Raw genomic sequence first — 72,089 nt, forward strand, 5'->3', positions numbered from 1 at the left:
ATCAACTGGTCTTGTATTCCGATATATTCTCTGTCTATGTGAAGAACTATTGGTTTATATACCTTCCTGCTTTCATCTTCACCGAGAGCTGCTGCTTCGAAACAACATTTAGAATTCACTGACGGCTATCTTATTTTGTTCAGGTGGTACGGCCGAGACAAGACAAGATACTTGTTAAAAAAAGTTTGAGGAGAATGATTGTGAGAGAATCACTTGGCTTCTGGAGCTCTTCATACGGCAATACACCCTACCAGTTTGGTTGTCTAAGTCACGCTCTTCCTTTATCAAAGCTAGAAGCTATATTTTGAATTTATTCTTCATAAATTATTAATGTTCTTCTGAACGACTTAATATCATGCAGATATTCCAAAAAAGTTGATGCAGCGGAGAATCATCTCAAAAAGAAACAGGTTGCTCACATTCTCGTGTCGCTTTTCTCTCATGATATCGGCCTGAAATTTATCGTTGTCTATACATATTATACCGTTGTTTATCTCTTCTGCATATAATGTTACAGCTGAACTCGTCTGAGCTCTACAAGGAAAAATTGCGATATGGATTCTCCACGCTTCAGGTCAGCATTGATCTTGCAGTTTTGCTATGATAAACTAATCCTTTTACATCTTACATCTCTTTCTTTTTTGACTCTAATGTTTTCCCACAATGGATCCGCAGTCGATTGCTGTTATTCTTGGTTATCTTTGGTCGTCCGAGTGAGTGTTCCCATCTACTTCTCTTGTTTTGACCTTTATCTATATAAAGCCACTGCATGTGATATCTAAGTCAAGGTTATTATACTGGACTTGTAGGATAAACGGTAAAATTGAATGTGAATTGTCTGGTCACCAGATAGAGAAGAAAGTGTACGGGATATTCTCGCGGTATATATTCAAATAAATCCACTCATTTGTGTCAAGTATTTGCATTATGTGATTGCTAATTTGCAGTGGTAACGGTTAGGATTACTGTAAGAAACTTCCTGATGGGAACTTTTGATCTTACATTCATGACAGACATATCGTGACAACATTCGCAATGCGGGTGGATCGGTTGAAAGTACAAAGACGGTGATCGAGGAGTACATTGCTTGCTTTGAGGTTTTAAGTGTTTATTAAAACCTTCTGTAGGAGTGAAGTATGGAATATACATATCTGAACATTTTATCTTTAGTGTATGATAGGAAAATTGTGACCAGAGTATGGAGCTGGCTGTACTGGAAAATTCTGGCCAGAGTATGGAGCTGGATGCACCAGGAAAGCCTGACCAGGAGGTGGAGATGAAAGTGGATGTGCATAGCAGGCGGCGACGAATTGGAGTGTGCAACGAGAGAAAATATTGGTGATCTGGCTTTGAGTTTGCAATGCAGTGAGTACATTTTCATGGCTTTGAATCTGTTTAATTTATTTTAAGCAACTGGAGAGAGTGAGTGAGAGAGAGAGGATTGTTGTTATTCGTCTTTAAATGCAAGTATGAATTCAACTTCTTTGTCCCAAGCAGTGATGCAGTTAATGGTGAAAGATTTAATCAAATGAGTCTAGTGATATATTATAGCATTGGTTTGAATTTACTAGCACAAATTTTGTGACAACATTTTTTTTATCCCATTGGTGGTATTTGCAATGATTTTCCGCATCAAACTCGATGATACTTCATTTTCTGTAAGTACATCAACTTATAAGAAATAGAAAATAGAAAATTCAAATCCAAATCCAAAATTCCACTTAATTAATCCCAGTAACTGGTTAAACTGATACGTAGAAATATAATAAATCGCAAGAATACACTACTAGGGGAACAAACAACTTGGTGAAATGAAACCCAAGCAGATCCAGATTTTAGAGAAGAGTCTTGTAGATTAGAAGAAGTAAACAAAAAACACAGTACCTACATGATTCGGCAATAGTCTACGTCCACGGGAGAAGAAAGAGATTAGTATTTTCTTATTATGCATCGATGGAGGTTACAGGTCTTATGTAGATTACACCATATCTATCAATAATAAGAATACTAAAGAGAATATATTAAGTATGTATTCTTGTTGTATGTATCAACCCCATATATAGAAGTAAAATCTTATCCAATATTTCTTCTCCATTCAACAGTCCCCCTCAAGTTGGTGCGAAGATGTCGATAGAGCCCAACTTGGACAGTATTCCTTGAAACTGTGCAGCAGGTAAACCTTTAGTAAAAACGTGCGCAAGTTGTTGATGGATGCGGAAAATGGAGTGCAGATTACTCTGGCCAACATCTTCTCTCTAACAAAGTGACAATCCACTTCAATATGCTTCGTACGCTCATGAAAGACAGGATTGGAAGCAATATTCATCGCAGCATGATTATCGCAAAACATCTTTGTTGGCTGAGACGAGAGAAATCCAAGTTCTTTCAATAATGCTCCAATCCAAACAATCTCGCATGTAGTTGACGCCATGACCCTATACTCTGCTTCGGCACTAGATCAAGAAATAACATTTTGTATCTTACTTTTCCATGTAACCAGATTACCACCAAAGAAAATGTAGTACCTTGTTGTTGATTTGCGATCAACCGGACATCCTGCATAGTCAGCGTCCGAGTATGATGTTATACAGTAACCAGAAAGTGAATCACTTCCATTTTTAGTCATCAATACTCCCTTACCTGGTGACCCTTTTAAGTACTGTAAGATCCTAGTAACCGCATTCATGTTTAACATGAGGAGCGTGCATAAAACGACTAACTAAGCTTACTGCATATGTTATGTCAGGTCTCGTAATGGTAAGATAAATTAGTTTTCCAACTAATCTTTGGTATGACCCTGAATCCTTCAGCAAATCTCCATCGTTATCAAGCTTATTTCCACTTTCAGTAGGAGTATCACAAGGATTAACTCCCATTTTTCCCGTCTCCCGCAATAGGTCCAGAACATATTTTATTTGATTAAGAAAAATACCCTTCTTTGAATATGCAACTTCTAAACTCAAAAAGTACTTCAATATCCCTAAATCTTTGATAGCAAACCTAGAATGAAGCATTGCTTTAAGTTTTTGAATTTCCTGTTGATTGTCTCCTGTTATCACAAGATCATCAACATAAACTAAAACGACAGTGTTTCCAAGGTTACCTTTTTTGATAAACAAGGACGGGTCAGCGGTGCTTCTCTTTAGCCCGTTTTTGACGAGAACTGATCTTAACTTTGCATACCACGCACGCGGTGATTGTTTTAGTCCGTATATCGCCTTCTTTAGTTTACGAACAAAATGGGTGTTATTTTCTTGCGGATGACCAGGTGGTATAGTCATATACACCTCTTCTTCAAGATCACCATGCAAGAATGCGTTCTTCACATCCATTTGAAATAACTTCCAATCCTTATTTACCGCAAGAGACATAAGAACACGAAAGCTAGTCATCTTTGCATTCGATGCAAAGATTTTCTTGTAGTCTTCACCGTATGTTTGAGTGAATCATATGGCTACTAATCTCGCCTTATAACGCTCCACAGTCCCATCACTGTTGAATTTAATTTTATACACCCAGCGACATCCAACGACCTTCTTTCCTGGCGGCAACTTGACAATACTATATGTATGATTTTCATCTAAGGCTCGTAACTCGTCATCCATTGGTGTCTTCTATTTCGGATCAGATTTTGCTTCATTGTAATTTTTAGGTTCTTGATTACTAGATATAGCACTTAGAAATACAGAATGTGAAGAACCTATATGATCATAGGTTAAATGTGCCTACATAAGATAAGCAGCGGAATGATAAGTGAAAAAATCTTTATACTTTTCAGGAACCTTTTTTTCCCGATTTGATGTCCTCACCATTGGTACCACAGTATCTTCTATTATCGTAGATTCGACAGAATGTTGCGGAACATTTTCTGAAACCGGACATGTAACATTTTCTGAAATTACATTATGATCAACAACATCATTCTATGGAGTTAAGTTACGAATTACTTCATCATATGGAGCCAGCCGTTCTACCACAACACCATTGTCTGTTTGGATATCTTTTTCAGTAGGTAAATCATTACCAATAATTGGAAGTGGTGCCAAATCATCCAAAGACTCCCCCTGGGACCGACTTCCAGATTCACATTGAAAATACACCGTGTTTTCGTCAAACACAACATCACGAGAAATTTTAATTTTTCGACTAGCTGGATCATAACATACGTACCCCTTTTTCGTATAAGAGTATCCGAAAAATACACATTTGGTAGCTCGTGAATCAAGTTTGTCACGGTGTTTTGCCTGTAGATGCACATAACATACACATCAAATATGAGAACTATCAAGCTTGTGATTTTTTAGTACCTCTAGTGGAGACCGGAACTCAAGAATGCGACTAGGAAGCCGATTGATTAAGTATGTAGTTGTCAAGGATCCATGCGACCAAGATTTCTTGGGAACATTCATTTGAATCATAAGAGCACGAGTAGTTTCCAGAATGTGCCAAAGTTTTCGTTCCGCAACACCGTTTTGCTGTGATGTACCCACACAACTAGTCTGATGAATAATACCATGATTGCGAAGATAACCTGGTAAAAGACATTTGACAAACTCGGTACCATTATCAGATCTAAACGTTTTTACTTTAGCATCAAACTGATTAATTATCATAAGATGAAATTCTTCAAAAACAGATGACACTTCATTCTTAGCTTTCAATAACTATATCCATGTATCACGAGACCAATCATCTATGAATATAACAAAATATTTGTATCCATCATACGAATCAATTGGAGCAGGACCCCATAAGTCTGAATAAATTAATTCGAAAGCCATAGTAGATCGAGACATATAATTAGAAAATGGTAAGCGATATTGTTTAGAAAATTGACAAACATCACAAACTTGTGACTCAACAGAAATTGAAAGGAAAATCCTAGACAAAATACGACTGGAAGGATGTCCAAGTCGTTTATGAAAATTATTTTGATTAGAGCTTTCTGTTAGACACGCCTTGTCACCAGGACTTAACAGATATAGTCCATGACAATAAATGCCTTTACCAATCGTCTTCTTCGTCTTTCGATCCTGAAAGATGACCGAAGTAGGAGTAAATTTAACATCAGAATTCAAAGAATTGGTGATTTTTCCAACAGATAGTAACTGAGTAGGAAAAGATGGAACAACAAGTGCATCGGAAGGTGGACAATGAGAAAAAAAGTTGACTTTCCCACTTCCTATTACAGGAACAGTACTTCCATTGGCAACATAAACATATTTATGAGAACTAAGGATAAAATGATGAACCGAAGAAGAATCATTATTCCATATGATCTGTTGCTCCTGAGTCAATAATCCAAGTACGAAATTTTGAGATAGTCGAGGTAAGAAAAGCGAGTAAATTACCTGAAGCATGTGTGGACTTTTGATCAGATTTATTACCCAACTGTTGGAAAAATTCCTTCAACTTATTCATGGTAAATGAAGTATTATCGGCTACTGCAGCTCAGGAACTCTTATGCTTTTCGAAATTAGCTTTAAGATGAGGATAAATCTCCCAACGTCGATCCTTGGTGTGCCCAGATTTACTACAATGGTCACAATGAAAAGTTTCACTTACTCTTACCACGAAAGTTTTTACCTTTGTCCACCCCAAAGAATTTCTTCTTATCATCTTTTTGGGTCAAAAGAGCACTAGATTCACCTGCATCCAGATCTGATGTCACTTTAGAAATACGATTCACGACTTTTCTTCGCGTTTCTTCACGTTGAACAGTTGCACAAACACTAGACAAGCTTGGTAATTCAGCATTCATGAGAATATTGCTTCTAAGAGATTCATATTCTGGTTTGAGGCTACTGAGCACATCAAAGATTTTATCTTCTTCAGCCCTTTTTAAAAGATTTTTTGAATCAATTGTATGACGACGATAAGAATCAATTAACACCATTCAGGAGGACATAAATTAACCTATAACCCCCATTATTGTCTGATTGTTCCATCATCAAACACCCAAAAGAAAAAAAAAAAGTAAATAAATCAAGAGACAATCACTTGACAGAAGAATAATGGCTAGGAACGTTAGAGATCCCCTGATACCATCTTGTAGATTTGAAGAAGTAAACAAAAAACACAGTAATTACGTGGTTCAGCAATATCCTACGTCCACGGGAGAAGAAATAGATTAGTATTTTCTTATTATGCATCGATGGAGGTTACAGGTCTTATGTAGATTACACCATATCTATCAATAGTAAGAATACTAAAGAGAATATATTGAGTATATATTGTTGTTGTATGTATCAACCACATATATAGAAGTAAAATCTTATCCAATATTTCTTCTCCATTCAACAGGTTCTAATAGGGAAACACAACCAAAAGATATTTGGAAACAGAATTCCTACAAAAAAACAAACAAATAAGATCTTCTTTGTTTTCTGTATTTCATGGAAGATTCATTTCAGGTTATTGAGAGTAAAAATCATAATGCAAGATGTTTTTGTTGTTGAGGATGATACTGTATTGAACCATCTGTCGTGATTTTGTTGCTTCTGCGACGTACTTTAAGCGATGCTCCGATGTATTTTTTAGTGGCGATCAAAGATGAAGAAGGAGTTGATGTTGTTTGCTTTCAAGGGTTAGGGTTTGATTTAAAAAGACGGAGGCGTAGATAAGATAAATGGATGAAGAAAAGAAAACTATCCTACTTATAAAAACTTACAAGATCTAGTTTAGGGTTCACTAACTTTTGTTATTCGATCCAACGTCTATAACGTATAGATATGTGCTTGATAATTTGATTCATTTCAACCGAGGATAATTTGATGTATTGGGTAAACCAACAGGGATTAGCCCGTTTGGCCAGGGATGGACCTCTCAAGTTATATTTATTTATTTATTAACGGGAAAAGATGTAATCCTCTCAATTTTATTTATATTAAAAAATTATATACATCATGTCCACATACATTGTTGAAAAACATAATAAAATACAGATTTTTTTGTATCACAATAATAAGCAAATTGTAATATACATGAATTTCAAAAAGGAAATTGATGATACTCGAGGGTTGGCCTTTCAATTAGAATCCTGCCATTTTGATTTGAAGAATTTGTCTTCTTCTTCACTGTCTTCTTCATTAAGTTTTTGTCCCAAAAGGGAGTAATAAGCACAAAACATCATTATCACAATCAAATCTGGTAGCCATTGATCTTCACGAAACTATAGATATACGTCAAACCGAAAGAAATTGTCCTTGATGTATTTGGAACAATTGTTATAACAATCGCTAGAACGCCTATAAGGCTATGAAAAACCTCTGATGGATCTAAGAGAACCATTAGAGAGATAATGAAACTGAAACTGGGAAAACCCATAAATCATATACAATAGCGATGTTTTTATTTTTTTGAAATACTAATAAAATATTTATGATCCAAATCTATTTGGGAAATCTGAATAATTTAGATAATATCCAACAGATTGGATTACAATATAAAAGAATCCAAGATTCAAGAAGATTTTTTCCAGAGAGTTTTTTTGGGAAAAACGGTTACGGGAAGAGGGGAGAGAAAGTTATATTTATAGGTTAGGGATCGACTCCTGCGCTGGTCGTATCGGTTTATCATCTCTTCTCCGACATGTACAAGAAGAGCTCTGAAGTCTATTCCGGTGAGCCCATTGTTTACCAATAGAAGATTCTAATCATACTTGGTCTTCTAGCATTTCTTTTGTTTATAGGATGTTTCTATGTAAGAAATCAAAAAATGATACGAGGGTTGTGAACTGATTCTTGCCACAGACCGGACAATCCAAAACAAATTGCAAAACTGAGTTTATCTTGTAAGTTTATTTCAATAGCAAAGTGGCATATAAGGTCTGTGTCATACTTTCTTTCTTTTTTTTTTTTTTTTTTTTTTTTTTGCAAGATTTTATAAACTAGGACTTCCCAATTTTTTGGCGGGAAAGCCATCCAAATTGTACCTTAAAAGAAGTGGTATGAAGCTCCACATCATTACAATATATATGTAGGATGTTGACTAAATCACAATAGTAATATAATATACAGTAATAATTATAGTCTAGGTTATCCATATCATCCGCCCAAATCATAGTAGTAAAACCCGTATCAGCACCTACCAATACCACATTTTCCATATGTGCCACCCCATTTGATAAAACTATCAAGATAGTGAATTAACACACTTCAGAGAAATTATGTTAACCCAAGGGTGATCCCTAGCCCTCCCAAGAGCCTCAATGACAGAAAGTTTAAGCCGTTGAGGACCACACCAGTCTTCACTACAGAAGATTGTTAAATTTGTAACTTTTCTAAGCCATAAACACAAACATATTTTTTTAAAAAATTAAAGGTCCAAAGACCAAAAAAAGAATAAGAATTGCAACAATAGAGAAGTTGTTCCAACCTGGCGATGTGTGTGTTTGGTGCGTTGTGTGTGGGGTGGTGGTGTTGGGGTGGGGGGTGTATTTGTCGATACCACTGTAATACCAGAGTTATAGGTCAACTCCACTAAATTTGTACATCTAAAAATATATATATATATATATATATATCACTAATCTATAACACAGTTACCTTTTTCTGGAGGAGACAAAGAAAGGCCGGGATGGAGTCTTGGAAAGACAAATAGTGGTCAGGATGAATTTTGAGCTCATCCACCGTTCTTTGTGTCTTTAAGAAAATCTTGATCGCTCATTTTGGTCTGATTCCAAATTTGATAAAAGTTGGAAACTGCCGGCAATCATGTGTCACATTCTCCGTTTTTTCTCACTATTCTCCCTACGGGTCTTTGATACAGGTTGATTCTAAAACTATCCTGACTTATTCCCTCAACAAGTAGATGAGTATCATGGACTTCAGATATGAAAACTGTTTCAGAAATCTCCCTCAATCTTTTGATAGTTCGTCCCCACCATTAACGACATTTTTCAGATAATGTCTCTTCGTATCTCCTTAGGAGTTGGATTCAGAAAAGTGAAAGGGTGATTTGGTTTTGTAGAAATGTCTATGGATCCAGGGGTTTACGTTTAAGAATCCAACAAAAATTCGTAAGGCTTTTTGTAGTTCCCTTTACTGTGTGGTTGTTGTTGATCGTGATTTTGTAGCCCAAATCTGCACCGTGTGCCTCCAGAGTAACGGGACAGTTTGGAGGGATCCAGTCCTTTTTCTTTTTTCTTTAATCTCTTTTTCGTAAAAATCACCTTCGTCCAGAGTCTCTACCGTCCAACATGTAACAATGTCCGGCTTTCTAAACCCGAATAAAGTAGTCGACTCTTGGCATTTCCAAATTTTCGAGTGGAACTCTTTGGACTCGTGGCACTCCCATCATCACATTTTTCGTCAGTGGACTACGTGGTAAATAACAAGCATCTTCTGTTTCTATCAAGAGCGACATAAACTTTTGTTCCATGCAGTTGCCGTCACCACTTATCAGAGGATGCGAGTTCGAGATTTTATAGAGAGACACAGGTGATGAAAGAATAAAATGAATGGGGTCTTTCTTGAGAAAGAGAAGTGGGTCAGTGGTGAATCTGAATTATGATCTCTCTACAGCAACAACAACATGGGGTTTGTGGATTGAATTCGAGGAATGTGCCGTGGCTTGAATTTAGAAGTGGCACTGGTGAACGTGTATGCGGCAGCAGCAGATGGAAATGGAGTTGGCCTGAAGCTAGGAATTGCTCTACGTGTTTGAATGTTGTTGAGGTTTTGAGCTCGAACTAGTGGTGGAAGTGCTGACAACAACAAGGTTGGATTTCTTTGGATAATGGAGATGGGGTCGAGACGGAAATGAAGATGAGTGGTGATGGATTTTCGAATTTGTGGTCGACTGATGGAGCTGTTAAGCTCGAGTAAGAGCAGTGAGTAAACGAACAGAACAGAGGGTGATGTTGTGACCGGACTTGGTAATTGCCTGAGTTTGGACTTGGCCTGGATTTGGAAGGAGCTCGATTTGGATGTAATGGTCACTGAAGTGGGTATGGAATGTTAGTTAATCGAAGACTAATTATTATTTCTTAAAGTTAGCCGTGATTATTTAGGGAAGGGGTTTCCTAAACCGGTTAGGATTTTTGGTGGCCAAGTTTGTAACCTATATAAATAGGTAAATAGGCCTTGTAAAATTGTATTATGTAGAAAACGGTTAAGAGATCGGTGAGAGATTTTTTTTATAGCTTTTAGGGTAAAAAGCTAGGGTTTCGTTATGATAGCATATTGGTGAGGAACAAGAGACAAGGTTATCGTCTCGGGTAATTGTTGCGGTGTAACCAAGGGTTTGCTGGGATTCACACGACGTTGTAATCATTTTTCTTCATAGTGGATTTGAGTTGGTGCGGCTCAAAGTAGACGTAGACAATATATACACATTGTATGTATTGGTCGAACCACTATAAATCTTGTGTCTCGTGAGTTGATTTATCTTTCTCGTATTTTCATAGTTGTTTGTGCTTGGTTTACTTATTATTCATCATAATATCTCAAGATCCGTTATTTCGCGGTTGTCAGTGATTCCATAAAAAATCCTGACAACTGGTATCATTGCTTTAGGTTAAGCTCCAGGTTGCTCTTAGCATAGGGTTGATCGTAGTACGATTGGAGTGGGAGTTATGGGTGATAATAACGAAAGTACGGTATCTAGGGTTAAAGTTTTTAATGGGAAGAACTTTGCGTTTTGGAAGTCTCAGATGGAAGACTACCTATATGAGAAAGACCTTGCTGATCCATTGGGTGGAGTTGCGAAAAAGGGAGCACGCAAAGACAATGAATGGACAACTCTTGATCGCAAGTGTGTAGCCGTGATCCATAGATGTCTAACATAGGAAGTCTACAATAACGTACAAGAAGAAACTAGTACGAAGATCTTATGGATAAACTTGAAAAGTTGTATCAAAAGTCATCAACCTCGGGGAAGATTGTGTTGTGTGAACAATTATTTAATCTGAAGATGCAAGAAGGCGAAGCGATTTCAGCACATCTTGGAAAGTTTAAATTGATTATTTCCCAGCTTTCAAAAGTTAGTATTACTTTTGATGATGAAGTTCAAGCTTTACGGTTGTTGTCGTCATTACCAAAAAATTGGGAGACTGCAAGGACTACCATTAGGAATTCCGCAGGGAGCGAGAAGTTGAAGCTTGATGATGTGCAACAAAGGTTAATTGCTGAAGAGGAAAGAAGAATAGAACAAGGTTATGGTTCTAGTACTTCAAGCTCGGCCTTAAGTTTGCAGGAAGAAGATAGAGGCAGGAGTTCAAATAGGAACAACAACAACAACAACAAATCCAGATGGAAGTCTAGAGGGAAATCTAGGGGAGATCTCAATCCCGGTCTAGAGGTGTTGTTGAGTGCTGGGCGTGTAAGAAAGTAGGACACTACAAACGCGATTTTCTGGAAAACAAAGGTGCTAATAATGGTGGAAACAAAGGTAATCAACAAGAGGTCAACGTAGTTGCAGCTGCGGAACCGGTGAAGGTCCTTATATACATATATCACATTGAAGAAGACCATCTACACAAACATGTTTTTTTTTGCTTTTAGTGTCTATGGACACATTTATTCGCTATTTGCGCAATTTATTTATTTATTTTTGGTCTTTAGGGAGATTTTCTCTTCGCTCTAATAACGATTTTCTCAAGTCTTCATGGTGTTTCCTGGCTTGATATTCTCGATTCATCAAGAGCATCAATGATTCTGATCGAGTTCGCTTTGGATTCATCTTCAACAAGAGGGATTTAGGGAAACCTGATTCGTTTGGATCTACAAGATTTCGAGCAAAATACTCCATTTTATTTGGAGCATCTCTTATTGAATAAGATAATTATTTCATAAGGTCAGAGCTGATTCCGGTTTACACCATCATTTGTCAATACTACTGGTACAAAAATTGGATATCTTTGTGGTTCATGGTTCTTTCTCTTCGTGATGTATTTTCAATTGGTATTGTCAATTGTACTTGGGTTTATTATTTTGTATTTTGGTGTGTTTGATAATCTTGTAAGCAATCATGTACTTACTATTTTGGTTTGAATGAACTGAAATGTGATTTCCATTAAAAAATAAATACAATACAATAAATATTAAAAATAAAAATAAAAAAATATATTTACACATTAACACTTAATAAATAAATAAAAAAGATGATTGAAAGAGATTTTTAATAAAATTAAATATTTTTGCTAATCATATATTGGAGTAATTTATATACATTTATCATAAGAGTTTTATAGACTCTATATTTATGAAATAAAATAAAAGACAATCGAAAATATTTTTTTGTAAGTCTTCCAGAATCTTACATATTTTACAAGACTTTAATCAAGACAAATATATACATAAAAGTCACTCAAAATCTTGAAAATAGGTAAGTATACAAAGTCTTCGAATTATCAAGTTTTTAAGAAGTAATACAAACTTTAGAAGACATTTTTACAATCTACAACCAGTAACATAAACTTCGAAAGAGATTTTAAAAGTATATAACCACTAACGCAATACTTTGTAATTCCGTTAAAGTCTTTAGAAATCATTAAAAGTATTTTTTTGAGTAAACTCCTGTTAGTCCTGCTGAAATTGAGAAGAAGCATGGAAGAGAAGGGGAGAAAAGGGGAAGAGGCACAAATAGTTGGATCTTGGTAAAATCTTGTCTTTGTATGAAAGCGAATCTTGATAATATTTTTAGTCATAATGATATTTATCATCACTAGTCTTCTAGGGAATAGAAAAATTATTTGTAATGCATAAAAATCTCTAAGATTAATCTTCATATCGACATCCCATTAGATAAAAAAATCTAACAATTTGGAAGTTAGCCCTCCTACTCAATACTCAACAGTAGTGGATTTAGAAACCTTCTCGGAGAAAATGTATTGTCATGTTTTTGGTATTGGACCATGGATGTTTTGGAAATATACTCCTTTATATATTTCCAAAAATTTCAGTTCTAGACCTTTCCTTTGATGGACCATGAAGAGTCGAAATATTTGGATCCCAAAACAATAGACGATGAGAAAGTCATCATGATCAAGAACAAACAAAAACGAAAGAAAAGAAGATAACAAAATAGAGATCTCTACTAATCAATAAATCACGGCCCCAAGGAGAAGGATCACAGGATCCGTCTTTGGACAGCGGAAAATTTTAATTAGCACTCTCCTAAAGTGAATCTAATCCGAAGAAATAAAACGATTAGGAGGCTGAGATCTTGAAGAAGAAGAAAAAGCATCATCTAATGGTGTCAATCTACTGAACCTGAAAGTTTTGAACTTGTATATAAAAAGAAAGAAACTTTTGTAGTGACCATAATCTAATATGTAAATGAAGCTCGAGAATTATAGTGGTGGTGGTGGATCATGAGATCAAATCAAAACATGAACAACAAGCAAAGTTATGCACGGGATTGGTTTTCTGCTCCAAAAAGATATCATTTGCTACATGATTCTCCAACAAGATATATTTGATAGTACGATTTGTATATAGAGGGAGAAAATGAAGCCCAACTGACACAAGCAATGGATTTTTAGGGGTACAATAAGAAAGATTAAAAGAACTTTAGTTGGTTTCATCGACAGAGTTATGACCTAGTACTAGGACAACAAATCAGGCATATAAATTCAACTTTGTGAACTAGGCATCACAAATGCAACACTCAACCGAGAGAGTTTACAGAAAAACTTCATCTATTCTTGGTCTTGTTTCCCTGTTGTACTCGCTCTTTCCTATTCCAATTAGTTTTATTTTTGTAATTACTTGTAACTCAAGAGATGTATCGTATATAAATAAATTGTTCTCTTTTGGTTTTCCTATCATTGAGAAACCAAGCATTCATTGAATTATGTCTTCTTTACATGTTTGTGAATTAACAGAATAAAATAAAACACATGAAATCATAACCACCAACAACAAAAAACTCTTTGCATTCTTACTCTCCATCTAAAGTGATGATTTTGTTAAAAAAAATTGTGGTGTTTCCAACGATACAAGTGTATCTATATATATAGAGCTTGGGAATCATAGACTTTTTGCTACAGAGCATTGTTACATGGGACATTCACATGGATTTGAATCTGACTAACGACAATTTTCATTATAGTATTTAGAAATACCCTAGATTATTTCTCTTTTTTTCCAAGATAATAATCAGACAATACGGTAAGCGCGCTAACTTGAGTTGTACACCATGTGGTCAAAACTATTGTATTAAGAGTAGGACTTTCCTAATAGAGTTAAATTCGATTTGCCTAATAAAGGTTTTGAAATCTTATCGGGACTTTTTAAAACTGTTTCGGATAACATAATTAAGAGTAGTTAAGTAATTAAATATTAATCACTAGAGCCAAAAATGTGCAGATCCGAAATTAATTTATCATCGTTACATATAGTAATCGTATTTATATAGACAGTTGCATGCACATGACATATAAAAATACCCTAGTGACTAGATTATTTCTCTTTTTTTCCAAGATAATAATCAGATAATACGGTAAACGTGCTAACTTGAGTTGTACACCATGTGGACATTACTATTGTATTAAGAGCGGGACTTTCCTAATAGAGTTACATTCGATTTTCCTAATAAAGGTTCTGAAATCTTTTCGAAACTTTTCAAAATTGTTCCTGACAACATGATTAAGAGTCGTCAAGTAATTAAATATTAATCACAAGAGCCAAAAATGGTCAAACCCGCAATTAAATTATCCTCATTACAGATGGTATTCGTATAATTTATATAGACAGTTGTATGCACATGAAATAGAGAAATATCCTAGAGTATTTCTCTTTTTTTCCAAGATAATAATCAGACAATACGGTAAACGCGCTAACTTGAGTTGTACACCATGTGGTCATTACTATTGTATTAAGAGTGGGACTTTCCTAGTAGGACTTGAGTTATATTCGATTTTCCTAATAAAGGTTCTGCAATCTTATCGGCACTTTGCAAAGTTTTTCATGATAACATGATTAAATATAGTCAAGTAATTAAATATTCATCACTAAAGTCAAAAATGCACAAATCCGCAAGTAAACTATCATCATTACGGATGGGATTCACACCTCTTTAGCGCCACGTCCGGCAGACTCATTCAATACCAGCAGGCTACTGTTTGATCAAAACAAGTAAAATATTTTGAAAGAAAGACCGTAAAAAGCATATCAATACAAAAAAAATCAATGTACTACGTAGTAATATTTTTCGGAGCCTTATTACATGCGGCGTTCACATGGTTATAAATCAGAATATCCAACTATAGAAATGTCAGTATCTAACGACAACTTATAAAATCCAATATATTTGTTAATGAATGAAAAATATAAATCCTTTAAAATTACTAAAACGGTGAGTTATGAATATACCCTTTTCTAAATTATATTCCTTCCATCTTCCTACGTCTACTTCTTTTGATTAAAAGAGTATAATACTTTTAAGTGCTAGAAGTGTACATGATAAAACAATTAAAAAATATGGTATAACGCGCTAACTTAAGTTGTACACGTCATTACTAGCGTATTCAGATATGGTTATTGGAATTGACATTCGATTTGCCAAATAGAGATTCTGAAATCTGTTGCCAAAAAAAGAGTAGGATTTTCCAATAATAGAAATGGAACGACAACTTTACAAGGTCCATTATATTAGGTAATGAATGAAAAACATAAACACAAAATTGGTTAAAAAGACCAAAACAAAAAATTCATGGGTGAAATAGACTCTTAGCTTTAGATACTGTTTATATAGCCAAAAATTAGAAAAATACTATTCATTTAGCCAAAATGGATATTTGACCCATAATATTTTTTAATTATTAACCTGAAGAGACAATTATGTCCCTATCTTCTACAAATGTTTACTGGGTTGGAGAAGAAAACAGAGAAATCTATAAAAAAAACAGAGTACAACGACAACAAAAAAAAACAGAATTAATTTGCTTTGTTTTACGAGTTAATTGCAAGCAAAACAGAGCAAAAAACAGAGCACTAAAACAGAGTAAAAAACATAGCAAAACAGAGCTTGTACAACAAAATACAGAGTACGTAAAACAGAGCTTGTACATCATTCAACCAATGTAACTGCAAAATCCTTCCAGCTTCCCTGTAAGCAGTTACAAGACCACCTGCAGTTCACTACCTTCTCTGCCAGGCCAAGTGCTATCAACAACTCCAGCCAAAATGGATAAGCCTTTAACACCTTTAAGAACTGATGAAGGTATTGATCTCCCAGGTTTCAATCGAGCATCCTGTCCATTTAAGAGTGATTTAGTAAACTTAAATTGTCAGATAAGTTTTGAATATAGAAAAAAGACTCATACATATATCCTTTACAGAGTATGAAGATTTTGTATATGTCTTTTTAATGGCCCATAAACCAGACGTTGAGTACTATACTCAAACATACATTTCTTTTATCCATTATGTTATACATACATAAACAAATCAACCCCAAATGCACAAATACAAAAGCAAATACAGCTGCATCAACTGTACTGTGTACCACAACTGAACACACTTCAAGGAAACAACACTAATCACCATTAAGTGACGGCCACATCATGCTTTAATCCATCTAATCCACTAACTCTTACTTATAGCCAATTACAATAAAAGTATCCACAAACTTGGATGCATCCATATAACAAAATAAATAGGATGAACAGACAAACTAAACAAATTTTTTTATTTCTTACCCTGGTTGCTCAATTGAAAGGAATTTTGGTTTCTCACTTCACTTGAAACATGAAACTCCACAAACAGGCCTTGGCCTTTTTCCGATACATATGATCACAAAAATAACAACAGGAACTACTCTTTGTTAAATAGGCACCAAAAGAACCGAGTGCTAGCTGACAAGCATGGACATGATTTTTATAGAAATCAAATGCATTGTAGTTGAATTTATACTCACAGTGTAATCTTCTCCTTGTACTAGAGGGTTCACAGCATTTGAACTCTTTAATATTACAAGTTTCTTGTCCTCCTCTTTATCTTCCAGTAGGAAAAAGAGAATGAAATACATACATCTTTGGTAATGTAAATTATCTGCATCTGCAATGAGTTATAACGATACCGATCATCTTTCGCGTTATCATACCATGTATTAACCAAATTCCACCAAACATAAAACTGGATGAAACCAGTTTCATCTGAGTTTAAAAATGAGTGAAACTAAACTCAACCCGATCTAACATACAATGAAACCAGTTTCATCCTATATTAGACATAGGTGAAGCTAAATTCAACCCAATTTAGTATAGGATGAAAACCAATTGCATGGTAGTTTAAAATGGGTGAAACCAAATTCAACTCAATTTAATGTAGGATGAAACCCAGTTTCATCCTTGTTTACAATTAGTGATACCTAATTCAAAAATCATAGATTCATCCTACCTATAGATGAAACTAATTTCATTCTATTTTAAAATTGGTGAAAGCAAATTCAACCCAATTTAGTAAAGGATGAAACCCCGTTTCATCCTTGTTTATAATGAGTGAAACTAGTTTAATCCTTGTTTAAACTTAGATGAAAACAATTCAGCTCAACCCAAAACAGGATGAAACCAGTTTCATCCAAGCCTAATTCAATTAATCTCAAACTAGTTTAAGCAATTGAATCCAAACCATAAACATGGATGAAAAACAATTCAATCAAATTCAAAACAGGATGATACCCGTTTCATCCATGTTTAAGCAATAAGGAAAAATAAAAAGTCTATAATGCATTCATCTCATAGTTTTTGGGTTTAATACAGGATGATACCGGTTTCTTCTATAAGAAGATGATACAAGTTTCATACTTATTTAGACATGGATGAAAATCATTTCAACCAAATTCAAATTAATGATAACAGTTGCATCCAATTATTTCTGACTTGAAGCTTGTATGTAGAACAAAATCAATTCATAAAGTGTTTATGCAAAATAGCTAGATACATGCATATCTTTGAATCTACATCAAAAAATTCAGTTTTGTAATCAATCTAAACATCCCAAAAACCCTCTAATTTAACCTTAATCTTTCACACAATCTCATAGATTGACAAAACAAACTATCAATTCATAATGAATAAATGAAGAACTTGTAATCACTTACCTCGTCAAAGAAGAAGACGAATCAACAAAATTTATCATCACCAGATTCAACATGGAACCATCTTCTTCATCTTCATCGTTCGATTGCAATTTCTTCACTTCTCTAAAACAAACCCATCCATCGATCCCATCTCAAATTCATCTTCTTTGATTCTTACAGCCAAGAACTGAATAACACCACCACTAAATCAAACCAAATACCACCGGAAAACTGAAACTAAAAAAAAAATAGGGATTTCACTTCATGTTTTGTACCACAGAAAAATCCACCGACAATGATGAAATAAAAGGGGATTCAAAACGTCTTCACGGTTGATTCCTGTTTTACTCTTCTTTACTGATGATGAAAAAAATGGGTTTCCATCTTTTTTCTACTGTTACTAGACGAAATATAAAAAGGTACAGTTTAAAATTCAAGGAAAAAGATGGCTCTCAGTTGAGATTATAGAAATAAAATACTTATGGATCGAAAAAATTGGTTACAGATCGAAGTAAATGATGAAAAGATTGACATCGAATCATGGATGGAAAACAAGAAAGATGAGGTGCAGAAGTGATGGAAAACGAGAGCTTTCTTTTGGCTTTTTTAGATCTGGTTTATGTTTGAGGAGACGGAGAAGACGAGAAGAAGATATCCCTTCCAAAAGGGTAGTAACGTAAACCCCTCTCCATTGGCTATTTGACCCAGGCCGAATCCTACTGTCTATTTGGCCCAAGAAACACCCAATTTTAACTATATAGCCCATTTTCTGAAACATAAACCCTTTAAAATTATTAAAACACCAAGTTGTGTATGTGTTTTTTTTTCTAAATTATATTCCTTCCATCTTCCAACGTTTTCTTCTTTCGATTAAAAGTGCATACGATAATCAAAACTAAATAGTATAATATCGTTCACGTTAGAGGTGTGCATGATAAAACTATCAAACAATACAGTATAACGTGCTAATTTGAGTTGTACACCATATGGTCATTACTAGTGTATTCAGATATGGTTATTGGAGTTGGCATTCGATTTTCCAAATAGAGATTCTGAAATCTTATTGCCAAAAAAAAGTAGGGCTTCCCAGTTATAGAAATGTAACGAGTCTAACGATAACTTTGCAATATCCATTATATTAGGTAATGAATGAAAAATATAAACCCTTTAAAATTACTAACATGGCATTGGCAAGTTGTGTATATGTCTTTTCTCTAAATTATATTTCTTCCATCTTCCAGCGTTTGCTTCTTTTGGTTAAAAGTGCATATGATAATTAAAAAAAAATAAACAGTATAACATTGTAAGGCTAGAGGTATGCATGAGAAAATAATCAAACAATACGGTATAACGCGCTAACTTGAGTTGTACACCATGTAGTCATTACTAGTGTATTCAGGAGTTGAAACTCCATTTGCCTAATAGAGATTCCAAAAGATTATGGGTAAAGGAGTAGGACTTTCCAAAAGTAGGACTTGAGTTGTAGACCATGTGGTAACTGTTCCTGGTAACATAAAAAAAGTAGGACTTTCTAAAACGTCCAGTAGACTCATTCAATACCAGCAGGCTGCTGTTTGATCAGAACAAGAAAAATACTTGGAAAGAAAAATATATCAGTACAAAAACAAAATCATTGTACTCTCTGATTAAATCTTTTACCATTAACTGCACCCCTACATATAGATATATTGGCAGTGTTAATTCTTGTGCCTTTTGTAGCCAACATGGGGAAACGATGGATCACATTTTCATTCAGTGATCCTTTGCTATGAGTGTGTGGTTTGCAAGTGATACAAATCCATTTGCTCTAGGCATTTATACCCATGCACTGTGAAACACTGGATTCTAGACTAAATTCTAAATCTAGTTATAATGAAATCTTTTCCTGACTAGCTCTTGAATATTAATAATACTAAACTAACTAGTAATTCAGTCACTAAGTGAGTTATAGCCAGCAACATAATTCCTGCAAAATTATATTCCAGGGCAAACCAAAACTCTTTGTGTAACCTGACAATCCAAGAAAATATGATGTACAGATTCCATTGCATATATTATGAAAAAAAATTAGCTTTCCATAATTGGTTCCAAGGGAAATTGCCGTCTCTATTACCTGCATCAGCACCTTGTAAGAATTCTGGTTTGATATTTGGGGTACTTGTTAGTTAAACCCTTCAAGTAAATCAAATCGTTGAGTTGGTGGGACTTGGTTTAGGTGATGGCGGGTGGTGTTGGGTTGGTAACTTGGTATTGATATTTGCATATGTCGCATGGAGGGAACCTTGTATAAATCCGCTAGTTGAAACATGGGATGCAAATGTAATGTATCGACGTCTATAGCGGATCGACTTCGGTTTCAAACTAAGAACTATAATATAAGCGATGTATGAACGATCCTCGTTCAGTCGAGGCCATTAAGCTCAAGGTGGATGAATCTTTTAGCTGCAGTTCATGAAAGTGTCTTAAAGAGAAACTGTCGGTTAATGCTGGATACTCTTGGAGACCCACCCAAACATTTTGAAGGATTTATTGCAAAACATTTCCGATCGTGCTGAATCAATTTTAACCTTGTTAAGAACTAGACTTGGCTCACCTGACTCTGTGAAATGGAGTCCTGACTCATCAGGTGAATTTAGAACAAAATCACTATCTGATTAAATCTTTTACCAGATGAATTTAGTAAAAATAGCATACTTGCATTTAAAGATGAATAATTCAAAGAATCAAAGCCAGCTGCTCAAAATTAAACGTAATCAAATCCATTAAAATGTACTCTAATTAAACAAATCCAAAGCCATAAAATGTTGGACTGCTCTCCAATTCGTCGCCGCTTGCTGTTTGCATCCACCTCCACCTCCAGCCCCCTGGTCAGGATTTTACTGCACATCCAGCTCCACCCCCTGGTCAGGATTTTCAAGTACATGATTCCATCCTCTGGTCACGATTTTCCTGTCATGCATTCAAGATAAAAGATCCCAATAAGTATGTTTCGTCTCGACTCCTAGCAAAGGTTTTAGCTTAAGAGAAACACTTAATACCTCAAGGGAAGCAATGTATTCCTCGATCACTGTCTTTGTGCTTTCTAATGATTCGCCCGCACTCCCAATGTTGCCACGATATTCCTGTCATGAATGAAAGATAAAAAGTTCCCGTCAGGAAGTTTCTTACAGTACTCCTGACCGTTATAAATCACATTACATAAATACTTGACACAAATGAGAGGACTTATTTGAATACATACAGTGAGAATATCCCGCACAACTTTCTTCTCTATCTGGTGACGAGACAATTCACTTTCAATCTTAGCATTTATCCTACAAATTCAGTATAATAACCTTAAGTCAAATATCAGATGCAGTGTGGCTTTATAAAGATAAAGGTCAAAACAAGAGAATTGTAGATGGTAACACTCACTCGGACGACCAAAGATAACCAAGAATAACAGCAACCGACTTCAGCAGATCCATAATAGGAAAACATTAGAGTCAGAAGGAAAGAGATATGATATGTATAAGAGCAACTGCAAGAGCAATGCTGACCTGGAGCGTGGAGAATCCATATTGCAATTTTTCCTTGTAGAGATCAGACGAGTTCAGCTGTAACATTATATGCAGAAGAGATGAACAACACAACAGTATAATATATTTGACATCAAAAGCGATAAACTTCAGGCTAATATCATGAGAAAAAAAGTGACATGAAAACGTGAGCAACCTGTTTTTTCTTGAGATGATTCGCCGCTGCATCAACTTTTTTGGAATATCTGCAGGATAATAAGTCGATCAGAAGCCCGTTAAGGAATCTCAGTGAGGAAATGTCAGACATCTGGAACCGGAGCTTTTAATAATTTAAGAAGAATAACTTCAAAATTACAACTTCTAGCTTTGACAAAGGAAGAGACGGGTAGGGTGTATTACCGTATGAAATGCTCCATAAGCCAAGTGATTCTTTCACCATCATTCTCCTCAAACTTTTTTACCAATATATCTTTTTTCATCTCGGCAATGCCACCTGAACAAGATAAGATAGGCATCGGTGCATTTTATGTTATTTCAGAGCTGCAGATGAAAGCAGGAAAGGTATATAAAATTTGCATGCCTTACCAGTTAATGATTCGATTAGAGATATGAGACGTTCTTCAATTTCTGCTTTAAAATGCATAGTGCTCGCATGAATCTGAGAAAGTAACCAAAGTAAATCTTGCGAATACTAAATATATTTCTTATATAAAGACTAAAAACATATACACATCAAGTTGCAGGCAAAACAATCTTATACAATATCATATATATGTTTCCAGTTAGTACTAATAAATGTTATAATTATCATAACACAATAAGCACAACTCTTCAGAAATGATGCGGACTTACCATATCCATGGAAGGAGGGAATATTGCAATGTCCAATTCCAGAGCATCATTCAGAAACTTGTCAGAAGCACAATCTTTCACTATATCAAGTGCCGCAATCCCAGACCCACAAAAATAATCATCCAATTCCTCATCCTGGATAAGTTTGATCATTACCTTGACTCCTCCGGCATTGACAAAATGCACTTGGTTCTCCAGATGTTCTAATAGAAAATAATAAACAACCAAACAAAGTGCAAGGCAGGTCTTCTTCTTCTTCTTGTTCTTTCTCTTCTTCTGTTTTTTCTTCGGCAGGACTTGTAAGAGATGAAAGAGCATTTACAACAACAGGCACACTGCCCACCTAACTAGGATCTATTTTCCATACAATTCATCAAAAGAGTATTTAAAAACCCGACAGCACACACTTTTGCATCCCATTCGGTACATGTGATTGCTTCTAATACCCAATTCATCAGTTTGCTGTTACTGCCGGCAATTGTTGCTACAGCTCCTCCTCCATGAAAAATCATCTGCGCGATAGTTTGTACTGCTCGTAGATCATCCCTTTCAGAAAACTTGCCAAGCGTAGAAACAAATACTTCTAAAGCTCCCATTTTCAGTAGAGAATGCACCAATAAGGCAACTTGACTTTTTCGACCAGGAACTGCATCATCCTCATGAGTTAGCTCTTCGAATGTAGAAAGAGTACAACTAGCTAGACGCTTCCCGCAGTTATCATCTTTTAATAATTCCATCATCAATGGAAAAGCCTCCTTAAGATTTACTAACTGAGGAAAAAATTTGTGATAAACTGTTTTGACATTTCTGAACCGTCTGGTTACTTTGATAAGTTTCTGTTCACAATCAGCGAATTCAGGTGCACAATCCTCCTTATTACGAGCTGCTGCTTCGGTGTAATCTTTGAATATTTGTATGAAGGATGCCTCAAGTTCATCTGGTGTTTTAGCTATAGCAGGAACTCTGCAGGGTTTCCTTTCTCTAGGTCGATGATCATCTAAATAGATGACTTTAACCCCAGGCATACGGAGAGATAATGGATCGTGACGGCCAGACGTTGGAGTACCCATAGATCTCTACTTAATAAATCTTCTGAGACGCGCAGCAGCACTAGAATTACATTACATTATATTATAGATCTTCGGAGAAGATGCAGGTTTTATATTGGGCTGGGTTTGCAACTGTACACCCATGCTCTTAAGCTGGTTCCGGCCCTGTATCTCATCCACTGCGCACATCTTGCGAAGCCATGGAAATAGCAACTGACTGACTGACCATTGCTCTCCGACTGCGGGTGTTCATTTTGCACTTTTTATTTGGCTCAGCACACTATTCCACAGTTTTTGACGGACTGCACACGTCTCTTTTGTCATCATTTTTTTCAATATTTCTACGGTGACAAAATTTACCTGAACACTCGTCAATTCGAATGAACCATGAATACAAAATGCTAGCTGCATTTTTCAATACAAAATGAAATACTATTTCAAGCATTCAGATTGAACATTCAATTTTCAGAACTACAAATGCTGGAGATATTGTAGGTTGGGTACAGCGAGTTGTCCTGTTGATCAGGATATGAGATCTACAAGCCCAGAAACACAGCCTACATGTTGTTGGCAGATAAAAGAGAGATGATGTCGTGTGGAAGTGACAACTCGGAAGAAGCATGCATGGGATGATGGCAGGCGCTCATCAGAACCAGGTGCCTCGTATATGGTCAAAAGATAAGGCAAGCCAGAAAAACCATTTACTTGTAGGCATTTCAATGAGGTCCAAAATAAAAGAAGCTCCTTCTCCTGCTCCATAGACATACCCTCTACCACCTTCCAGAACCAGCAAATTTGTTCGTCAAGGTTTCTGTGTAGCATTCCTACTCGGCATGCGCTTTCCAATCTATTAAAGGAAAAAGGATTATCACCTCCAAGTAAAGCACAATCAAGACCTTTCAGGTCTATAGCTTGGAAAAAGCTTTTCGCCAGCCTTGGCTTACAAAGCATATCAGCAAGACCACTTGCAAAATAAGCAACCTAACCTCAGATTGATTTGACGAAGCAATGCTGAATAAGAAGATGTACATACTTTTGTTCTTACTATTGACAACAATGTTATTCCATCCAGGGCACAGCGCCATGGTTTTCCTGGATCCGAACTCTTCAATTTCCCTGACAAATGTTAACAGCATCTGAATCCACAAAGTTGACATCCATCTTAAGCATCTTTTTGCAACTCCTGTGCATGATTGGATCTGCGCATTACACGTCTTTCAAAGATATTTTTCCCTACTAATTGCAAGAAAAATACACGATCAAATGCAATGCCTACTTGTACAGGGTTGGGAAAGAATCTGCAGCAGTTCTTCGGGCATTCAACAAAAAGGGAATTTTAATTTTCTGGACTAAAGAGTGCTTGGCATACCCAGAGAAGCCACTCCCGCAAGACACCATGACCCGTAGCTACCTCTTCTTTCAGACGGTCTGTTAACCTGTTTTGCAAATTACTTTGGAAACCCAAATCTCTCTTTATCCATCAAAAAAAAAAAAGTAATGAAATGCAATTGAAAGAGTGAAATGGAGTTAGTAGAAAGAGTGATTCTAGACGAACAACAAAAAAAAACAACTTAAAAACAACCGTCACATTAAAGTGGGCAGGGGATCCTTTTTGGGGTAGATCCCATTCCAATGTGAGGGGGTTGTTTTGGTGTTGTTTGATCTGAACTGAATTAAACCCGTAATCCGTGGCCACCTCACCCTTACAGTTGTCTGGCCAATACCAATTGATAAAACTAATCTCTGTTGGTTTTCAATTGCTGCACCATTGGCATGTGCCATGCACAACTGCAAAGGATGATACAGCCTTCACTTTACTTCAGATATCCTAATCTGTTGTAAGAAAACACCTGATAAAGTGAAGCATTGGCATCATAATCATTCTATCACTGCCATGAGATTATTGTCACATGTTCTTGTTTTGAACTGAGTTCTAATATTCATTAAAATCAAGGGCAAGCAAAATTAATTAAAAAACTGTCAAAATTTTGTTTCAGCGGAAGCAAAAGTCAGAAACAAAAATTTTATGCTACAAAAAAAAAGTCGAGTGTGAAAGTTACAAAAGTTTTGAGTGTGGAAGTTACTTTTTGACTTCTAGAAGTCAAAAATCAAGACGTTAGTTTGGGTATCGAGTTTTAAAACGACTTCTAGAAGCAAAAAAGTTAACTTTTGATGCACTTCTGACTTCTCGTGCTATTATTTTTTTTGCTTCTAAAAGTCATTTTAAAATTATGTCGCCAAATTAACTTCTGACTTTTCGACTTCAAACAGTTCAAAAGCAACTTGTCAAATACTATTCAAACAGGCTATAAATCATGTGCTTCCCTCGGAAGAAAAATCATGCCGAGAATCTTACGGTGCCTAGGTGCACATTTAAGTTGTTATGAGGATTAGAGTGGTTGTTATGAGGATTAGTGTCATAGCGACTCAACTTTTTTTTCTTCAACATAAATATTGATACAATGGAAAAGGCAAACATAAACCATCTTAGAACTATATTAAACTCGTTTTGTAACAAGACATTCCAAAATCCAAAATGTAAGGATAGTAACAACTCAACGTATACAAAGAATTGGTCCCGAGAAAAATCCCGACAGACATAGCCCAGTGAGCCCCCGGCGGAGACTAGCAGTGGGGTGTACTTTACCCACAAGATTGTGTCTGTCGAAAATTTTGCTCGGAACGACTCTTCAATATACCTAAAATTATTGGACAACAAACAACCTCTTTTTGCTTGGATAGAGGGAAATAATAATCAATTCTAAACAGAAAAAAAAGCACCCGTATTATGGATATTGAGTGTACATGGGACAAAAAGTTAGAGCTACACCAAGACCATGACATGAGACAAAAAGTTAGAGCTACACCAAGACCACGACATGAAAGATGATTATTCAATAGTGAAGACGCCTGATTCTCATTCAGTCATCTTCCGACACAAAGTTGATACCAAGAGTATGCTTTATTGATGAGTGGACAAGATCAAAATGTAATAATGCTGAAAATCTGAGAACCAGTTTTGCAGTATGCATTAATAATAGGTGCAGACAACGTATCAGTGCATAAACGGTCACAGACTATCTAATTGATGAAAAAGATACAACAAATGGTATGCAGTCCAGTAGAAGGGACTGTGCCTACCCGAGCTTGCAAATATGATATGATATCAAGGAATCATTAGCTAAATAACTTGGAAAATGGCTACCCGAGCTTACAAATATGGAATCAAGGCATCATGAGCTAAAGAACTTGGAAAAACATAATTCCACGACACAACTATTTGCCTTGTCGCATTTAGAAACCATGGGATCCAACCTACGGTCAGTCAAGCAGGATTGGCAGAATTAAAAATCCAAAAAAGCATGCTAGACCCACCGTGGGTTGAGTCTTGTCGGTTATCTCACATTTCCCAAGGGAGTGGCCCCTCACCCCAAGATTAGCACGCAATAATGATAAGCCAAAGCTCACGCATCCATCAAGATACCATTATAATGTAAACAGTACTGCTAGCCTTACCAAGGGCAGTGCCCAAGCGACACAATCCCTGGGACCCCAATCTGTATAATGTAAACAGTGCTGCTAGCCTTACCAAGTGCAGTCCCACGGTTTGTCCCGCATGTCAGTCCTTAGGACCCCAATCTGTAGACTAGTAGGGGCAGGCTTACAGGTTAAAAGAGTCCCAGGGTTTTGCCACTGGACAAATCTCAGGACATGGCCCATTGTAAAGCATTACAGCAAGCATTTTGTAATGGAAAACCTAAGACAACACATACAAAAAAGACCTATAGTAATAAAATGCATTAAAAAAATGTGAGATGGAGTTGGTAGAACAATCGGGACTGAATTAAATCTGTTATCTGTGGATACCATATCCCTACGGTTGTCTGGCGACTACCAATTTATCACGCAGGGGAAAAACAGGTTATCTGAGGTGAAGAAAGTAAAAGCATACCTGCAAGCATGTTTTCACAATCAAGCTTCTAACACCATGGATAATGCCAAACTGTGGATTCCAATAGAACTAATTAATCAGACACCATATATACTCATACATGAACTTCAAAGTGGAGAGAAATATGAGAAGCAACAGTAATAACAACAATAATTGGATTGACTTGAAAAGCAGTTTGAACAATACGAATAGCGAGAGAGAAAAAAGGATGATATCCTAATCTGTTGTATGAAAACACTTGATCAAGTCTTTAACCAAAGTGAAGCACGGGCATCTCTTTAACCAAAGGGAAGCATTGGCATCAGATTCATTCTTTCACTGCCATGAGCTTATTGTCACATGTTCTTATTTTGGACTGAGTTCTAATATTGATTAAAAGCAGGGGCAAATTAATTAAAAAACTGTCAAAAATCTGTTTTAACGGAAGCAGAAGTCAGAAACAAAAATATTATGCTATAAAAAAAAGTTCTGGATGTGGAAGATCCTTTTCGACTTCTAAAAGTCAAGCAAGAAGTTAGTTTGGGTATCGAGTTTCAAAACGACTTCTAGAAGTCAAAAAGTTAACTTTTTAAAGCATTTTTGACTTCTCGTGCTATTAACTTTTTTGCTTCTAGAAGTCATTTAAAAATTATGTCGGCCAATTAACTTCTGACTTTTCGACTTCTAACAATCGAAAAGCAACTTGTCGAATACTATTCAAACAGGCTATAAATCAACTTGTCAAATACTATTCAAACAGGCTATAAATCATCTGCATCCCTCAAAAGAAAAATCATGCCAAGAATCTTACAATACCTAGGTACGTCCGCTTTTTAAGTTGTTATGAGGATGAGCGTGTCAAAGCACGACTCAACTTTTTTTTCTTCAACATAAACAATGGAAAAGGCGAAAATAAATAAACTCGTTTTGTAACAAAACATTCCAAAATCCAAAATGTAAGGATAGTAACAACAATTCAATCGTATACAAAGAATTGGTCCCGAGAAAAATCCCAACATATGTAGCCCAATGAGCCCCCGACAGAGACTAGCAGTGGGGTGTACTTCACCCACAAGATTGTGTCTGTCGAAAATTTTGCTCGGAACCGACTCTTCCATAGCGAAGACGCTTGGCAAAGCATTCTCATTCAGCCATCATCCGACACAAAGTTGACAAAAAACAATCTCTAGTCTAATTACTAAACAAAAAAAGCAGCAGTATAATGGATATTGAGTATACATGAGAGAAAAAGTCAGAGCTACACCAAGACCACGAGATAAAAGATGATTATTCAATAGCGAAGACGCTTGGCAAAGCATTCTCATACAGTCATCGTCCGACACAAAGTTGATACCAAGAGAACATATATGCTTTATTGATGATGCTTTATTGATGACAGGGGACAAGATCAAAATGTTATAATGCTCTGAGAACCAGTTTTGCAGTAGGCATTACTAACAGCCGCAGACAACGTATCAGTGCACAAACGGTCGGAGACTATTCTAATTGATGAAAAAGATATAAAAATTGGTAGGCAGTCAGTAGGAGGGAATGTGCCTACCCGAGAGAAGTCAATCATGCCAAACTGAATCACCGGTGTAAAGTTAACCCTTACATACATGCCAAACTGTGGATCCCAAGAGAACTGATCAATCAGACAACTATATAGTCATACATGAACTTCAGAGTTGAGAGAAATATGAGAAGCAACATTGTAAATTAGCACGAGTATAAGTGGATAAATGACAGCAATAATTGGATTGACTAGAAAAGCAGTTTGAACAATACGAATAATGAGAGGGGAAAAAAAGGGGGGTTAATATGGGTTACCTTGGAGTACCTTCATCTCCTTCACATTTCTTGATTCTCTGCCTTAGCCTCAATTATTTCTTCTTCATTCTCTGACATAGGCGTAGAAGTTAGGCTCCCATTTTGAATTCAATTGAGTCCAGATATAATTGTAACTAAATGGGGTGTAGTTCTCTGGGGTTATAATCCCAACACCATGAAGTCCCATTCAAAAAAAAAAATCTTCAAAGGTAATCTTTCTTAACATGAGTAAACGACATTGAAAAAGCCAAACTAAACCGACTCAGAATTAATATATACTTGTATTGTTAATTGTTTGGGCGAGTTCAAGGTGAGGTCCGTTTAGATATTTTGATACAAGAAATTCTAACAAAAAACACAAAAAAGACTCCCGATGGAATGCTGGGTCCTATAACTGCTCAGTTAGGGCCCACCAATCTCCCCAAAATTGTCCGTCTGCTACTAATTGATAGAACTAATTACCAACTGGTATCCAATTTCTGCATCATTGTATACACAACTACAAAGGAATCGTACATAGCCTTTACATTTGATAAACCCAATAAATGCAATATTTATCATAGTAACACAAGATTTAGTGCAGCCTGTATAGGGACAGCACATCATAGCAATAATATAAACAGGCTCAAATCAAGTGTAATTTCAACTCCATGACTGAGGGAAAATAAAATCAATCTGAAAGCCATCATAAAAGAGAAGAATAGATATTCAAAAGATACCTAACACTTCTGAACCACAGATTTATGTACATGATTGCTAAAGGGGTACCAAAATTACTTGGAGGAATTTAATACTATGATTCAAAAGATGGCACCTAATCATTATCTTCATCTCTAATCAAGAAATCAAAGATATTCAATTTTATGTTGCCCCAATAGAACCCTCTCTCTATCTAATTGCTGCCAATAATCACAAACACAAATGTAATACTGTTTCGGGCATTCAGAACCGAATTTTCCATTTAAAAAACTAGACATACCAGGAATGGGATCCACAAGCCTACAAACACGCCCCGTACTAGTACTAGGGTGCGACTCAGATGAGACCCATGTACCCAAAACCCCGCCCCCGTTAATACTAGGATGGGACTCGCCACCAAGGATTAATAGGGGGGTCTTTGCGACCTAACTCCAACCCTTGGTTCAAGGGGGACAAACCGGTGAGTCTAGCACTACTCCCATTTTGAAGTACAGTAGAAACTCTTTAAATTAATAGCCCTGGGACCAGAGAAATCTATTAATTTAGAGAGATTATTAATTTAGTGAGTTAAATTTTTGCTTGTGCAAGCCTAGTTGGGATCATCAAATGTTATTATTTTAAAGAGATAATTAATTTAACAAGTATTAATTTAAAGTGTTTCTACTGTATTTGATTTTTTAAGATCTCAAATTACAAATATCCATCCAGACAATATAGACGAACCAACTTAGAGACCAGGTACTGTTCCAATGTGAAATCATTAGTTTTAGACAATGCCTGATCAGTAAGATTGTATCTCTATTAGTTTTGAAATGTATATTCGCATAAAAATATTTTGGTTTTTTTTAAGATTGCATCTTTTATTAGAACTATCTTTAAACTCATTTTATAACAAAAATAATCCTTCAAAGCAGGTTTATATTAGTCAGTTCCATAACAGGCTTATATCAATCAATTTTCCGTTCCCCTAAAATATCCGACAGGATTACACCATAATCCAAAATGTAAGCACGCATAGCATACTAACATTCTAACAGAGAGAAATAATAATCAATGCCAACCCAATAAAGTAAGAAGGCACCAACATAAAGGATATATAGGATGCACGTGAGAAACAAAGTTTGAGCTCCACCAAGACCACAACATGAATGATGATTATTCAAGAACAAAGACCCTTCGCAAAGCATTCTCATTTAGTCTTCTTCTAACAGGGAAGATCCAAATGTTGCAACGTTGGAAGTCATAGAACCAAACTACCGTAGTAAAGGAGTAGAATGACATTACTGTTACAATGTTGGAAGTCTTAGAACTAAACTACCATAGTTAAGGAGTAAACATTACTAAAAGCTACAAAAGATTTATCAGTGCAAAAACAATGAATAGATGAAAAAGATTTAAAAAAAAAATAGTAAGCAGTCAGCAGAAAGGAATGTGGCTACCCGAGCTTACAAACATGAAATCAAGGCATCATGAGCTAAATAGCTCGGAAAAGCAAAATCCATGTAGTCATCTTCCGACACAAAATTGGTACCAGGTTGACCTATTTGCTTTATAGATGACATACAAATGTGCATAACATTTAAGTTAACATACAAAAAAGACTAAGTTAACATTTAATAGATGGTTTACAGGTAGATGGGTCCCAGAGTTTGATCATACCAGATACAACCTAAGGTAAAGCTTGCATTTTGTAATGGAAAAACTAAAACAGTACTGCAATGCATTCAAAAAATGTGAGATGGAGTTAGTAGACAAATCGGGACTGAATTAAACCCGTTATCTGTGGATACCACATCCCTACGGTTGTCTGGCAACTACCGGTTGAAACTAATCTCAACTAGTTTTCAATTTCTGCATCATTGGTATATACAACTGTGAAGGAATTATACATAGCTTTCACACTCATAGAACCCAATAGAGTGTGAAAGCTATGAGTGATGATTAATTTAACGAAAATTCATGCAATATCATTCTAATAACAAAAATTTAGTGCAAACTCAATATCAATAGGCTCATATCAAGTGTAATTTTGACTCAATCACTGTGGGAAAATAAAATCAATCTGAAATTAATCATAAAAGAGAAGAATAGATATTTCAAAAGATACCAGATACTTTTGAATCATAGATTTACATACATAATTGCTAACAGGGGTACCAAGGTATACTACTACGATTCAAAAGATGGCACCTAAATTCATATTATCTTCATCTCTTAATCAAGAAATCAAAGAGATTAAATTTTATGGTGCCCCACTAGAGCCCTCTCTCTTTCTAATCACTGCCAAGAATCATAAATTTAAAAAAACAAACAATTTGAAAAACAAGATCTTACAATAGAAACTGGAGATGTAGAACTACTGAAATGGAACTGACCCATAATTAAAATATCAGGTCAACATTTCATGGCAGGAAGAATGAAGGAAACAGGAGGCTAGATCGTTGAAATGAAATTTTGTAGGAAGAGATAAGCCATAGAACTACCGAGTGAAGAGGACTAGCGAAGGTTATATCGTCACAATCTATGAAAATTAGGGTTCGTGTAGTTTAACATTTTGACCCTCACTTTTCTTCCGTGGACTTTGGGTTGAACTTTGGATCAACGTCGTGTTTGGTAGCCTAGAGTGGGTTATTCCTTAAATAACCGTATATTATGTTTGGGTGGATGCTTATTCCACGTCAAGATAAGAATAGCGTCCTACCTAGATTTTAGGAGGCTAAAAAGGTGGGGTTTTGATATTCCATGTAAAATCTGGAATATCTTAATCCTTTCCTGAGTTAGATAGTTACTTTTATACCTGGTTTTTTCATTTAAATTTTTCTTATGCTCAAAACCATAAATTTATTTGGTGTAGTTTTTGATTGATTTTTTAATTAATTAATTTAGCTTGTATACAAGTCTGTTGACAAACAACATACTGCATTAGCCCAATGTGGAAAACAAACACCATTTGAAATAACCATTTCCATGACAGTCTTGGATAAACCTTAGAATACCCTAAATTGGACAACGTTTTTCATATCCAAGCTACCAAACATACCCAATGTTCCTCGGAAAACCAAAACTGGTGTATAACACCTTGGTACCCATGAGTACTGAAAAGTCCAAAACTAATGCTCGGACAATCAAAAACTTTCATTCATTTAAGCGTTTGTGCTTTGATCACAATCATTGGTCGGAGGAGGTAAACTCCAACCAAAGAAGACCAATAAAATTCGCTAGCACTTGAACAAGTCGGCTACGGAATTTAGAAAGTACGAACTTGTATCATTTTAATAGGACTCGGTCACAAACGTGACCAAAACTGGCTTATTAGAGTTATCGCGGCATTAATTAGTCCATCCGCTTGGCTCATATGTTTGGTTATTTGGTTTTATTTATTATCTTAGTCATATAAATAATTTTTCGTGGAGAAAAAGTGTAAACATATAAATACTCAGTTTGGGTATTGGTCTGGATATCGAAAAGTTTAATAAAGGTTTATCTTTAGTTTATGGCCTTTCTGCCCCTTCCGGGAAGAACCCTGGCTGGATTCTTATATATCAATTGGTATCAGAGCCGCCGATGCCGAAACTCAGTCAAGAGAGTGATGAAGAAGCATTTTGTAACACCCCGTGTTTTTAGCATGGTGCATGCTCAGAGATGCGTCATGGCCTGAGATGGAGCTTCATCCAAACCTTCCTTCGCGTGGAAAAAATGAACATTGGCCAAGGCCAATACGCTGTCAAAATGTCATATTGCGTGGGCACATTGGTCAAGGCCAATATGGCATCAAGAGAGTGTAAGTTGTAAATTATATTGGCCAAAGGCCAATCTCGCATCAAAGGATGTCTTAGGTCAGTTAGGTAGATGTCCTTGAGAAAAGTAGAGCCACAATGACGCATTACGTAAGTCATTGGCCTTAGGCCAAGAGCAGGCTAGCCTTGATAATGTACAACCATCACGGCTGGACATTAGAGTGGCTTATGGGTCAAAGCCGAAAATGCATCCATCACGGCCCTTCACTGGGCTTGGCTCAGGAAATGTTCAGCCATCATGGAAGAACATTGGAACTGGCATGTGAGCCAGAATTGAATGTACGACCGCATTTGGCCAAGGGTAGTCATGTACGGCCATCACGGTCTTGGGACTTGATGAATGATTTTTGTTCCCCTAATTTAAGTTGTAAAAATGTCAAGTTAACATATATAGGGTGGTTAGTTGGTTGAAGGTGCATATGCGGACGATGCACCAAGTAAGCTTCATAGCTTAGTCAGAAGAGTATAAATGATGATGAGGCCTCATTTATAGCTGCGTAGACTTTTCAATGGAGCATATCAAGCATGGGAATCATTATATCATGTTGCGGACCAGATAAGCATCACTTGGATGCATTTTGACGGAACGACCTATATGGACTAGGCCATTTCTATTATTGTTTGGCCACGACCTTACAAACAATTTGGGTTAAGTTGCTTGTCCCTTCGTGGATGAATTACGGTCTGTGCTTGATCCCTTTAGAGTAGGGAAGGGTATGTAGGAAGCCGCAATGAGTTGCAGCATTGCCGGTTCAAAACTTTGTCGCTCATATCATCTAATTGTGAGATGATTGCGGCATTCCGGCCTCTCATATCATCTGGCTCGGTAGCTCGATGCAGGAGATTATTGTGGAAACTTGATGAGGCTAGTTGCATTCCATTCCTTGTATGCTCATACTTCCTATCAAGGCGTTTGACTTAGGCATGACCAATGGCACATTGGGCTTGGCTTCGAAAGTAAGCTACATAGATATGCAAGTTAGCGAAGCTTTCATAAGCCTAAGGAAAGTACGGCATGAGCCTGAGTGATGCACCATTGGCACGAGGAAGACAAGTGCATGCTCTCAGCAATGCCTAAATTAAGTAAAGAGGCCCAAGGCATGCCTTATGCCTGGACAAGACTCGACAATATGACGGTTACTCAGCTATATAGGAAACTCAGTGATGAATTTCCTACGTTGAGGCAAGGCTTATTACCCTTTGCAGAACAATGATAAGTTGGAACAGAGTGGAAGCTAAGTTAGCTGCATCCTGCTCCACAAACATGCTTGCAAGGGAAAATGAACATGCATTTACCTAGCGTTAAGGGCCAATAAATATTGTAATAATGGCGCATCGGGAAACTGCGCGTCCAGACAGGCCAGGTGTAATTTTCGAGTCCGTCACCCATTTACTAGGTCTCACTAATCAGGAATCATCTATGGTTGAATCTAGCAATCGATTTATAAGAGAGTTAGTTCTGCATCTTCATATGTGAATACAAGATCCAGTGATAGAAAACAAACTGATGGAGTTGAGAAATTAATTCTTCCATTCTTGGATGGAACTGATCCTGAAGGTTGGATCTATAAAGCTGAATTGTATTTCGAATTTTATGGAACACCACCACTACAACAAGTTAAAATTGCAAGTTTTCATTTTGATGTAAGGCTTTACAGTGGTATAAATGGATAAAATCGATTGAGCCAATACAAACTTGGGTAGGGTTTTCAACTGCTTTGCTTAAAAGATTTGGTAGAAATCATTATGATGAACCAGCTGGGTCATTCACAAAATTGAGTCAAATGGGTTGTCAAGATGATTACAAAGAAGAGTTTATAGAAGCAACGAAGATTGGTAGCAGAATTCAGCCTAGTTTTCTCAATTTCATCGGAAGAAAACCTGGATAAATCTCTTGATTCTGAGATGATTCCTTCGTTCTTCTTTGATGCAGACAATTTAATAAGCCTAAACCAACATGAAGGAAAACCCATCACTGAATTGGGTAATTCTATTGAAATTAAGGTCTTCCAATTGAAATTTCTTCTAGTAAGATGGTACTAAGCTACAACAAGCGGAGATTCAGTTAACTATTGAGGTGGTGAATTTTAAGTACTTGAAGGCGATAAATAGAAACGTCCTATTAATCTGTAAGAAATATTTTTCTCTTCCTCATGTTTATACTCGAATGTTATTCGATCGCGGAAAAGGATTTGAGACTATTAAGGGGTTTTCTTATTTTTCTAGTGCTTATGAATTCTATGTTGATACAAATAATTCTTGTGTGATTGTTCTTATAAGGTCAATTTGGATGAATGGACTCAGTGGAAAGCCTGAATACTGTTTAGAAGTGTTATTTGAGTCTTCAAATGTGTTTGTGTTTGTCAAAAACGGGGAGAAGCATAATGCTTGCAAGTTATTTGATATGATATTACAGTTGGCTCTCTGGTTTAAATTGATACTTCAAGTGACAAGGGAAATTGAATTTGGTAATGCCCCGGAAGTGTTTGTTGAAATGTTTGTGAAAACTGAATTTGTATTACTCTTGTTAGTTATATGAGTTGAGATTGCAAAGCCACTAGGACAGTTGGGTAGAATGCTTGGGAATATGTTGTGGAGTTGGACCGGTTATGATGATAATATTCTCTTGCAACTCCAAATTGGTTTACATAATGCCATGTGAGTCCTATTTGGCGAATTGTCGAAAGGTGGATGCGATGGAAAATGGGCATGGGAAGGTGCTGCCAATACACTTGAAGGAGTTTGAGTATCTTCTAATTCTTCTTTCAGTTCTCATAAATGTGAGAGATCACTTCTATCTTACAGAAAATGAGTTCCTCCTGGCTCTGTCTTTTACTTGTTGAGAAAATTCGGAAGAGAATTTTTCATTCCAATTGGATTAATTTGCACACACTTAACTATGCTCCGTATGCTACTTCTTGTTATAACTCATCGCTAGGTTCATACAAAATTGATTTCGCTTGGTATTTTCTTCCTTGTTCCATTTACATATGGGGATATAGCTGTATCGATTGTATACTTGCAAGGTTAGTAGCAATTCTTCTCACCATTGTAGCATTCCAGTTTGTGGTTTGCTAGAGGAGGAAATCAGCCGCAACTTATGATGCACAGTTCCATTGTGTACTGCTGGTGGGTGTTCTTGAGCAGGGATGGATTTTAAATATTTCTGCACCAGTGTCTTTTCTAAGTGGGTATAATGGTAAGTGGGATGTTTGTGCTTCTAAAACTTTAGCTCGTTATGGTACTGAGATTACAATTCGTGAGCTTCCTTTTCACCCTGTCGGCTCGGAAACCATTGGTGGAGTTGACAGAAATGTGATATCCGAGTTGCGTTGCTAATAGTAGATTGTTGTATGGAACATCTTTTGCAGACAAATTTGAGGATGCAAGGAGTAAAAAGATTCTGGAAAATAAGATTCAAGAAATAGTTAAATTAAATGGATTTACAAGTGGTTACTGTCAAATGATATGGTTGAAATAAATAGAGGCAAAGGGAAGGTAATTGGACCCATAAAATTGAGTTAGCCCGAATTAATGGGACAAAACCGAATTTTTCTGTAAAAGATCAGTCGGTACTCGGTAGCTACAAGTGGTAGAGATAGGTGGCCTAATATTCCTGGGAAGGAGCTGGATATCACGTCTGCCGAAGCTTGTATCTTGGATGAACTGCCCAAGAGGCGTGCAACTCCAACTACAGCTTCTTATTTGGATGCAAAATCCACGAAAACTCCTCGACATACATGCAGCAGTCTGCAACTAGCATACAGGCAGCAGTCCACAGCTCGAAGAGTGTTTGATGCCCTAAATTGGAAAGGGCTCTATTTCTGACGACAACTTCGGACTTCGGTGTTGGCTGATCAAGTAGATGTAATTTGCAAATGATGACATATTGGTCGCAGCTTAAACCTTGAGGACAGGAATGATAGGACTCGGCCACAAACGTGACCAAGGATGGCTTATTAGAGTTACCGCGGCATTAATTTGTCCATCTGCTTGCCTCATTTGTTTGTTTATTTGTTTTTATTTATTATCATAGTCATGTAAATAGTTTTTCGTGGAGTAAAAGTGTAAACAGATAAACACTCAATATGGGTATTATTTGGATATCGAAAAGTTTAATCAAGGTTTATCCTTAGTTTCTGATTTGTCTGCCCCTTCCGGTAAGAACCCTGGCTAGAATCTTATCACATGTCATCAATCTCATTCTTTAAACTTAAGAACAAAGTAAACCAAAAAAATTTGAAAATTCAATTCATTTAACGGTCGTGGCTGTAATAGCTAAATAGTGAGAAGAAAAAATGAGTCGGAATGGGGAGATTTTTAAAGTCCAAATGCTAAAGAAATTAAAAAAGGTCGCCACATTTGGCCCAGAAGAGATTATAACCTCGCCTGGGGTTAGACGCAGTTTCTCCACCCAAAAACCAGGCGTAATTAATATTTACGTTTGTTTCTGGTGTTAATTTCAATTTTTTTTGAAGCATGAATTAAGAGAGAGTTTAATTTACAATAAAAGAAATAGTTTCACATTGAATGTGAAGAATAACTCCAAATAAATGACATTGGGAGGGTGAAGTGGAGATTGAAATATGTGGCTTGATCTAGACCCTTGGAAATGTAGATTGAAAATCTTAAATCAGTGTCTCAATCTCAACCCTTCTTTATATGCTAAAAATGTAAATTGAAAAACCCAAACATATGATTCAAACTGAACCGTCCTTTATATGTCTGAAATGTAGATGACTGTCCATATGGAAAAACACCATTGTCCCTTATAATATAGATTTAAAAGAAAAAAATCATAATATAATAGTTAATCGATTTTCAAATTTAATTTGGACTTCCACAAAATTAAACAAGGTAAGTTAGGTTTTCCAAGTTTGTAAATTTTAAATCAACAGTATATTGTCGAGTGAATTTGGTTTCCTTTTTAAATATTTTTCCTATCCTTTTTAAACTAGTCATATACTGTTAAATGTCCTCACCAAGACGGTCATTTCACAAAACTAAAGACAAAGAAGCCTATCTCAGCCACTAATATGGAAGATTTATTTGTAGAGGTTTTTTAAGTGTTTTTTTTATAAGAAAATATCTTAGATTAAATTAAAATTCAAAGCAAATATGGTTTTGATAGTTTTGAGCATAGTTGCTCATTCTTCCCGATTTAAAATGTGAAAAATACAAGCTGGAGAATAACGCATATAGTTACAGGCAGTTGTTGCACTAGCTGAAACAGCTGCCAATGCAATTGCTGCATGGTTTGCTGATTTACTAACAGAAAAAAAAAGTAAAGAGTTTGGAAGAAATAGCGGAAATTTGAGGATATGAGATTTTATCTTTCAAGTGTTTAGATGCTGCTTTATTCACCTGAAGCTGCTTTATTTGCATGGTTGGTCAACCTTGAATTAGGCGTTCATCTGTCGTGGGTAAATCTGCTCCCTTGATTGACCAGGATCATAACGCCCTGTTAAAAATTTAAAGGGTAATTTCGTACATCGCATTGATATTATTTTTACGGCTTGGTGTCATGATTTTAGGGATATCGGTCGGTATATCAAAACTTTCAAGGTCAATTTTGTACATACATTTCATTCATACGAGGGTTTGTTGACAAGCAACATTGCTTATTTAGGACGGCAAATTGGGTTTTGGCGGTTATAAAGGAAACAGTCTTTTCTTCTCTTTTCTAATTTCTGGTGAGAGCTTCTTTCCTCAATTCTGAATCTAAGTGTTGAGAGTATCCATGGCGGATGAGATTAGAGGGGAATCACGTCGAGAACCCAATTCTTCAAAGTATGTGATATTTAGAAATGAGTTTGTGGATGACATGATGTTTGGATTTGATAGGGTTGGTGATGGTTTTGACAAAGCAAAATCTCAAGTAAGGGCTGTGTATGATCAAGCTGTGGGTGATATTGATTTTTCTATCGCCTACATCAAAGCTGAATTAACCGAGTTGGAGAGTATGTATAGTGGTCTCAGGAAGGATTATCTTTCTTATCTGAATGAAGCTGAGAGAAAAAGGGAAGGGTTGAGGTTTGAGATCACCGTAACCAGAAATCCAGCCACCGATCACAGTCTTAAGATCTCAAATACTCAATTAACTGAAAACCCCATCATCCGTGATCATGACAGTGAGTTCTTCAATGAATTTGATACAATTGCTTTTGATGATCAAGACAATCCTTCTTCTACAGATCCAACACAGAAAACCTTTCTCTCAACTTCTCACTCCGATCTAACACAAAACACCGATATCTCAACATCTCACACAGATCTTGATCAAGAAAATCCTTCTACGGATTTAACACAAAAAGCTCTCTCAACTTCTCACTCCGATCTAACACAAAACACGGGTCTCTCTACATCTCACACAGAGCTAACCGTAGAGAATCAAAACCCTGATCAAAATGTAGAGAATCAACAGCCTGAGAATCAAAGGCGAAAGAAAAAGCAGAGTAAGGAGCTGGTTGTCCGTACGACAGGAGCTGTGACTAGAAGCCTAAAGAAGATTGTAGATGCTCGTACCAGACTCGAAAAAATGGCCGTAGCAGCAGAATCTGAAGCAGCGCGTCTAGTAAATGCCAGGAGTACATCTAAAACCACAAGAAGGAAATCACGGGTTCGAGTGGTGCCTCAAATTCAACTCAATGAGAATATATAAATCAACAACAAAATCATGTGAATCAAGTACAGAATCTGCTCAATCAACAAAACCTGCAACCAAATCAACAACAAAATCTTCTCAATCTGCAAGATCAGCAGCAAAATCTAGAGGACAACGACATAAATCCTGATGATCCACCAAATCTAGAGGTTAATGTTCCACGTTTTCCTCACCAACTGTTTGATTTGTTGAATTCTGGTCCTGGCTACATTAAGTGGTTCGGAGTTGCTTCTTTTGTGGTACCTTCCATTATAGCGTTTAATCAGCAGCACAACCCAGCCATTATTGGAAATTGGGATGCTATTAAAGACCAACTCAGAAATCATGTAAGTATTCTATTTTGGTTTGTTGTTTTGCAAGTATAATTGAGTTAAAAGTTTTGGCTTAAATTCTGATGTTGTATCCTTATGTCTTGCTTGGGTTTTTGTTAATACTTTGCTGATTTCATTGTCTGTTTGTTTTTGCAAGTAATAGAGCTTACTTAGTCCTGTTTGAGATCATTGTATTAACAGTATTCAATTCTCATTTGATTTTTTTGCAGGATTTTTGTGTGCATGAATGTGTGGAAGACACGGCCCGATTTCACCGTAAATACTTCACTAAGTTCTCGAAAGCTGAGCATCTGGATTAATCGGCGAGAATCAAAGATGGCCGCATGAACCCAAATGATTTTGAAGAGCAGTGAGGATGAAGCTTGGGCGAGCTGGCGGAAGCTCCTGGAACTAACTTTCATAAAATGGCAGCACTCTATTACCTTAGAAGGAAAAGTTGAGAGTAAGGATTCGACGGATTGAATTTTGATTTAGAAGAAATTGAGTTTAAGCAGTAGAAGGGAAGTTTAGATTTTCAGTTTTTGAACATATATGCAAAGGTAGTAAGTAATCTGGAATCATTTTGAAGGATCGAAGAATAGTAGTAGTATAAACTAAGAGGACAGATCTAATGTTTTTGATCATCAGTGTTTCTAATTGAATGTAATCTCTTTGTTTTTTTTTCCTTGTTGTTAAGTACCAGTAAAAACTCTTTCTTATTTTGACTCTTTCCCTTCCTAATGAAACTAGGAAGAGAAATCCTGCTGTCCGTAGGAATTGTCGAAATATATCACGTCTCAATTACAAGAAAAATAAGCCCCTTGTGAACCATTATAAATTATCAAGGCAAAACACACGGGCCTCAACAATAGAATCTGACTTATCACATAACCAAGTTAAGGTGCAAAGCAAAAAGCTTCCGCACACAACACAAACAGCTGAATAAGAAGCAACAAAGAAAACTAAGAAACTAGACCTCTATCAGCAAAGAAGATAAAGAGGTCATAATACATGAAGAACGGGAGGTAGAGAACCACCAGGCGAGCAACTTTGTTTGCCAAGGAAATATCAAATCTTCTTTCTTAACAACGGATTCATGATAAACTATAATGGCTTGATAATCTTTTTGATCCCTGATGCAGGCTCACTTTCCGACTCAGCCACGGGTATACCACCCACGGACCTTACCCCTCTACTACTACACGAGGCCTTGCAAATCTTTAACCACCCTTTTTATACCGCAGAGAATAGAAGCTTACCTGTTCAGAGTATTAAGGCATCGTCAACAAGAAGAAAATTTCATTTCTTCCTCCAGTGGCTGACCCTGAAGAAAGAAAGAGAAACATTCTGTCTTTCATTGGAGATGAATGAAGATGAGTTTTTATCGAGACCCTTCCTTGGATAATCTCTTGCAAAAACAATGAAATTCTGGCGTTCTATTTTTTCCATCCGTATATACATAACCTAGTCCATCCTCTATATCCTTGTTTTCAAGCAACCAGTTCATGTAATCCCGCAAGATAGTACATTCTTTTGGTATGAAGATCTTAAGAGGGAGAGAGTTCTCTACATAACTATGGAGCTTATAGCCGATATGATCCCGTCTACAATAAATAAGTTTATCAACATCAACAACATCATCAATAAGGAAGACACGGCGCCTTACCTTGCAGCTAAACAACTCAACCTCTTTTGTGGGATCGACAGGCGAATACTTCACCATCTTGAGACGTTTTCTCCTCAAATCGTACAACTGAACACATACGTTATCAAACCAGTACAAGATAACTCTATCAGATGCACACATTATCTGTGTTATTGGCTGAGGAGCATGAGTAGTAGTACTAGTAGTTGTAGTAGCAGTTGTAGTGGCAGCTGCAGCTGCAACTGTAATAGTAGTTGTGACGGTGGTGGTGGTCGCAGTCGTAGAAGAAGTAGCTGTTGCTATGATGCATGGAGGAGGATTAGACATATCTTGAATCATACTAGTATTATCACAAACATCAAAAATCTCTGCGCTCCATTCTGAATTGACTCTGTCCTTCAATACATACAAATGAACCTTACAACAACAGTTGCCATTATTCCTTTGCTCACCAGTCTGTAGACGTGCTATACAGGGAGATCCTTCAAATTCCAAAAGACGATGATCAATTAACTGTTGCTCCTGCTCAGTAGTTATTGTCGTTGTCCCCGTCTTGATCTTTAAGCTACATTCAAGAGGAAGAGAAATGAGTTGAAACTGTTCATTGTGAATGTCAAAACATAGCAGCATTTCCGTCTCCTGATCCTCTTCTTTGTTATCACCAAACCCTTGATCTCTAGTAAGTACCCTCCAGTAAAGAGCTCCACCAACATATATAGCTGATCTAGAAAAACTCATCCTTGACAAAATCACCTTCTTCTTCATCTTTTCCTGTATAATTCCAGCACTAACTGCAATAACAGGGAGGGTAGTAGGAGTAGACGACTCTCTCCATGATATGCTTCCCAGTGTGAAAACCATGCACTTGAATTTGTCATGAATATCAGTTAAAGTAGTTGATGTATTGGAGTAAACAAGGACAATTTTGTATTCATTAGCTAAAGAATCAAACCCGAAACCACAACAAAAAATGATAGCTTTATCAGGCACTGGATACATTGCGGCCATAAAGTCTTCCGGTCTGCAACTAGGATTTGTTATATGAAAGAAACATCGTCCATGGACAAGACATGCTCTATAGCAATGTAATCCATTACAATGACCTACTAGTTCTTGTTTACAAATGCAGAGATCAGTCATCTTACGAAAATAATATACATCATTATCATTGTCATCATCTATATCTAACCTTAAAGTGCATTGCTGTAGATGTCTAATTCTAAAAAATCGTGAATTAAGAATATCCAATGTGAGATTTGGATATCTATTGTTGTTGCGGCGAGATTGAAATAAGGTGTATAAGGATATAAAGTGAGGATGTATTATTGATTTATACCATAACTTGCAGACTAAAGCACATTCTTTTGAAAGATTCTTAACTGGTAGCCTTATCAATATATTATCAACTATTACCTCATGAGGAAGTTTCTGATGAGGAGATTCAGCTGTTGCTGTTCTATGAGCAGTCAATTTCCATCTCTTGTTAGAAGCAATTGGACCGCCATCCATCTCAATCTTCCTCTTCCCCAGAGTTAGGTTTTCATTCTTCTTCTTCTTCTGCTCCTCCATATACGCAATTGGAACATCATCCATCTCCAGCTTCCTCTTAGACCGGGTTAGGATTCCCTTCTTCTTCTGCTCCTCCATAAATAATATATAAATTAACTGATTTGTGATCAATAATAAAATCAATCAGATAGATTGAATGAAGATCAATGAGACTAAAATCATCCGAGAACACTCAAATCAACCACAATTTTACAGAAATGGATCTAACATTAAGACTGCCGCTTAGCCGACAACAATGTGAAATTCCAAATTGGAAATGAAAATGAAAATGGAATTGAACACTACTTTTATATCACTGTAAACCCTAAGCCGACCTATAGAAACACATGTGCGGCTCTCACGTATGGCATTGGGTCCAACTCAGTCAACCCTGATATTATGAAAGTGATCAAGGAATTTGAGACAGCTTTTTCTAGGATTGGAGAATAAATTGTACTAACCTGAAACTGATTCCAAAATGTAGTGGTGCAGTGAATCTACATAATTTCAGGCCAATAAGCTTGATTGGAGGAGTTTACAAAATAGTTTCAAAGTTGTTGGCCAATAGATTAAAGATGGTTCTGCGTTCTATTATTTTCGAATATCAAGGTGCATTTGTCCATGAAAGACAAATTAATGATGACATCCTAATAGTTTCTGAACTTATAGATTCAAGAACGAGAGAAGATAAAGCTGGTATATTGTGTAAAGTGGACTTCGAAAAAGCTTCCGATAACATAAATTGAGGTTGTATTGACAAGGTTCTAGAGTGTTGTGGTTTCGGTCATGTGTGGAGGAGTTGGGTTAAGTGGTGTATTTCTTTTGCGAGATTCTCCCTTAAGGAATTAGACAAGGGGATCCTATCTCCCCATTTCTTTTTATTCTAGTGACTGAAGTCCTCTCTTTGATGATAAAAAAAAGCTGCGACAAATGGCCTTATATCTGGTTTCCGGGTTGCACCGTATGGCATTGTCATTCCAATTTGATGACAACCTACTGGTTTTCCTAGACGACTCTTTGGAGCATGTAACTAATTCAAAATATATGCCCTGCACATAGGCATGTCAATATCCTTCTGATATCCGGAATCCGTTTCTGAATATTTTGGATCCTATAGGATTTTATCTGTTGTATCGGATATAGGATACATATATTTATAAGATATTTCTTCCTTAACCTAATGATATCGATTAGGCTCCATCCGTTTCGTTAATATCCGATATCGATAGAGTTAGGGATACACTTGTAATTTTTCTAATTTCATCTATTATCAGTCGAGTAAACCAAGCGATAATCATTTCCTTTTCCCTTTTTTTCCTATTCTCTTTTCAGTCCGTCAGTCGCCTCTCTACTTTGTCTTTAGATCGATCAATCACTCACTTACTTGTTTATCAATCACTCACTCACTCAATCAGGTACTGATTCTCTTCTATTTTTATGTTCGATTTTTGTGTTCGATTGTCATGAAATTAAGGTTTCTGTCTTGCAATCAAAAATTAGGGTTTGATATTACTTACATGTATGGATGAAATTAAAGAAAGATTTGAGATGGGTTTAACTTAAATAAGCATTGAGGTTGAAGAGTAACTCAATATTGATAGTTATTAGTTTAGGGTTTGATTGAATTGATCTATTTTTGAGATGGGTTTATAAGGTGGTTATGAGTTTGAATAATAACTCAATATTGATGAGTTACTGAATTAAATCAGAGTAAAGAAGAGATTGAATAACTCAATATACTACTTCTTATACTTGCAGTACTCTTTTTTACTTTCTTTATGTATTCTGCCTTTTAATGTCCAAATTTGAAAGCTAAGTTTGTATGTATGATTTTTTGGTCATGTTGTTCTCAAATGTCTCAAAGTCAAAAAGCATCCAATAGAGTTGGAACTTCAAGCAGTCAAACAAATTCCGAAAAACCAGAACAAGAAGATCAGAGTGTTGAATGTTCAACAATTGCTTCAACAACACCTTCTTCGAGTAAGATATTAGCAGAAGTAACAGATGAAGATCATCTACTTGTTATTGCTTTATGGAAGAAATGCGTACAACAAGGTCATCGGCATGGGATGAGTTCACTAGAAAAATATTGTTAGGCATGTAAAAGAGAATCCAGATGAGGAAGAGGTTGTCCTTATGAGTGAATGTCATCATTGTGGAAGGTAAATAGAAGCTTGTAGTGAAAAACGAACTACCCGCTTGTCTCAACATCTAAAAACCTTCAAACAGAATCCTGAAAACAAGCCAGGCCAGATGAAGATTACCACTGCAATTAAAAAAGCAGGTAATAACCAAGTTAAATTACTTAATTGGAAGTATGAGACTATGGTTATTAGGAATTTCCTTGCTAAAATGATTGCTAAGCATGATTACCCTCTTAACATGGTTGAGCATTTCTACTTTTGAGAGTTTTTTAAGTATTTGAACCCTGCTGATAAAATTCCATGTTGGAATACAATTAGAGCATATGTGTTGAGGTGTTATGCTGAAATTAAAGATGAATTGCAATTACAATTAGAGAATTTGACTTCCAAATATATTCTTACAACTGATATGTGGACTTCCAAACACACTAAAGATGATTATTGTTGTATTACATGTCATTTTATAGATGATGAGTGGAATTTGAATGCCAAAACCTTAGATTACATTGTAGCGCCATCACCACATACAAGAGACGCTCTCTCAGATTTTATCAAAACTTGTAATTTGGAATGGAACATAGATAGGAATTTTTTCGCTTTGACTGCTAATAATGCTCCAGCTAATGGTGTTATGATGAGAAATATTATTAGTTGGCTAGATGGTAAGAATTGTTTGTTGCTTGGAGGAAAAATGTTTCACATGAGGTGTAGCAACCACATACTACATTTGATTGTATTGTATGTCATGAGAGTAGCTGCTGGGTTTATAGAGGGTATTAGAGATTGTGTTAAACATGTAAAGTCTTCACAAGTTAGGAAAGAGAAGTTTCAAACAACATTGACACAATGTAGATTGTCTGGAAAGTCAGTTAGTTTAGACGTAGACATAACATGGAATTCCACTTTTTTGATGCTTAAGAATGCCATTGCACTTCAAAAGGGTTTTGAAAGACTTAATGAGTTTGATTCTGATTTCGATATTTTGTCATCCAGACAGAAGTGGGAATAAGGAACAAAATTTTGTAAATGTTTAGAGGTTTTTAATGATGTTTCAACTCAGTTTTCAGGGATTAAGTATCCAACTGTATATTTGTATTACAATGGGGTTTATGAAATTAACAAATGCATCAACAGTTGGGAAGATAATAAGTTTGACTGTATCAAATAATTGTGGTTGAAAATTAGAGAAAAGTTTAATGTATACTGGAGTGAAAGTAATTTGATTATGAGCATTGGAGTGGTTTTAGATCCAAGGTATAAGGCAAAATGGGTAAGGTACACATATAAGAGAATATTCGGAGATGATGGATCTGCAGAACTGCATGAGAAATTCAGAACAGACTTGACCAAAGTTTTCAATGCATATGAGTCTCAAAACAACACTTCAACTCCTGCTTTCTTTAGCAACTCTGTCTCTCGTATGGATGTAAGAAGCTCAGGTGCAACTAAACCAGATTATGCTAATTTTATGTTGGAAAATGATGAATATAATGTTCAGAAATCTGAGTTAGAGTTGTACTTAGAAGAACCAATTCTTCCAACTCTGACACCTCAAGATGAGTTCAATTTTGATATATTCAGTTGGTGGAAGCTAAGTGACCCTAAGTACCCAATTCTCTCAAAGATAACAGGGGATGTGAAAAAACGGGGGTCTAACAATCTCACTCAATATTTCGATTGGCAATCTATATGGACTAACTCCAATATACTTTATAGAGAATCAACTAGACAGTCGTACTCAATCTAGAGCAAAGTATATCAAAGAGCTAATATCTCGATCTCTCGATTTGATCTATACTCAAGCAAATATAAATCTGTGAGTCTTTACCAAATACTAGAGAGATAACTTGGATGGTACCAAAGACCAATATCCAAGTGTCAATCAATTTACATCAACAACCACAGGTTGGATATTCTAATTGATTGATCCTAACGCACAACCTGTGATATTTCAATTATATAACAAAATATAATGCGGAATTACACCAGAAATTTTGTTGACGAGGAAACTGCAAATGCAGAAAAACCCCGGGACCTAGTCCAGATTGAACACCATACTGTATTAAGCCGCTACAGACACTAGCCTACTACAAACTAACTTTGGTCTAGACTGTAGTTGAACCCAATCGATCTCACACTGATTCAAGGTACAAATGTGCTCCTTACGTCTCTGATCCCAGCAGGATACTACGCACTTGATTCCCTTAGCTGATCTCACCCAAAACTAAGAGTTGTTACGACCCAAATTCAAAGAATTTAATAAACAAATCTGTATCACACAGAAAAGTCTACAGAATATATAAATTTGTCTCCCGCAGATAAACAAAAGAGTTTTGTTTCGTATTTTGATAAAATCAAGGTGAACAAGAACCAATTGATAACCCGGACTTATAATCCCGAAGAACAACCTAGAATTATCAATCACCTCACAATAATCTAAATCGTATGGTAGTGAAACTAGATATTTCAGAATCACAAACGATGAGACGAAGATGTTTGCGATTTCTTTTTATCTTGCCCTATCGGAGATATAATCTCAAGCCAATCTTAGAACTGAAATCGTACAATAGAAAGTGGCAAGATCAGATCGCTCAACTACAAGAGAAGTAGTTTCGTCTGGCTTCATAATCCCAATGAAGTCTTTCAGTCGTTAACCTACAGGGTATCGAAAAGAAACCTAAGGTTAAAGGAGAACCGACTCTATCAAAACCGACTAGTATCACACAAGAGGTGTGGGGGTTAGTTGTGCACAGATGCTAGATGTCTCCTTTATATAGGTTTCAAATCAGGGTTTGCAATCTAAATTACCTTGGTAACAAAGCATTCAATATTCACTGTTAAATGAAAAACCTGATTTAACCAAGCTAATATCTTTCAACCGTTAGATCGAAACTTAGCTTGTCACACACAAATGAAATGTATTTCATTTAGGTTTTAGTAACCATAACTAAACGTGTACACTTAGTTGGTTCACATACTTTTGAGATCTTAAACGTGTTTGCATGCTCTGATACCAATTGAAAAAGTGGTGGTCTAACAACCTCACCCAATATTTCGATTAACAATCTGTATGGATTAACTCCAATATACTTTCTAGAGAATCAACTAGACAGTCATACTCAATCTAGAGTAAAGTATATCAAAGAGCTAATATCCCGATCTCTCGATTTGATCTATAATCAATCAAATAGAAATCTACGAGTCTTTGTCAAATACTAGAGAGATAACTTGGATGGTACCAAATACCAATATCTAAGTGTCAATCAATTTAAATCAACAACCAAATGTTGGATATTCTGATTGATTGATCCTAACGCACGACCTGCGATATTTCAATTATATAACAAAATATAATGCGGAACAGAAATAACACAGACACCAGAAATTTTGTTAACGAGGAAACCGCAAATGCATAAAAACCCCGGACCTAGTCCAAATTGAACACCACACTTTATTAAGCCGCACGCTAAACACCGTCAGATCAATACCCCGGTAAGTATCCCCCAGTTTGTGACTTGTTTGATGTCTCGAGTGAGTGGGTCAAGTCGTGGGACCTGCCGCAAAAAATAGCATACGGTGCTATTAGGTTAAATAACTAAGTTATTTATGGAATTGAAATTTATAAAATATCGTACATGGTCGATGCATGTAATGCATCGCTTTTAAGCAAGCAGCTCAAAACAATCGATATGCATGAAGCATCGTTGTTTTAAAGCTTGATTGGATAAGTCACGGATTGAGCGTCTAAAATGGCAGCATGCCAGACTACCTTTGGGTGATCGTTTGAGGGTTGCGTAAACAAGCTATCATTTGGTCGATCACTCCCTGTGGGAAAGAGGCGGTTGGTGGTTTTAATGCTGTTTTGCAGGTTTGCTGGAAATAAATATACATCGTCCAATTATGCATGCAAAGTTGGATGGACAAGATGATTTACGGCAGTTGTGCATTGTCGTTGATGAATTTTAGGGTTTAGGGACCATGCGGTTGTCCCTACTTTGGGCTAATCGAATCCAAGCATTGAGTGTTGATTCACGCGGGCCGATCGGGAATGCATGGAGATGAGCTTCCGGCGTGCATGCTCACATCTCTTGGTCCATCAAAAATCAGATCTAAGCCACTCAATTCGACTGACGAAGATGAGTGGTCACGATCAATTTGCGACAGAAGCATGTTACCGTAAACCCTAATTAGGGTTTTGAGACATCCACGTCCACGCGAGTTTGACCAAGCGGTTTGGCATGCCATTGACTTTCCTTAGGGAAATCAATCACACGGGGATAATATTGAGCTGGCGGTGAACTTATGTACACCTTCCTGATGGTCCAAAATGCGATCTAAGCCATTCAAATAGGCTGGCTAAATTGGATGGTCGTGATCGATTTAAGACGCTAGTGAACTTCCGCGATCCAAATTAGGACTTAGAAGCATCACGCCTGCCATGTTTCTAGCGATCGATTCATCACCCTATGGCCTTGCCATGCGCATGGCAAACCGTTCGAGTGAGGGGAAAGTGGGGCCGCCAGTGTGCATGCCAGCGCTTTCCTAATCACTCATGGGATGATCTAATCCGTCCAACCAAGCTGGCGAAGTTGGACGGTTGCGATGATTTTAAGACTGTCTTGGATAGTCTATGCTCGATCGAGCTTCTTCCAAACAACGCAACCACCCTACTTAGGGTTGGTGTTTGACATCGAGATGTTCGGTTGGTTAGTGTAGCGCCCCCAAAGCTAGCAGCTGACTAATCCAAGAGAATAGCTAAACAAAGAGGCACTAATAATCTAAATCATATACTTAAGCATTCAAATAAGAATCTGCTATAAAACCTAACCCAAAACTAACCCCGCTCAGAAATATATATACAATAACTTCTTTCAAATGATACATATACAATAGTCATTTTGTTTGCAAATAGAATAAACAACATAATAAACATAGAAGAAGTTAACTAATTAACAGAGTCAACTCCTCGAAGATTTCGCTGCGCAACTCTGATCTGTCTCTGAAACTGAATGTGGGAATGGGTGAGCACATCATCCATAAAAGGGATGCCCAGCAAGAATAACATTTAACTTTAAAGAAATCATGAGCAAAATTTGGAAAACAATACATGTTTTCCCAAACATCAAAGTGACTAAGTCACTGGAAATGCACAAATATGAATATGGACAAACTCCTTCTTCAAAAAATTTATATTAGTGATGCCGGGTTTTTCCACATCTACATAGCTATATTGATGCCGGGTTGTTCCACACCTAATAAGCGTAAAAGTTGAAAGTAAATAGATATAAATATGAAGGAGCATATCCAATATACCACATGTGGAAATTCTCATTTCCCATACAATTCATAATGACATTCTTTACAAGTCCTTTCCAAATCGTGGAAATATTCAAAGAATCAACAGAACAATCATAACACAAACTAAACAATGCATGAAATGCACGAACAGACAATGCATGAGTTTGTTAAACATAAACTTTTGTAAAAGAGACAAACAATGGTTTCAAAAGAGTTAAAAGTATTCCCACCTATTTTGATGACAAGCTACGCCTACCTCGAGATCCACGATCCACTGGTTCGTCCTTTGAATCGATCGTTGTTAATATAGACTAACTGTTAATCACAAAAAAGTCTAAGAATCTAGCCAAAAAGGCTCACACAAGGCTCATCTAAGATTCTACATCTTTTATTTATCTATCTTTAGCATAACTAAGGTTTACTAATTGAATTGGGTTGGTTCTATAGTCCATTAGATAAGTCTTGTGAATATCTACACATTGTAGACTAAGCCAAAGGCTAATTCGGACCATAAGAGGTCCAAATATCAATTTAGGGAAACTAGACCTAAGCCCAAGTCTACTATAAACAGGCCCATTAACTAAGGTCCAGTGCATCTGAGTCAACTAACAGTCTCTAACGGTAAAACTAACGGTCACAGGTCAACTAACAGTCAACTTCTAAGTTCAAGTCAACGGTCAAGGTCTAAATCGGTCAACTGGTTCAACTCAGTCAACTAGACTGATTCAGAACAGGGTCAACGGGTTAATTCAGTCAGATTAACTGAGTCAGCTAAGCCAGACACTGACTGGGATGACTATCAGGTATACTCCTATTGTATACAAACTTCAAACTCTAATTTAAAATCAACTCATTCATTCAAATTATAATTCAAAATTGATTTACAAAGACAACACAGCCTACCTGTAATAGTAGAAGTTGCAAGCTTTCATTGCTAACACTAACTACAGTCCTACAGCTCCCATTATCAACCCTTTCTCACAACAATTCAATTCTACCCAATCCCATCTCCACACTCAGCAGAACCCAACAATAATTCTTGTATTCCACACATACCACTCATAACAACAGCACCACAACCATTGTTAACTCATCAGCTAGCCATGACATCTCTACATGCAATTTCATCTCCACTGCCATCTCAACTCTCAACTTATTCACATTCATCTATCACCAAACCTATTTCAATTCAAACACTCTTTCCATCTATAACTCGCACCACCAGCCTTCACTACAATTCCTTAAAAGCCATTAACAATTACAGAACCATCATAGTTCAACTAAATCCCCTTTAGACAGCATCATTGCACATCACACCAATCCCAACTTCAGCTTTAATAACACAGCCTCAACCCACTAGTAACATTTACTCCCTTTGCAAGGCCCTAGACATTCATCTAAACCAACTACACTCTTCACTGCATCAATCAGCATCTTCAGTTTGATTAACTCCACAATCAAAGTCACCTGTAACACCAAATTGTCTCAAATCCATTGTACAACCGAACAATATCATCCACACCTTCAGTTCATCTATAACTTCATACTTTATCAAACACATAAGCTCAACCATATAAACAGATCAATACAAAATATTTAAATTCCAACGATTCAAAACTTACCCAAGTGTCAGCATCTTCTGAATTGTTGTTCCACTAACCACCTCCACAGAAATCCCAAATTAACCAAACCCAACTCTTCTTCACCTTCTTTAATTCTCATAAACCCTAATTTCTAAATTAGGGAAAATTAGGGAAGAACAAGAACAAACTCTAGTTCAAAATTTTCAATTTCACAATTACAACTCGATACACTTGATTCTACTTCAATCTAAACAAACCCATTTCCAATTTATCTCACCGAACTTCAATACATCTTCTAAATCTTCTCCGAGTTCATCATACAAACCCTAATTTCCTTAAACCTTCACTTTGTATCTAAAATTCACTAACAAATCTTCTTCTTTGCTAATAACAGTGAGTACCCCTCCTTAATTAATCGATTTCATAATCAATTCCACGAAATTCTTCAATCAACCTTATCTTCCTGAAACCCTAACTTGTGTTTCTCTTTGATCCACTGTTTCTTATTCATCTAACATTAAACCAACTTCAACACCATAGGATTATCAAACTTCTAAGCTTACTTGAACGAGATTCGATATCAAATTCTATGATTCAAGGTCTACAGAGAGAATGACAGAAGAAGAAGGAAAGAGAAGGAGAATGGAGAATGGAGGAGGAGAAGAAAAATAAAGAAGAGTTATCTTCTCGATATAAGACAAACGAAAATGACACGTTCAGCTGGATAAGGCAGCCACCTGTCTAACAGCGAAAAGACTAATTTTCCCTTCAAATAAAGTTGATGATATATTCTTCGTCCGATATCCGAATGACACATTCGAGTAGTCCATTCCGCATAACTTCTCGAGTTCTATCTAATGGTACTAGTTTCGTATCCAGATAGTTGTTATATTAATTTCTAATAATTAACGTTCGAGTTACACTAATCGAGTAATTAGCGGCTAGATCGTCTCTTGACTAGTCTAATAGCGTTGACGAGCTTGGGGGTCCTTACATTCTCCCCACCTTATTCATTTTCGTCCTCGAAAATCATACCATCCTTATGGTCTTCATAAACTCCCCACCTTATAAATAATCCCATCTCTTTTCTAAGCGCAAACAATAAGAAACAAAGCACAAACCTATATGGATTTCTAAAACTAAAATCTAAAATCTGTAGCTCTAAGTTGAACTATGATGATTTTAAGTTCTACCAAATACAAAAGTCTAAGTTTCTGACACTAATTTTTCTATTTAATAAGGTATCTGTCTTTAACTTCGAGGAAGAATCCTACGAATCTTTCTAGGTGAAATTGTATCTATAAGTTTACTAAAGAATTAAACCAAACTTCTATGATCGACATCTCTGAATGCAGTTTCCCTGTCAAGGTTGACCAGTCCCAATAGTGCCTTCCTACTAACAGAGAGAACACAACCTTCACTATTCTCCAGTGCTAGATTAACAATGTACTAATTTACTAAGATTAATTAACTAATCTCTAAACTTCTATCGTAACTAGTATAATCCTGATAAATTTTACTTCATAAAATATATACACAAATAAGCAAACAAATTTAATATACCAAACAAATCTTTTAGTTATTGATAGTTTTTAGTGATTAAGATTCATCTCACAAACCCAACCCAGTTCTAAACTAGTCTAACAATCTATCTGGCACTGGCTAGTACTATTGTTTACCATATAAGATCTAATAGTGAGCTCTGATACCAACACTGTAGGGCCCCGAAAGCTAGCAGCTGACTAACCAAGAGAATATCTAACCAAAGAGGCACTAATAATCTAAATCATATACTTAAGCATTCAAATAAGAATCTGCTATAAAACTTAACCCAAAACTAACCCCGCTCAGAAATATACATACAATAACTTCTCTCAAATGATACATATACAATAGTCATTTTGTTTGGAAATAGAATAAACAACATAATACACATAGCAAAAGTTAACTAATTAACGGAGTCAACTCCTCGAAGCTTTCGCTGCGCAACTTTGATCTGTCTCTGAAACTGAAAGTGGGAATGGGTGAGCAAATCATCCCTAAAATGGGTTCCCAGCAGGAATAACATTTAACTTTAAAGAAATCACGAGCAAGATTTGGAAAACAATACATGTTTTCCCAAACATCAAAGTGACTAAGTCACTGTAAATGCACAAATATGTATATGGAAAAAATCCTTCTTCAAACAATTTATATTAGTGATGCCGGGTTTTCCCACACCTACATAGCTATATTGATGTCGGTTTGTTCCACACCTAATAATCGTAAAAGATGAAAGTAAATAGATATAAATATGAAGGAGCGTACCCAATATACCACATGTGGAAATTCTTTCCCATACAATTCATAATGACATACTTTACAAGTCCTTTCCAAATCGTGGAAAGATTCAAAGAATCAACAGAACAATCATAACACAAACTAAACAATGCATGAAATGCACGAACAGACAATGCATGAGTTTGTTAAACATAAACTTTTGTAAAAGAGACAAACAATGGTTTCAAAAGAGTTAAAAGTATTCCCACCTATTTTGATGACAAGCCACGCCTACCTGGAGATCCAAGATCCACCGGTTCGTCCTTTGAATCGATCGTTGTTAATATAGACTAACTGTTAATCACAAAAGAAGTCTAAGAATCTAGCCAAAAAGGCTCACACAAGGCTCATCTAAGATTCTACATCTTTTATTTATCTATCTTTAGCATATCTAAGGTTTACTAATTGAATTGGGTTGGTTCTATAGTCCATTAGATAAGTCTTGTGAATATCTACACTTTGTAGACTAAGCCAAAGGCTAATTCGGACCATAAGAGGTCCAAATATCAATTTAGGGAAACTAGTCCTAAGCCCAAGTCTACTATAAACAGGCCCATTAACTAAGGTCCAGTGCATCTGAGTCAACTAACAGTCTCTAACGGTAAAACTAACGGTCACAGGTCAACTAACAGTCAACGTCTAATTCCAAGTCTAATGTCAAGTCAACGGTCAAGGTCTAAATCGGTCAACTGGTTCAACTCAGTCAACTAGACTGATTCAGAACAGGGTCAACGGGTTAACTGAGTCAGATTAACTGAGTCAGCTAAGCCAGACACTGACTGGGATGACTATCAGGTATACTCCTATTGCATACAAACTTCAACTCTAATTCAAAATCAACTCATTCATTCAAATTATAATTCAAAGTTTATTTATAAAGACAACGGAGCCTACCTGCAATAGTAGAAGTTGCAATCTTTCATTGCAAACACTAACTACAGTTCTACAGCTCCCATTATCAACCCTTTCTCACAACAATTCAATTTTACCCAACCCCATCTTCACACTCAACAGAACCCAACAACAATTCTTGTATTCCACACACACCACTCATAACAACATCACCACAACCATTTTTAATTCATCAGCTAGCCATGACATCTCTACATGCAATTTCAGCTCCACTGCCATCTCAACTCTCAACTTATTCACATTCATATGTCACCAGACCTATTTCAATTCAACCACTCTTTCCATTTATAAATCACACCACCATCCTTCACTACAATTCCTTAAAATCCATTAACAATTACAGAACAATCATAGTTCAACTAAATCCCATTTAGACAACATCATTGCACATCACACCTATCCCAACTTCAGCTTTAATAACACAGCCTCAACCCACTCGTAACATTTACTCCCTTGTAAGTTCCTAGACATTCATCTAAACCAACTACACTCTTCACTGCATCTCATCATCTTCAGTTTGATTAACTCCACAATCAAAGTCACCTGTAACACCAAATTGTTTCAAATCCACTGTACAACTGAACAATATCATCCACACCTTCACGTTCATCTATAACTTCATCCTTTCTCAAACAGATAAGCTCAACCATATAAACAGATCAATACAAAATATTTCAATTCCAACAATTCAAAACTTACCCAATTGTCAGCATCTTCTGAATTGTTGTTCCACTAACCACCTCCACAAAAATCCCAAATTAACCAAACCCAACTCTTCTTCACCTTCTTTAATTTTCAGAAACCCTAATTTCTAAATTGGGGATGAACAAGAACAAAACCTAGTTCATAATTCTCAATTTCACAATTGCAACTCCATACACTTGATTCTACTTCAATCTAAACAAACCCATTTCCAATTTATCTCACCAAACTTCAACACATCTTCTAAATCTTCTCCGAGTTCATCATACAAACCCTAATTTCCTTAAACCTTCAATATGTATCTAAAATTCACTAAAAAATCTTCTTCTTTGCTAATAAAAGTGAGTACCCCTCCTTAATTAATCGATTTCATACTCAATTCCACGAAATTTTTCAATCAACCTTATCTTCCTGAAACCCTAACTTGTGTTTCTCTTTGATCCACCGTTTCTTCTTCGTCTAAAATTAAACCAACTTCAATACCATAGGATTATCGAACTTCTAAGCTTACTTTAACGAGATTGAATATCAAATTCTTTGATTCGAGATCTACAGAGAGAAGGAAAGATGAAGAAGGAAAAAGAAGGAGAATGGATAATGGAGGAGGTGAAGAAAATAAAGAAGAGTTATCTTCTCGATTCGGTCTAGATAAGACCAACAAAAATGACACGTTCATCTGGATAAGGCAGCCACCTGTCTAACAACGAAAAGACTAATTTGCCCTTCAAATAAAGCTGATGATATATTCTTCGTCCGATATCAGAATGAAACGTTCGAGTAGTCCATTCCGCATAACTTCTCGAGTTCTGTCTAACGGTACTAGTTTCGTATCAATACAGTTGTCAGATTAATTTCTAATAATTAACGTTCGAGTTACACTAATCGAGTAATTAGCGGCTAGATCGTCTCTTGACTAGTCTAATAGCACTGACGAGCTTGAGGCTCCTTACAGTTAGGGCATAAGTGGGCCCGCCGGTGGTCATCACGACGATTGCCTATTCCTTCCAGGGTTTGGCTAGGCTTGTTAAATTACGCGGCCAAATTGTGTGGCCGTGATCGTTTCTGAGACTGATATGGATAGTCTAGATTTTACTTAAGAATATTAAACATCTTGATCAAGTAGACCTTAATAAAAGGTGCGTCGATACAAGATTCTCTTTGTTAGAGAGTGATGTTGCCTGTGCAGGTATTTTATGCTAAATCTCAATATTGGCACTTCGGGAGATTCATGCTACTCTGTTAAGAGTGAACACTCAATCGTCATGTCATGTCAATGATGAAAGTTCGGCCGAGAACATAGCACGGAAAATACTAGGCAAATCATGCATTAATTATTAATGCTAATAGATTTCACAGAATATTTGGGATTGCTGTTGCACGCACCATTCTAAGTGAATTTCATGTATATATATTGAATTGCTTCAAAAATAGTGAAGAGGTTTTCTGCACTCATCACTTCTTAAACGGATTTTCCTTTTGCAGGATGACAGCGCATTAAATACTGGTTTTACAATTTTAGCCCTGAACTAAAATCCACCATCAACATTAAGTCCCCTGCTTAGCACGTAATGGTTACGCTATTGCGGGGTAAGCATTATATGGTGACGTATAATATAGGACAAAGAAAAAGAAAGTAGGCTTACCAAGGAGATGTCGAGCGTTGGCATCGTGCAGGGTTGAATCGTTGCGGCTGTTGAGAAACAGTGGGCCCGGCTGCCATTCCCGTGTACGAGTACAAAGAAAAGAAGGTTTCCTTCTTTTGCTAAAACTCCACCAATCTTTCATGTATAAAAGAAACGTCGACCTCCTTCCTTTTGCGTTTCTTTTGTCCGCTCCAAGTTCCGTTTTTGACACCCATCGCTCCCTTGTCGCCGCCGTTAGTCTTCTCGTCGTCGCACGTCCGCCAGCAGTAGTGTAAGTGCTCCATCTTTTCTCCTTCGTCTTCGTTTTTTTCTTTAAATGTAAACCCTAGTTTTAGGTGTAACTTCCTTGAGCTTGAAAAAGCATCCCATTGTGAATGAAACTTCTTCATTGGTAGCCATATTATGATGAACCCCACCAATAAAATCAATAGCAGAGTATTTAACATTGCCAGACTCATTAGTAACACGAGAATCCTATGTAGATGTGTCGCCTTGCTCTTCTTGCATATTTTCATGCAAAACCTAGCCTTAGGTTGTGATTTGATGCAAAAACCTAGCTTAGGTTTCGGTAGTAGACACAATTCCCACGGCCAACCCGCTCGTCTATCTGTCCATCGAAAACCAGTTGTGGTCATTTGCCCCGTGCACGGCCTGCATACGACCCTGCTTCCCCCTTCTTTCTTTTTTTGAATGGGTGTGGGCCCCACTGTACGTGCTCGTTGTGACCAAGAGAACATCCAAGCACGGGTAGTCGTGCATGCAATGGCTTTACTGGTTGCGTGGGCGTACGCTGGCAAAAATTTTTTTTGTATACTTCTTCATTCATCGGCTCCGACCATCATCACCCATATTGCATCGCATGCGTGATTTCTCCCTTAGTACGAAGTAATGACTCTTTTCTATTGCGCTTCATTGTAGTTATTTTAAAGTGAACAAAGAAGCTCTCGTTAAGATGTCACCTGGGGATAATGTTGCTGCCAAATAGGGAGGTGTTAAAAACTCCAAAGGCATGTCGAATATAGATTATAAGCTGTTTACCGTGCCTTTTCCAAACATTATAACTCATCCTGGCCATAAGTGGTCCCTGCTCACAGGCTCGGAAAATGAAAAGGTTGTTCCGTCCGTTCCTCCAACACATGTGATGAGGTTCTGTCTTCGGAAAAATGAATATCCGGCTTCTCCTATTGATTTCAAGGTTTGCCATACTCCACTGATCTCTTATGAAGGATGGATGAGGCATATGTTTAGTAATGAGCGCATCAGAGATAACTTGTCCAAGGCGCATATCGTTGAAGCTATCATGGCGTCTGCAACACCTCACATCAGGAAAGACGATGCAGGTTTGATTACTTTCATTTCTCGATGGTTCCCTTCCACGCACACAATTATATGTATATGGAGAGAAATGACTATTACTCTGAAAAGCATATCCATGTTGATGAATCTCCCTGTTTCGGGAAGTTTCCACTATAAACTATCCACTGAAGAAAATTCCACCCTCGATGTTATACTTCAGAAGGCAGAAGAGTATAATCAACAGAAAAAGGGAGAGAAATGCTTTTACACTTGGTGGGTGTCTCAATGGTTTCCTACAAAACCAAGGACGGGCCTGGCACTGGATGATGAACTCAGCGTGGTCACATTTCTGTCTTTGTGGTTGTCTAGGGACATCTTTGTTGACGACTCTGAGAAGAAGACTATAAGACACAATCTTGTCATGTTTGCCATAAAGTTAGCGAAAGGCGTGGTTCTCCCCTTAGGCAGTTTATTCCTTGGATCCCTGTACTCTCATCTGGATGCTTGGCAGCAGAAATGCACGCTTCCAACGTGCACAAGAAAGTAGAGTCGCATGTTCGCATAGATTTCCTCCAAGCATGCTTATGGGAACATTTCAAAGATTATGCTCTTGTCCCTGCAACTTCGTTTTCTAGTTTTTATGGTGGTTCGAGAATACTCCATTGGCAAAACAAGCGACCAAAACCTGGGTTAAGGCTTATTGATTTTGTCGATAACGTGTACGTCATAGATTTTCGTCCGTGGGGACCGGTTCATTCTTCTGTGGTTCAACCAAAAACCTTTGTCACTGCTTCTGACACTGTGTTGCACATAAATGGAAAGGATATGAGATCTGGGGAGATTGTATTTCTGCGAAGATGTATCCCGGGATATGTTTCATCTTATTTTGATGAATTCTTTACTGCGGTTCCTTATAATATTTACAGAGCCGCCCGTCAGATGGGATTTGATCAAAGCATCCTGTTTGATCGTCCGCCAATGCCTTCAAAGGAGCTTGTGATGTCTGTTCATGATGCTAGCCTCTTTGCAACGAAACAGAGCCTTCCATTCCTGCCTCTTGGAAGAAGACCCGCCTCGACTGGTGGGTATAAAAGCCTTTGGCGAGAAGAGCTACTAGCTTTTCAAAAATTCTCGGAAGAAGTCGTGACAGTTCCTCGTGGTGAGCCCACCCTCGAAATTTTTTGGAGCAGCATAAGCGATTGAAGCAACTTCTGGGAAAGCGAACCAGGGTTGGAGATCCTGATGACTGCAGTCCCCAGGATGAAGGACCAAGGTCTCAGAGGCAGGAAAATGGACCGGTGGTTTTCAATTCTTCCCATATGCAGGTACTTTAAACTTCTCTTTTGATATGCCAATTTTATCTATCTTGAGCCATCTCCACTGAACATGATCTTTATTCAAAATAAGGGCCTCGTGAAGGAAAATGCTTTTACGAGGTTGGCACGTAGTCATGACGCAGCTTTAGAGAAATCCGGTGAGACCGAACCTCTTAAAGGTGATGACAAGGATGACGAAAACTCGGTCTTCGACGATGGAAGCTCCTCAAAGTGTGGAAGGGAGTCTGACCATTTAAGTGAGCTCGTGGACGAGACCGTGGCAGAAATCAATCTTGATGGTGAGGAGAACACTGCAGGAAATACCAGAGATGTTACTTCTACGATTGTAGAGGTTCTTCCCTCTAAAGAGTCTTATATGGTTGTCAAGGCATTGGTTGCGTATCCTGCTGCTGTTGGAGACATGTTTGATCCTCCTTTTGACGCCCCTTTCCCGGATCATGTACTGGTTGGAGGATTTAGTGTGTCGGCTAAGTATGAGGAGTTATACACCAAAATATGGAAGAAGCACGGTCATATAGCCACTTCCAGGAAAGTTAAGTCGTTTCGCATTAGTCAATCGTGTTGAAGAAGCTTTATCCACCATCCATGGCATGAGTATCGTGACCGGGCACACCGTTTCTGAAAAGATAGTTTCAAACTGGGAGTTCCATCGGGATGTGTTCGTGAGGTATGATTTTAACGCCTCTTGGTTCTGTGAAGGGTTTTCCGAGATCCAGAAGCTCCGGAAGCTGCAAGGTGAGATGGGTGAAGTACCCTCCGTGGTTGCTCTCCAGTAAGAAGAGATCGCGAAGTTGTCTAAAGAGTTTGAACTGAGGCAGGACTCCCTCCAGACCATGAAAGCTGCTCTTTCCCAGAAGAATGAGTTGTTGCTGAAAGACTTCCCTTGAATGCTTTACATCTTCTGCCTTATACTTTCCATTTTTAGGTGTTTTGAGTGATGTGAGGAACTCCTTTCATAATTTGATTTTAGGTTTTGAACTAATAGGTGATTGAATTTTGAATTGGTTTATTCCGGGTAATTTTGTGAATGACTTTCGGAAAGAGATTGTTTTAAAGAGAAATTTTCATTCTGATTTTGAACATAATATGAATATTCTAATGACATGGTACATTCCATACAAAATCACAGACATCGTGTGAGAAGGAAATCATGAAAGAGGAAAATAAACATGGTGTTAAAGGTGATTTGCATCATTGGCTCTCTTTCTCGGTGTGGGACATCACGTTCCCAGTAGGCTTCAAAGCTAACTTTCACGTAAAATTATTTAATAGAACTTACTTGTTCCTTGAAATTCCATTTGCACGAAACTGGATCTTTCAGAGTACTCACTTCAAGAAAATTGCATGCACTAATTTTCAGATGAAGGAAATAAGTCCTCTGAATTAAGCTTCTTCTGGACAATACACTTCAGGGCGTTGCATTCACTGGTAGGGTGGTGAAGGAACCTGTGATAATGACAATATCTCGGATCCATCATCTCTTGATCAGTCAATTGTCGCCACACAGAAGACAACTGAACTTCTCCGTCTCGCACCCATACTTCCAACAACTCCAAGATTTTCTTCATCAAGAATGGGAAATGCGGGTATCTTGGTTTTTCCTGCGTTGGAGGATGTTGTCGTGAGATCTCCCGTGGGTTTTGATGTGAAGCTCGTTTTGAATACGGAGTTGAGGCATGAGCGTGTGTTAACATATACGCGGCTCGCTTAGCTGGGCAGGTTTTGTCGAAACACAGTTTCTCTTGAGGGCTTTGCGTTGTTGGTTGTATCACTATTGGGCGACTGAGTTGGGTATTCCCATACACTGTACTCATGTGATCCCTGGATGATTTCTCCTTCTTCAGGCAGTTCTTCATTTGGCTGAAAAGTCGCTGCAGACTGGACAACTTTCTGAACTTCGGCAAGGGTTTTGAGATACAAATCTTCCAGCAAGGCTTCATAAGTCGTCGACTCATTTTCTTTATCCAGAAACAACATCCCTGACAAGTCTTTTCCCCTATGAAGTTGTTTTGAGCCTCCCTCGTCGGCCAGATCTTGGTGCTCATCTCTCCTTAGTCCCCTGGTACGCCCATGCATTCCTTCAACATCTTCTCCGGTAAATACACGACTCTCAGATAAATATTCAACATCTTTTGCGTCCATATTTGTGGTACTCTCCGGGTAGACACGTGCCGATTTTTCTTGTAATCGAATTTCTATATCGTTTAAAAAATGAAACGTCTCGCTCTGCCTTTAGCAATACCAGCTTGGTTTTCCAGGATATCCTCTAGCATTCTGGCCACACTTTCCATGAGGTTCGGATTATTTATGGCTTTCCGGAGAATTTGGCTGTTGAGGATATCTCATGGGATGAAGGATTGGTGATTAAAATAATGAATAGGTTAATGATTGAACTGGATCTAAGATCTACCCCTTTGAAATTGAGAAAATTGGGATGAATATTGAAAAGTTGATCCTGTAACTGAAAGATCAACATCTCACTGTGGTCGCCATTTGTTTATGGGTGAAAACCTTTTCTGCTGGTTTTGGTAAATTTAGGTGTGTGTGGATGAGAAACGAATCTATACCCTAAAAAAATGCACTGCAAGGGAGTACTTTAAATTCGAGAAATCAATCTGTACATTTCTGGCCTAAACCAAGAAATGTCCATTCTAGACTTGCTTCGGTCACAAAGTGAAGGAGATGGGGTTGATCTTATGGAGGAAAGCGAAGAAGGTGTTGGATATTTATGACTTGTATCAGAATGTTGAAATGGCTTGCATAATGTAAGCTATCAGTTCTGGGTGTGTTCTGGATACGTTGTTAACAACAACTTGGTTTTCTGTGTTGTCTGGAAATAGGTCGAAGAACCTATTTATACAAGTCATTTGAGCGCAATCCTCATCTGGTAGTAAGTGCAGGAAGTTAAGTGATGGAGTAGTTGGGTCGTGTAGGGATGGTGATTGTCACATGATCACACCTTTGCCCACTTCCCTTCATCACTGTTAACCGTCCATCTTTTCCTGACACGTTCTTGTAATGAGCGTGTTGCACGTGCGCTGTAAACCGTCAGACCAATACCCCAGTAAGTATCCCCCAGTTTGTGACATGTTTGATGTCTCGAGTGAGTGGGTCAAGTCGTGGGACCTGCCGAAAAAAATAGCATACGGTGCTATTAGGTTAAATAACTGAGTTATTTATGGAATTGATATTTATAAAATATCGTACATGCTCGATGTATATAATGCATCACTTTTAAGTAAGCAGCTCAAAACAACCGATATGCATGAAGCATCGTTGTTTTAAAGCTTGATTGTATAAGTCGCGGATTGAGCGTCTTAAAATGGCAGCATGCCAGACTACCTTTGGTGACCGTTTGAGGGCTGCGTAAACAAGCTATCATTTGGTCGATCACTTCCTATGGGAGAGAGGTGGCTGGTGGTTGTCATGCTGTTTTGCAGGTTTGCTGGAAATAAATCTACATCGTCCAATTATTCATGCAAAGTTGGATGGACAAGATGATTTACGGCAGTTGTGCATTGTCGTTGATGAATTTTCAGGTTTAGGGACCGTCCGTCTGTCCCTACTTTGGGCTTATCGAATCCAACCACTGAGTCCTGATTCAGCAGGCCGATCGGGAATGCATGGAGATGAGCTGCCTACGTGCATGCTTACATTTCTTGGTCCATCAAAAATCAGATCTAAGCCACTCAATTCGACCGGCGAAGATGATTGGTCACGATCAATATGTGACAGAAATGCATTACCGTAAAGCACAAATTAGGGTTTGAAGGTCGTGTGATCTATCACCTTTTAGGCGTGCGTTTCGAGGCATATGGCCCTGGTTTGCACATGCCGGCTGGTCACATGTAAAGGTGGTCCATTGGTGAACACCTTTGGGACCACCTGAATCTATATCTGCACCATCTGTTTAGGCTGGCGAAGATGGATGGTCGTGATCAATTTATGACAGAAGCATGTTGTCGAAACCCTAATTATGGTTTTGGGACAACCACGTCCATACGAGTTTGACCAAGCGGCTTGCCATGCCGTTGGCTTTCCTTGGGGAAATCAATCACATGGAGACAATATTGGGCTGGCGGTGATCTTATCTGCACCTTCCTGATGGTCCAAAATGCGATCTAAGCCATCCAAATAGGTTGGCTAAATTGGATGGTCGTGATCGATTTAAGACGCTAGTGAACTTCCGCGACCCAAATCAGGACTTAGAAGCATCACGCCTGCCATGTTTCTAGCGATCGATTCATCTCCCTATGGCCTTGCCGTGGGCAAGCCGTTCGAGTATGGGGAAAGTGGGGCCGCCAGTGTGCATGCCAGCGCTTTCCTAATCACTTATTGGATGATCTAATCCATCCAACCAAGCTGGCAAAGTTGGACGGTTGCGATGATTTTAAGACTGTCTTGGACAGGCTATGCTCGATCGAGCTTCTCCCAAACAGCGCGACCAACCTACATAGTGTTGGCGTTTGACAGCGCTTGGAGATGCATGGACGATGTTCGGTCGGTTAGGGCGTTAGTGAGCCCGTCGGTGGTCATCACGACGATTGCCTATTACTGCCAGGGTTTGGCTAGGCTTGTTAAATTGCGCGGACAAATTGTGTGGCCGTGATCGTTTTTGAGACTGATATGGACAGTCTACATTTTACTAAAGAAAATTAAGCATGCTTGATCGAGATGACCTTAATAAAAGGTGTGTCAATACAAGATTCTCTTTGTTAGAGAGTGATGTAGCCTGTGCAGGTATTTTATGCTGAATCTCAATATTTGCAATTCGGGAGATTCATGCTACTCTGCTGAGAGTGAACACTCAATCGTCATGTCATGTCAATGATGAGAGTTCGGCTGAGAACATAGAACGGAAAATACTAGGAAAATCATGCATTAATTAGTAATGCTAATAAAATTCACAGAATATTTGGGATTGTTGTTGCACGCATCATTCTTAGTGAATTTCATGAATATATATTGAATTGCTTCAAAAATAGTGAAGAGGTTTTCTGCACTAATCACTTCTTAAACGGATTTTCCCTTTGCAGGGTGACAGCGCATTAAAGACTAGTTTTACAATTTTAGCCCTGAACTAAAATCCACCATCAACACTAAGGTGACTGGTTTAACAGTTTGCAAACTTACAAACTCAGCAGAAATTTTCGGTTAAAATTTTTTCGCTGGTACGCGTACGGTTACGGGCACCCTGAAAACACGAGGGTACCCAAATATATCACACTCTAAAACTTTTCCACCTATAAGTCCTTTCTCCGAAAGTGATTGTCTATGGACTGAGTCGAGACAATACAACAAATCGGTATCACACTTTGAGTGATCGTCTATGGATACGAGATCGAGACAATACAATCAACGAAGTTTGTTTACTTGATATGAGGTTCGGACTTAACCAAACTCTAAGGGATACTTATAAAGTAAATAGGAATTAACGTTTGTGTATTTTACTTCAAATTATAATAACAATTATAATTGCATAAATAGAAAAGTAAAATACACAGCAAGATTTTGTTAACGAGGAAACCGCAAATGCAGAAAAACCCCGGGACCTAGTCCAGATTGAATACTCTCATAATTAAGCCGCTATACAAAATCTAAACCAACTTCGTATAGTTGAGACCAAGTAACTAACTCTATAGTTTAACTAGTTTCCTCAGTATCCCTGTGCCTCCAACTTCCAATAAGTCACACACTTGGAACAATTCCTTTGGTTCGTATTCCAAACAGTAAAGAAACAACAAATCTGTTCGGTAACAACTCTTTTTAAACAAATGATATGAGTCTGACAAAGGCTCTCTCCTTTAATCACATAAACACCTTTGTCGGGTCCTTAGGTCTCCTTCTTACCAATCACCACAGTGATTGTAATACACAAGCAATCAACACTGTTAATCACAAAGAATGGTGTTGATGCAGATCTACACAACTAACCAATCAAATATTATCACAAGGATAAATCCGATTATAGTTGGATCCATTTGCAGCCAAAACAAGTATTGTGCACACCAAAGATTATGAACCCAAAAAATCTTATTGTCTTCATCTTTCTTGATCTTCAATAAACACCTGCATACAATCAACTTGAATCTCTTATGATCTAATCCACACAGAACAGAGTCTGTTAACGTCGGTTCTCAATCAATTTCGATGTTGGGATTCTTCTTAGATATCAAGGAATATCTTTGAACAATTAATGATAAGAGTTACAACTCGTGTTCAAAGAATGATGACATCCTTACCTTGTAAGTCCTCTTTCATACTTACAATCTTAGAAACGAAAGTCATTCGATTTCTAAGAACCATGTGATTGATCATCATATCAAAACACTAATCAAGGGTATCACGGTTCTACTAAAACAAGTTTCGGTTATACCTCCTGTGAATACTTTACATAGTCACACTAGTTACCAAAACTCGGTTGACTAGGTACTAGGATCGGTTCCCCACGTAATATGGTAACTACCCGTAATTTTGTGCACATGTCCATAGGATCGGTTCCCCTCACTACTAAGAACTTGTTGCACATGTTCATATGATACGTTCACCTCACTACTAAGAACTTGTCGCACCTCTTACAGGGATCGATTCCCTTCTTATAAAATTTGTTGCACTTCTTACTAGGATCGGTTCCCCTTTCACTAATAATAGTTTCTATTTTGCAAGGCATCAATCATACCATCTTGAGTGATTTCTTAAGATCGGTTTTACTAATAAAAGTTATACCAATAAATTAATACAGGCATCCGTGAATAGTTTTACCAACCACATAAACAAGTTTATGATGGGTTATACACATCACGCATATTGGTTGTCCACAATAGATTTGCAATATGAATAGCATTACCAATAAGCTTAGCGATTTCCCTTTCGATCCACAAACGAGTTTGTGAACTTACTTCCTTTAAACGAATGTAAACATTTTTTTCTAGGATGAAATCTTAACTCACACCCATACATAATCAAAATAGCATTTAAACGATTATGTCGATGTCTTATATACAAAGTTTAATGGATAAGCAATAAACCTCGTATCGTATTCCTTAATCTTATATCTATCTAGAGTTTCATACACAGCTTCGCAGTTTCATTTTCAATATGCACGACTTGAAAGATACGTTAGGGAATGAAACAGTTCAAGTCAAATATTACTAACCTCAAGATGAAGGATGATTGTTGTCGTTGTAGCTCCACATTTCTTCACGTCTTCAAGTCTTCAGTAATACTTGTAAGTCTCAAATCCTAATACTTTCAAGCTAACTTATGCGAAGTTGACTCTAGTATATAATAAAGCGACTCTTTGAATGAGTTTTGATTCACTAAAATATGACAACCAAACTTGACATACCAACGCTTGGTGGGTTCAACTGAGCAGTGCTCTAACATCTCCCCCTTTGTCAATTTTAGTGACAAAACTCTTAAATCATATGGATAAACAAATTACAAGAGCTAACACCATAATAACAAATATAATACTCCCCCAAAAGGCAAGATAGGTAGATTTTCAATCCGCACAACTTTGTTATTCCAATGTAGTACCTCATAACTACATGTCACATGGTATGCGACTCCCCCTTAGTCTATGCTTTCATTCTATTCGTTAGAATAAACGTTTTAGCACAAATGTCATTTCCCTTACTGATACTAACTCATAATAAGACAATACCGCTTGTTTAGTCCATATATTTCTCCCCCTTTTTGTCACAAAAATGACAAAGAAACGAAAAAGTAAAGGACAAACCGAAAGGATCTTACAAATCTCACAAAGAGTTAAGCACGAGGGTTTTACACACCATCTTTAGATAATTAATACTAAAATCGAAACTACAAGTAATTTTGATTTTAATATGTAATCTAGAACTCAATTTCATAAAGAAATATTGGATAGTTTAGCAAAACAAAAATCGATAAATCACATAGTTATTTGCTAAACCAATTGTACAAATACAATCGCTTATTCGACAAGACCAAAATAAAGATAAGAACTTTACATTATTTATCTCATCAGGTTCTAATTTTTCACAAAGAAAACTTAGACCTCCCCTTTTAACAAGACAAATACTAGGTTAGTTAACTAGTAATTCTCGTTAAGGTATTCGGCTAGACTTGAATAACCGGATCCTACCACTTTCGATAAGTCTAACTTGGATCCTAAGATCTTAGTTTCTCTTATCCGGAAATCACTTGGACTAAACAAATGATTCCGAAACCAGTTTTTGTTAAGCCTTAAACAACCCATACAAACCAAAAAATTAACTTGCATAATTATTTATCTTAACCGGAAGCAATTGAATTGACATAGACATTAAAGCACCGCAATTGCACCGTCCTTTTGTAAGCATAAACTATTGATATCAAAGACACCAATGGTTTTTCTTAACCGGGAACAATTGAAACACACATCCATTCACACAATGAAATAAACAACAATTGTACTTTTGTTAAGAAAAAGCAATAGGGATATAAAATAAAATCATGGCTTTTCTTAAACAGGAAAACAATTAACTAACAAGATTGTTACCTCCAGTTTCGCATCCTCAATTCCAAAATATTTGCATCTTTTTTTCGGGAGCATTGATAACGAAGTATCATTATGTTGCCACCCTTATGCAAAAGAAAATAATAACAACAACCAAACTTTAGCATAGAAAGGTTGAAAACCGGTTTTAACTATTGCAAGCAAAAGTTAGAACCTCGAAACACATATGCTTTTATGTTAAACTGAAATCCAACATATTGTGACTTTTTCGCATATTGTTTCCCAGATCCCCTCATGATCCTTTGATAAAGCCTACCAACAAGGGATAGAACTTAATCCCGCTAAATCAAAAAGTCACGCAAACCACAAGAGTTATAACAATATGAGATCGAATATCAAGGTAATAAAACCGAAATCAAACATATCATAAACATACATAGCAATAATAAAAAGCATTTAAGCACAAGCTATGTAAAATGAAACTATCACATAAAAATTATAAACCAATAATTTTATTTATAATATAGATAGTTTTATTCATAATAGACTTTACAATTATTGAAAGCAATCAAAAACTGAAGTCTATTCTCGCTGGATTAAGATTTTTCAGCATAACACTTAATCCTTAGTGGTGCTCTCCAAATTTACTGATGTCTCATCAATATTCATACCATTATAGTATGACTCAAGGATGTTGTTGACAACCTCCTTTTGTTTTGCAAGCTCTTCAAGTTGAAGCTTTAAGATGGCTAGCTCACTTTTTGCTTCTTCTAGTCTTTCTTTCAGACTATTTCTTTCTTGAATCCAAGAACATGGATTTCTTATGTTTTCTTCGAACTCGTGTACAACTTCATGCAATCCTTCAGTGGGAAAACACTCTGGAAAAACTGAATTATCGATTGCAAATAGACTTATAGTATCTTCAGATCTATCAGATTTATGATCAGGCATGATACATGAGACAATCTTCTTGATTTTTTTTTCTTGAGATGAAACCCTGACAGTTTCTAACTTTTCGAGCTTCCCTCTTATTAACCCTAGTAATACTTTGAGTTATCGGAGACATGATTTTTCCACCCACAAAAACTAGTCAGGGAAGTCTTGTAAAATTAAGAGAGAATGATCCTCTTATTATACACATATATTCGGTAATAAACAGAATAGGGTTCCAATTACTATTACCGAAATATGTATATTTCCAAAAATGGAAACCATTTACACGCCTTGTGCTCTTAGTTTTATGTGCCTTTCTCATCCGAAAATTCGAGCACAAAAGGATGAGATTGCAAAGTCTCCATACAATTAGATTGTAATGGAGTAAGCCTTTTCTGGTTTACATGGATCATCAGGAACATAGTTCATGATTCTTTTTGGGAATTTCTGCCTAATATATTTGAAAAGGCGAGGGTACCCAAATATAACTCAAGCTAAAACTTTTCCTACCTATAAGTCATTTCTCCAAAAGTGTTTGTCTATGGAATAAGTCGAGACAATACAACTAATCGGTTCACACTTCGTGTGATCGTCTATGGATACGAGATCGATGCAATACAACAACGAAGTATGTTTACTTGATACAAAGGTTCGGACTTAACCAAACACAATAGGATTGCTTATCAAGTAAATAGGAATTAACGTTTGTGTAATTTACTTTAATTATAATAAAACAGTTATAATGCGAAAAATAAAAGTAAATGACACGGTAAGATTTTTTTAACAAAGAAACTGCAAATGCAGAAAAACCCCGGGTCCTTGTCGAAATTGAATACTCTCAGGATTAAGCCGCTACACAAAATTACACCTAACTTCGTACAGTTGAGACCAAGTAACTAACCCTATAGTTCACCTAGTTCCGTATGTATTTCCACGTCTCCGACTTACAAATAAGTCACGTACTTGGAACAATTCCTTTGGTTCGTATTCCAAACAGTAAAGAAACAACAAATCTTTTTGGTATCAACTCTATTCAACCAAGTGATATGAGTCGGACAAAGGCTCTTCCGTTTATCTAACATAAACTCCTTCGTCAGATCCTTAGATCTATCTTATGTTCAATTACCGAAGTAATCGTTTAAGATTAAGCCAACAACACCTTTAATCCGAAGAACTGTATTGATGCCGATATACTCAATTAATCAATCCAATCTACCATAAGGATAAACTGATTATTAATTGGATCCTCTTTTACCGAAACAAGTATTGTGCACACCAAAGATTATAAAACTCAAGTCAGATCTTCAATATCTTCTTTGTCTTCAAATCTTCTTAAATCTTCAATAAAAACCTGCACACAATCACTTGAATCTCTTGTGATCAATCACGCTCAGAACGAAGTCTGTTAACAATGGATTGTCACAAGATCGTCTTTAGAACTAACAACAGTCTAAAGATCCTTGTCGAAACTCTGAACTAGTTTGAGTGAATCTTATATCAGAAGAGAAGATTCTCAAGAATAAACAAACTAGGTGTAATCAGATTTCAACCACCGTTAGTCAATCAAATCAA

The 72,089-nt window shown here is 36.9% G+C and overlaps 4 protein-coding genes and 2 long non-coding RNA genes across 11 annotated transcripts; 3 read left to right on the forward strand and 3 right to left on the reverse strand.

Moving 5' to 3' along the window:
* Window positions 1-15,724: 15,724 nt before the first annotated feature.
* Window positions 15,725-18,691, reverse strand: LOC113321055. Of its 3 annotated transcripts, none has more exons than XR_003346443.1 (4): window positions 18,049-18,690; window positions 16,864-17,003; window positions 16,646-16,760; window positions 15,725-16,198 (listed from the first exon to the last, which is right to left on the reverse strand). It is a non-coding gene; the product is annotated as an uncharacterized LOC113321055 (long non-coding RNA). The 3 variants fall into 3 exon arrangements; XR_003346442.1 differs by having other exon boundaries at window positions 16,646-16,720; window positions 18,049-18,686; XR_003346441.1 differs by having other exon boundaries at window positions 16,646-17,003; window positions 18,049-18,691.
* Window positions 18,692-23,861: 5,170 nt separating this feature from the next.
* On the reverse strand, window positions 23,862-32,483 carry LOC113323464. 4 transcript variants are annotated; one of them, XM_026571782.1, is made up of 6 exons: window positions 32,241-32,483; window positions 28,939-29,278; window positions 27,399-27,449; window positions 24,816-24,882; window positions 24,480-24,629; window positions 23,862-24,293 (listed from the first exon to the last, which is right to left on the reverse strand). In XM_026571782.1, the coding sequence occupies exons 2-6, from the start codon at window positions 28,996-28,998 to the stop codon at window positions 24,271-24,273; spliced, it is 351 nt and encodes a 116-aa protein (XP_026427567.1). In that variant the 5' UTR covers window positions 28,999-29,278; window positions 32,241-32,483; the 3' UTR covers window positions 23,862-24,270. The 4 variants fall into 4 exon arrangements, 2 of the variants coding, with proteins under 2 accessions (XP_026427567.1, XP_026427566.1); XM_026571781.1 differs by having other exon boundaries at window positions 23,862-24,629; window positions 32,282-32,483; XR_003347625.1 differs by lacking the exons at window positions 27,399-27,449; window positions 28,939-29,278; window positions 32,241-32,483 and having other exon boundaries at window positions 24,723-26,323.
* A 2,579-nt stretch (window positions 32,484-35,062) lies between these two features.
* Window positions 35,063-37,807, forward strand: LOC113323858. The gene is made up of 2 exons (XR_003347885.1): window positions 35,063-35,832; window positions 35,984-37,807. It is a non-coding gene; the product is annotated as an uncharacterized LOC113323858 (long non-coding RNA).
* A 1,532-nt stretch (window positions 37,808-39,339) lies between these two features.
* LOC113320202 lies at window positions 39,340-40,996 on the forward strand. The gene is made up of 2 exons (XM_026568139.1): window positions 39,340-40,693; window positions 40,909-40,996. Exon 1 carries the CDS (start codon window positions 39,444-39,446, stop codon window positions 40,362-40,364), a length of 921 nt encoding a protein of 306 aa, XP_026423924.1. The 5' UTR covers window positions 39,340-39,443; the 3' UTR covers window positions 40,365-40,693; window positions 40,909-40,996.
* Window positions 40,997-41,479: 483 nt separating this feature from the next.
* LOC113321722 lies at window positions 41,480-44,140 on the reverse strand. The gene is made up of 2 exons (XM_026569628.1): window positions 43,737-44,140; window positions 41,480-43,187 (listed from the first exon to the last, which is right to left on the reverse strand). The coding sequence occupies exons 1-2, from the start codon at window positions 43,968-43,970 to the stop codon at window positions 42,060-42,062; spliced, it is 1,362 nt and encodes a 453-aa protein (XP_026425413.1). The 5' UTR covers window positions 43,971-44,140; the 3' UTR covers window positions 41,480-42,059.
* Window positions 44,141-45,724: 1,584 nt separating this feature from the next.
* LOC113325048 (zinc finger BED domain-containing protein RICESLEEPER 2-like) lies at window positions 45,725-59,457 on the forward strand. The gene is made up of 4 exons (XM_026573288.1): window positions 45,725-45,926; window positions 46,483-47,014; window positions 47,201-47,665; window positions 59,391-59,457. Exons 1-4 carry the CDS (start codon window positions 45,725-45,727, stop codon window positions 59,455-59,457), a joined length of 1,266 nt encoding a protein of 421 aa, XP_026429073.1.
* The last annotated feature ends 12,632 nt before the right edge of the window (window positions 59,458-72,089 follow it).

Source organism: Papaver somniferum, chromosome 11 (genome assembly GCF_003573695.1).
Source record: "Papaver somniferum cultivar HN1 chromosome 11, ASM357369v1, whole genome shotgun sequence".
In the NCBI taxonomy this organism is placed as follows: domain Eukaryota; kingdom Viridiplantae; phylum Streptophyta; class Magnoliopsida; order Ranunculales; family Papaveraceae; genus Papaver; species Papaver somniferum.

Coding starts and splice junctions, on each gene's coding strand:
- LOC113323464 (XM_026571781.1), bottom strand. CDS start 28,998: ATGTATGTAAGGGTTAACTTTACACCGGTGATTCAGTTTGGCATGATT. Junction 27,450..28,938: donor GCATGATTGACTTCTCTCGG/GTAGGCACATTC, acceptor TGGAATCCACAG/TTTGGCATTATCCATGGTGT. Junction 24,630..24,815: donor TGCGGGAGTGGCTTCTCTGG/GTATGCCAAGCA, acceptor AATCATGCACAG/GAGTTGCAAAAAGATGCTTA.
- LOC113320202 (XM_026568139.1), top strand. CDS start 39,444: ATGGCGGATGAGATTAGAGGGGAATCACGTCGAGAACCCAATTCTTCA.
- LOC113321722 (XM_026569628.1), bottom strand. CDS start 43,970: ATGGAGGAGCAGAAGAAGAAGGGAATCCTAACCCGGTCTAAGAGGAAG. Junction 43,188..43,736: donor ATCAGAAACTTCCTCATGAG/GTAATAGTTGAT, acceptor GACAAATTCAAG/TGCATGGTTTTCACACTGGG.
- LOC113325048 (XM_026573288.1), top strand. CDS start 45,725: ATGTCTCAAAGTCAAAAAGCATCCAATAGAGTTGGAACTTCAAGCAGT. Junction 45,927..46,482: donor GAAGAAATGCGTACAACAAG/GTCATCGGCATG, acceptor GTCATTTTATAG/ATGATGAGTGGAATTTGAAT. Junction 47,666..59,390: donor GGGGATGTGAAAAAACGGGG/GTCTAACAATCT, acceptor GCTTCATTGTAG/TTATTTTAAAGTGAACAAAG.